Below are 72,089 nucleotides of genomic sequence, written 5' to 3' on the forward strand. Positions count from 1 at the left end.
CTAGTCACTTCTCGAGTTCCCTCTCCAGTCCCCTCTCGAGTCCCCTCTCCAGTTCCCTCCTCTAGTCCCTCCTCTAGTTCCTCCTCTAGTCCCTCCTCTAGTCCCTCCTTTAGTCCCTCCTCAAGTCCCCTCTCTAGTCCCTCCTCAAGTCCCCTCTCTAGTTCCCCTCTCGAGTCCCCTCTCGAGTTCCCTTCTCTAGTCCCTCCTCTAGTCCCTCCTCTAGTCTATCCTCTAGTCCCCTCTGGAGTCCCCTCTCTAGTTCCCCTCTTGAGTCTCCTCTCGAGTCCCCTGTCGAGTTCCCCCTTGGTTCCCCTCTCGAGTTTCCTCTCGAGTCCCCTCTCGAGTCACGTCTCAAGTCCCTACCCAATGTCCTGGTCCGTTGGAGGTTCCGCTGGGGGGTCCTGCCAACTCCATGTCCTGTCCCGTTGGAGGCCCCGTCGACTACTCCTCTGCCGGGGGTCCTACCAATCGTATGTCTGTCCCGTTGGAGGTCCCGCCATCTACTTTCCTGCCGGGGGTCCTGCCAGCTCCTTGTCCTGTCTCGTTGGAGGTCCCGCCGACTACTCTCCTGCCGGGGGTCCTGCCAACCCTTTGTCCTGTCTCGTTGGAGGTCCCGCCGTCTACTCTCCTGCCGGGGGTCCTGCCAATCCTATGTCCTATGCCGTTGGAGACCCCGCCGACTACTCTTTTGCCGGGGGTCCTGCCAACCCTGTGTCCTGTCCCGTTGGAGGCCCCGCCAACTACTCTCCTGCCGGGGGTCCTGCCAACCCTTTGTCCTGTCTCGTTGGAGGCCCCGCCGACTACTCTCCTGCCGGGGGTCCTGCCAACCCTATGTCCTGTCCCGTTGGAGGTCCCGCCGTCTACTCTCCTGCCGGGGGTCCTGCCAACCTTGTGTCCTGTGCCGTTGGAGGCCCCGCCGACTACTCTTCTATCGGGGGTCCTGCCAACGCCATGTCCTGTCTCGTTGGAGGTCCCGACGACTACTCTCCTGCCGGGGGTCCTGCCAACCCTTTGTCCTGTGCCGTTGGAGGTCCCGCAGACTGCTCTTCTGCCAGGGGTCCTGCCAACCCCATGTCCTGTGCCGTTGGAGGTCCCGCAGACTACTCTTCTGCCAGGGGTCCTGCCAACCCCATGTCCTGTGCCGTTGGAGGTCCCGCAGACTGCTCTTCTGCCGGGGGTCCTGCCAACTCCATGCCTTGTCCCGTTGGAGGTCCCGCAGACTGCTCTTCTGCCGGGGGTCCTGCCAACCCCATGTCCTGTCCCGTTGGGGGTCCCGCCGACTGCCCTCCTGCCGGGGGTCCTGCCAACCCTATGTCCTGTCCCGTTGGAGGTCCCGCCGACTGCGCTCCTGCCGGGGGTCCTGCCAATCCTGTGTCCTGTCCCGTTGGGGGTCCCGCCGACTGCGCTTCTGCCAGGGGTCCTGCCAATCCTGTGTCCTGTCCTGTTGGAGGTCCCGCCGACTGCGCTCCTGCCGGGGGTCCTGCCAATCCTGTGTCCTGTCCCATTGGGGGTCCCGCCGACTGCCGAGGGTCTTTCCAACTCCTGGTCCTCTTCCGTGGGGAATCTTGCCGACACCTGTCCCACCGGCTCCGGATCCTGTCCGGTCGTCACCGGCTCCTGCCCGGCCTCCGGAGCTGTCCGGTCTTCGCCCTCAAGCCCGGCCGCCTGAGAGCCGCGGTCTTCGCCCTCGAGCCCGGCCCCCTGAGTGCCGCGGTCCTCGCCCTCGGGCCCGGTCCCCTGATTCTTCCTGCCGCTGCATTCGCCCCTCCATGGTCCCCACCTTGGACTCTGTCTTGCCCCCGGGCCGTCCGCCCGAGTCCCCCTTTTTGGACTCTGCCTTGCCCCCGGGCCGTCCGCCCGAGACCCCTTCCTGGTCCTCTGCCTTGCCCCCGGGCCTTCCGCCCGAGACCCCTTCCTGGTCCTCTGCCGTGCCCCTGGGCGGTCAGTTCAGTCCCGTCCTCCTGACCCCCTCCACCCACCCTGGTGGCTTAGTGATGCGTCCCTCCTCCGGACCCCCTCCATCCACCCTGCTTGAGGTTTTGGATTTGTTTTTGTTTTGGGACGTCTGGGATCCGTCCCTTGAGGGGGGGGGGTACTGTTAGGATCTGTCTGTGTTGGTGTTTTTCTTGTCTTTTTCTATCTTTGGGTTTCCTGTTTTATTTTGTAAAGTGTTCACCCCCGTTTCCTGCCTGTTTGCTTTCTGTCTGTTTCCCTCCCTGATTACCCGATTGTGTTCACCTGGTGCCTCTGTGTTTTCTCCTCCCTCCTCACCTGTCTCGTGTTTATGTGATTAGTCCTGGGTGTATTTAAGTTCTGGGTTTTCTGTCTCTCTTTGTCGGGTTGTCTTGTGTACTGACGTGGTCTTCGGTGAGTGTCCTGTTCTGTCTGTACGTATATATAGCCTTGAAATAAAGGAACTATTTTTGTCACTTAATCTGAATTTGGGTCCTGCTTCCTACACACACCGTAACAGTAATGTTAACAATGTGTTTTCATTGCAAAAGCCAATACATCCAAAAACAAAATGTATCCTGCACTGGTACATTTTGCTTCCATTACATGTCTTTTTTCGAACTAATGGAAAGAAAACATCCAAAAAACACATAAGGTGTTTGTTCGACTAAATTTGTGTCTGTGGATTCTCGTAAATGTACGGGGCAAGGTGGTGCCCTCTGCTTTCCCCCTCAACCAGCACAGCCAGTGGATTAATTTATAATCCAGATAAATGGTACAGTTATACAATATCTGAAATTACATAATACTTTGCAAATCCATTTTCAAAATCCAATACTGTAGGTTGGATAGGTTGGATGCACATAGATCCCTTCCACACTGTCATATGGCAACAAACTCATTTTACAATTTGACAAGAAACATCTGAGATGGTTAACATGATGAACATTGAAAGTTATCAATAGTATTTCAATTTTATTCTAAATGGAATTGTGCCTAAATATTGAACACAGTCAACTTTTTCCGAGCTCTCAGATATTGACCTTCTTGGTGTCACATGTCCATGGAAACAGGAAGCGTTTAAAGGATTTCCTGCTCATGTGATTTAATTAATTATATAACAAAGTAAAATAACCCCTTTCCACAACTTAACAGTAAAAAATGAATTTAAAATGAATGTATTTGAGTATAATTGAGATGGTTGCAACAGATGACTAGTGGCATTTATGACCAACATTGTCTACTCTCCTTTTCTGCCTATAGTTGTCTGGGACTGTCACGCACAAGACTGATTATCAAGCTCCTCAGCCAGTAAATTATAGGTGAATAATTATATGTATTGACATACTCAAACACAAAGCAATAAAACTGTTTCTAAAGAATGGTCTCATTTTACTGCTGCTCGCCAACTACACACAAGCGTCATAGTGCTGAACAAACTGGGGGCAGACAGGCATGTGAGTGATGGTCCTCAGCTGCTGGCATTTCCAGGGATGAAGCCTAGCCTTCACTAAAAATATGGCCTGTAATTTAACCAAACCCTCCCAGGGAGTCCACGCCGGCCACACGCTCTAATTTAGGATCTCATCTGAGCGCTTTGTGATTGCACTGCGCTACTCTCACCCATCCACAACCTCATCCCCACTTTGCACGTCCACACTGTGACTGATGTCTGTCAGTGACAGGGAGGAAGTCTCTATATGTGTGTTTGTGTGTGTGCTCATACCTGCTATACGATCTTATAATGTCTTGAAGAGACCTGGGAGGGAAGAGCTCTTGCATTTGTTTGGCTTTCCTTAAATAGAACAGCAAACCGCATGCAAGCCTGCCTGTAAATAGACTGATGTAATACTATACCATTCCATATGTGTCTTTTCATTCACATTCATACTACGCACAATTTAATTTCCATTATTGTCTCTGTGGAGAACACACATCGCATGTTGTTTAATGAGAAATATGCTGAGATGCAGATCGTTGCACGCTGATATATTTTTATTGAAGCTTCCACCTTTAAACTTATCTCCATACGGAAATAGAGAGTTGATATTAAATATCATCCACATGGGAAATAAGGTCAGCAGTGCTCTAATGAACTCCCCCGAAGCTTCTTGTTCCTGCCAGCGCTAACCTACAGTACACTATAGAAGCCTTATAAAGCGGACACACTGCATGAACACAATGTGTGCCCTTCAAAGACTGTCCTTAAAAAATAATGAAAGGACAACATGGATAACTCCCTACAGGAATATAATAGGAATTTTGCTGTGAAACTGGATGGGTAAGGGGACATCAGGAACTCATTATTAGGACCTAAGATACACTACATGAAACTGACAGTTTTAACACAGGGAGATGGAAAAAAAAAACATAAAACATGATAGGATCAGGAGTATAACCTATTGTGTCATAAAAGGTAGAGCAGTTGTCCGCCGATCTGAAGGTGTGCGGCCCCTAATCCCTGGCCCCTGCAGTCCATTTGTCAAAGTGTCCTTGGGCAAGACAATGAACCCTAAATTGAGGTGTGTGGTGTAAATGCTTTATCGCTCCCGGTAAGCAGGTGGCACCGTTTATGGCATTTACCTTGCCCGGCTTTTTAAGTTACAGTAGTTCCGAAATGTTAAGATTGTATTGTTTACTGTGGTTTTGGTGGAGGTCGTCAGGCGTGGACGTGAAGCAAAGTATTAAATAGATTCTTAGTAGGCTACTTTTTTTTTACCACTAGTTAGGATTCGTGCGATAAAACAATTCACTGCCCAATATGATACAGTGTTATACAACGTTATCTTTGGAAGCGTGATAAACACACATGATTTCCACCTTAACTACGTCATAACACTTGTGACTTTCCACCTTAACATAAGTGAAAACACGTGATTTTCCACCTAACGTTATTACGCTTGTTATTTTGTTCCCTTTAACATACTTAATAAAACTCTGGATTTTTCACCTTAAAATATTGTAACACTTGCAATATTCTACTTTAGCATATTGATAAGATTCGTTATTTTTTCGTTATTTTTTACCCTTTACATACTTGATAGCACTCGTGAATTTCCACCTTAACATACTTGGTAACATTTGGGATTTTCCTCATGACCTGTTCACTCATAACTAGAAAATGCATTTCCTGCAGAAAATTGTGTGAATGCTGTAAACTGTGAACATTTGTGGCTGAATTTAGCTGAAAATGCAGAAAAAGCTGAATATGTTATTAGCTGAATGGTCTCTGTAGATGCTTTTAGCTACAAAAAGCCGAACTTAGCGGAGAAATGCAGAAAAGTGAAATTATTTGAATCAAAATGGTTACAGCTCAAAAGCATTGCAATGACTTTGTTAAAAACTTGAAAGTGAAATGTTAAACTGGAAGAGAAGGAAAAATAGTGAAGAAGCTTAATATTTAAAAGAAAAGGTTTTAAAAAGGTATAAACAACAACATGTATAACCTCAATGTCCTGAAATAGCTGAATAATGTAATAGTTGAATGGTTTCTGTAGCTGAAAGTATAGGCTGAAGGAGTTAGATATTAAATGTAAGTAGTAGTGAATTAATGTTTACAAACACCTGTGTGTGTAGAGAGGTTTGTGTGCCCTGATGAACCTGGGGGCTGTGTTGTCTGGAACCTTGTGTTCCTGGTAGGCTCTCCCATGGCAAATTGGTCTCAGGCAAGGGGCCAGACTAAGATTGGTTCAAAAGACCTCATGAAAGAAAAAACAAGAAGTGAGGATACCCGGCCCGGAGGAAGCCCGGGGTCCCCTTCTGGAGCCAGGCCCAGAAGGAGGACTCGTCAGCGAGCGTCTGGTGGCCGGGCTTGCCACAGAGCCCGGCCGGGCCCAGCCCGAAAAGGCAACGTGGACAACACCTGCGCTTCTCCGTCCCGCGGGCCCACCACCTACGGGAAACAGCGATGGGGTCGGGTGCGCTGCCAGAAGGGTGGCAGTGAAAGCGGAGGGTCTCGACGGACCAGACCCGGGCGACAGAAGCTGGCTTTGGAGACGTGGAACATCACCTCTCTGGGGGGGAAGGAGCCGGAGCTTGTGCGGGAGGTGGAGCGTTACCAGTTGGATCTGGTTGGGCTCTCCTCTACGCACAGCGTCGGCTCTGGAACCTTACTTCTGGATAGGGGTTGGACTCTATTCTTCTCCGGAGTTGCTCAAGGTGTGAGGCGCCGGGCGGGTGTGGGGATACTCACAAGTCCCCAGTTGGGTGCTTCGTTGTTGGAGTTTACCCCAGTGGACGAGAGGGTCGCCTCCCTACGCCTGCGGGTTATGGGGGGGAAAACTCTGACTGTTGTGTGTGCTTATGCACCCAACAGCAGTTCAGAGTATACGGCCTTCTTGGAGACCCTGGAAAGAGTCCTGTATGGGGCTCCTGAAGGGGACTCTTTAATCTTGCTGGGAGACTTCAACGCACATGTGGGCAATGATGGAGACACTTGGAGGGGCGTGATTGGGAGGAACGGCCCCCCTGATCTGAACCGGAGTGGTTGTTTGTTACTGGACTTCTGTGCTAGTCATGGATTGGCCATAACAAACACCATGTTCGAACATAAGGATGCTCATAAGTGTACGTGGTACCAGAGCACCCTAGGCAAAAGGTCCATGATCGATTTCGTTATCGTATCATCGGACCTGAGGCCGTATGTTTTGGACACTCGGGTTTGCTTGAGTGTCCAAAACACTGCTTGGAGCTGAGTTGGTATAACCCTGAATTAGATTAGAACATTTTAGAAATATGAGGAATAACCTCTTGGTTTTATAAACCGTTTTGTAATTACTTCTTCATCCATTTTTGGATCTCTGCAGGCCTTTCTTTTAAAACCCTAAACCCCCCCTTGGGGTTGGTCCCTCCCCTCTCCCTCTGCGGATCTAAGGTCCGGTAGAGGGGGATGGGGCACAAAGTCGCTTATCCAGGCGGGGGAGTGCATCTGACGAAGAGATAGGTTGTTGTGCTCTCTATCTCTGTTTCTTATCCTACATTTTCACCCTGGACTAGAGGGAAAGCGTTCTTGGACGCCTTTTCAGCTCTGTTTCTTACTATATTCTTCCTACCCCGTTTACCTTGAACTATTCTAGGAGAGTGTGTTGACGTTGACTCGTTGGGCCTTTCCTCCTGTACTTGTTTGTTCCCCAGTTCTTTCCTTTAACTGAATCTAGGAGAGGGCATTTAGGCCTCTCTACTTCCTTCTTTTGATTAGTTTAGTTTTTCACCCCCTTTCCCTTGAACTAATTTATACAGGAGAGTGCATTTACGTAGTCACGTTGTGCCTCTCGGCGTATACTTTGACTTTCTGTCTCTTTGGAGAGTGCTAGTACGTTGGATACGTTGGGCCTTTTCACTGTTGTCCCTCTTCACTAGTATCCCATGTCCCCTCTTCATAATTTGGGTCTTCATAATTTCCACCCTATTCTAAGGGGAAGCATGATGGTGCCTTTTTATTTCAATTTCTGGCTTTGTGTTTCTTCACCTCTTACTCGTTTAATATTTAGGAGAGTGCATTTACGTAGTCACGTTGTGCCTCTCTTCCTCTGTTTCTGGCTGTTCTTTTCTTACCCTTGTTTATCAGAGAAGAGAATAAATACTATTCTAAAAAGGAGCTGACACATGGTGTCTCTTCACTTGTACACTTGAGGGGTCAGAGTTCATATGGTGAGGGATTCCATGAGCGGTATGCGCCGATCTGTGCCTTTACCTTGGACTTCTAATAGAACTGCTCGGGTCTTGATAGATTGAGTGGGGAAGTTCATGAGATCTTTCTAGAGGGTTATCAAGAATAACTTTTATCCAATGACCTTTTCCCTCTCTGTCTGTGTCTGTGTATTCTCTTGTTCCGATTAACCCAGCCAAATCTTTTTTTTTTCTTCTTCTTTTGTATCTATATCTACGCCGGGATCCGGAGTCGAGGCTGATCCTCTTGCTGTAGTCCTGTGTCTTGGATCCTCTATCCCGAGTTTTGGATTAAGTCGTGAACGTTCGGGTCGTGGCTGAACATGTCTCTGCGGTCCTGCCTTGGGTCTCGCCATGCTGCTTCCCTGATGGCTTCCACAGGATTGTAGCTGACATCCTCGTGGATTCATCTTCTTATTACAGACACATGCATTTCCTAACATTCGGTCTATATACTGTAAAATGTATTATCTCTTCGATTTACACATGGCATCTATTGCACGTCTGTCCGTCCTGGGAGAGGGATCCCTCCTCTGTTGCTCTCCCTGAGGTTTCTCCCATTTTTTCCCCTTTAAACTGTGGGTTTTTCTCTGGAAGTTTTTCCACGGATAGAGGGTGTCGTTTTTTCTCATACTGATATTCTGAACAATCTGTGCTGTTGTATTTGCTGTAAAGTGTCTCTACTGTAGGCTATTTTTATTATATGTACAGCACTTTGGCTCGACCAAAAATCGTTTATAAATGTGCTATATAAATAAAACTTGATTTGATTTGATAAAGAGAGGGGCGGAGTTGTCAACTGATCACCATCTGGTGGTGAGTTGGGTCGAGTGGCGGGGGAAGCCTCTGGATAGACCTGGTAAGCCCAAACGTGTAGTTTGGGTGAACTGGGAACATCTGGAGGAGGCCCAAGTTCAGGAGGCCTTCAACTCACACCTCCGGCGGAGCTTTTCGGGCATTCCTGTGGTGGTTGGGGACATTGAACCAGAGTGGTTGGTGTTCAAAGCCTCTATTGCCGAAGCCGCGGCGGGGAGCTGTGGTCTCAAGGTCCTAGGTGCCTCAAGGGGCGGTAACCCTCGAACCTCCTGGTGGACACCGGTGGTCAGGGAAGCCGTCCGACTGAAGAAGGAGGCCTTCAGGGATTTGTTATCCCGGGGGACTCCCGAGGCAGTTGCAAGGTACCGACAGGCCCGAAGGGCAGCAGCCTCATCCGTGGCCGAGGCAAAGCAGCGGGTGTGGGAGAAGTTCGGAGAAAACATGGAGAAGGACTTTCGGGCGGCACCAAAGTTGTTCTGGAAAACTGTCCGACACCTCAGGAGGGGGAAGCAGGGAACCATCCAAGCTGTGTACACATGGGCGTGGGAAGGGGGGTGCTGAGGGCGCTGCAGCACCCCCAAGCGGTGGGCAGGGGGTGCGGAGTTCCCCTGTCTGAATTATTATTTGACGGTTATTGCTGCTCCCGCTGTGCATAATCTGTGTAATATGTAGCCAATAAATTCCACATTGTTGGCTACAATTCTGTAGCCCCGGATAATTCTACCTCAATAATATAATACATTAACCGTGCTTTACGTGAACCTCATCATGACACTAGAGAGGACGGCAGGACTGTAATTTCCAGTGTTCAGTGAATGCAACAGAGGCATGACACCAGACCAATCAGAGAGTTGCATGGAAATAAAAGTGTGCTTGTGTCATTCAAGCTTGGCTCTGTGTGTGTGTGTGTGTGTGTGTGGTGTGTGTGTGTGTGTGTGTGGTGTGTGTGTGTGTGTGTGTGTGTGTGTGTGTGTGTGTGTGTGTGTGGTGGTGTGTTGGAAATAGCGCATTTAGTGTGTGTGAGAGCAGGGAGAGAGCAGAGAGAGAGAGAGGAGCGAGAGATAGCGCGAGAGAGAGAGAGACAGATAGACCGAGCAGACGCGCGTGCTCCGCGATCGCGCCTCTCGGCTCTCGTCGCCTCTCGCTCTCTGCTCTCTCTCTTCTCCGAGATCCTCTCTTCTCTCCGTCTGCTATCTCGATTCTTAATCCTCTCAGAGAGGGGACCGGTGCCAGCAGCAGGGACCGTGTTGTGAGCATCTGATTAGCTAGCTGCACTAACGGACACAAGGAGCTGTTTGTTACACAACAAGCTGGAGGAGAGGTCTCCTCTCAGACTGAGAGGCTCAGGTAAGCTAAAGGACTCTCTGAGTGTTTAGATAGTTCACTTTAGTCTAAGTTATCTCAGTGGGTCTCAAACGGTTTGGTCACAAATTATTCAAAAGATTATTTCCGCGGCACACCTTCATATGATCACTATAGTTATACAACATTAAGAGAATAAAGGAAAAACAGTTATGAAATACTATATGGCAGTAAAACAAGAATACAGTTTGAAAGGGGAGTGATTTGTAAAATATCCATAAAGAAAAGTAAATCTGTTTACAGTTCTGTTTCATATGGATGTTGAGAGATGTATCCATAGATCTCTTAATGTTGCTCTCAAAGTGCACCAGATTGATGCTTTTAACTTCAATATTTAACAAAAATCTTCCCGGGGGAACATCCCCCCGGACCCCCATAGAGGAGGTGAGGTCCGCTCCCCACTCGTAAAAAATAGCACTTTACCCCTGCCTATATGCCGTGAGCTGATTATCGAGCCTTCATTGTAACAGTCGCGGGTGTACTGCGTGTTTGCGTGTGGGGAGTGCTTTTGTGCGTGCTCTATAGTGCCCGTAATAGTGTTCACTGGAGTCCAGCACCTCAGCACCCCTACTCAAAATACCTTCCCGCGCATCTGTGTGTACAGTAAGGATGGGACGTTGTTGACCTCAACTGATGGAGTGTTAGGGCGTTGGAAGGAACACTTTGAGGAACTCCTGAACCCGACAACTCCGCCCTCTATGTTAGAGGCAGAGCTGGAGTTGACGGGGGATCAACACCAATCTCCCGGGGGGAGGTCACTGAGGTCGTCAAACAACTCCACAGTGGCAAAGCCCCGGGGGTGGATGAGATCCGCCCAGAAATGCTGAAGGCTCTGGGTGTTGAGGGACTGTCATGGTTGACACGTCTCATCAACATTGCGTGGAAGTCGGAAACGGTACCGAAGGAGTGGCAGACCGGGGTGGTGGTTCCCCTTTTTAAAAAGGGGGATCAGAGGGTGTGTGCCAATTACAGAGGCATCACACTACTCAGCCTCCCCGGGAAAGTTTACTCTAAGGTACTCGAAAGGAGGGTCAGGCCGATTGTTGAACCTCAGATTGAGGAGGAACAATGCGGATTCCGTCCTGGTCGTGGAATGACGGATCAGCTTTTTACTCTCACAAGGATCCTGGAGGGGGCCTGGGAGTGCGCTTATCCGGTCTGTATGTGTTTTGTAGACTTGGAGAAGGCGTATGACCGAGTTCCCAGGGAGTTACTGTGGGAGGTAATGCGGGAGTATGGGGTGAGGGGGTCTCTACTCAGGGCCATCCAATCTCTGTACTCCCAAAGCGAGAGCTGTGTCTGGGTCCTCGGCAGTAAGTCGGACCCATTTCCGGTGAGGGTTGGCCTCCGCCAGGGTTGCGCTTTGTCACCAATCCTGTTTGTAATATACATGGATCGGATTTCGAGGCGTAGTCATGGGGGAGGGGGTCTGCAGTTCGGTAGACTAAGGATTGCACCACTGCTTTTTGCAGATGATGTGGTTCTGATGGCTTCATCGGTCTGCGACCTTCAGCACTCACTGGATCGGTTTGCAACCGAATGTGAAGCGGCTGGGATGAAGATCAGCACCTCCAAATCTGAGGCCTTGGTTCTCAGCAGGAAACCGATGGACTGTCCGCTCCAAGTAGGGAATGAGTCCTTACCCCAAGTGAAGGAGTTCAAGTATCTTTGGGTCTTGTTCTCGAGTGAGGGAACAATGGAGCGTGAGATGGGCCGGAGAATCGGAGCAGCGGGAGCGGTACTGCAGTCGCTTTACTGCACCGTTGTGACGAAAAGGGAGCTGAGCCAGAAGGCAAAGCTCTCTGTCTACCGGGCCATTTTCGTTCCTACCCTCACCTATGGTCATGAAGGATGGGTCATGACCGAAAGAACGAGATCGCGGATACAAGCGGCCGAGATGGGTTTTCTCCGCAGGGTGGCTGGTGTCTCCCTTAGGGATAAGGTGAGAAGTTCGGTCATCCGGGAGGGACTCGGAGTTGAGCCGCTCCTCCTTCGCGTCGAAAGGAGCTAGTTGAGGTGGTTCGGGCACCTAGTTAGCTGGGAAGAGACCAAGGGGTAGACCTAGGACCAGGTGGAGGGATTATATCTCTTCGCTGGCCTGGGAGCGCCTTGGGATCCCCCAGTCAGAGCTGGTTGATGTCGCCAGGGAAAAGAAAGTTTGGGGCTCTCTGCTGGAACTGCTACCCCTGCGACCCGACCACGGATAAGCGGGAGAAGATGGATGGATGGATGGATGTGTGTGTAAGCCCAGAGAACAGGGGGGTATACTACGAAGCAGGATTTTCGCTTAGCCGGCTAACTTCGGCGAAAACTCTGGGTTTCCGGTCCTACGAAGCTGGTTCTCTTTTTAGCAGGCTAGATCTCCATGGTAACTTATGCTGTGCGGCTAACCTGGGGGGTATACTACGAATCTAGTTCAACCTATCCTGGATATGTTTTGAGTTATCCGGTTGACTTAATCCAAAACAAAGCCGCTCTCGCTAAACTGTCCTACAACGCTGGCTATCAACTCGTTCGCTCAAGCCAGCCGTGTCCTATCTAGTTAGGTGCGCATTCATATAAAAGGGGTGGTATCTGGAGCATTCTACCAATCACAAACATGGAGAAGCGTACTGACAGCGCAGCGTCATACTTCCTGAATGAAACTATAATATTAGACATATGAAGAAGTTAAACTTTAAAAATCCATGACTTAAACACTTTATCCAGGATAAAAGCCACATAGCTGCACCTGCAAGGTGAATACAGCTGGTAAAAGAAAAAGTGTTTGAATGCGTACATTAACAGGTTTATGATATCACTGCCCTGTCCAAGACACGAGTGGATTACATTCGACTCGAGTGTTTCGTCAACTTAATGTGTTGCTTAAAATAATACTTATGCATACAGTATGTGACACTATGAGTGTTGCACAGCGCGATACGGCTCAGCTGACTCAGATATGGAAATATAGGATACATTATGATGTGATATCATGTGATATGAATGATAATGGGACACATCGACGTCTGCACTCACAGTGCCGCTGACTGTAGGCTACGTAATGTTACTTTGATCCGGTTACTTATGTTGTGGCAGATATTTAATTAAGCTTTCTTAACATAGCCTAATAGTATAATAGTTATAATAGTCAGATTGCTCTGAAGATGGGAGGTGATGTTCTATTCATTTTCACGTTCACACAGTCGGTGATTTTGGCCGGCCGTCTTTCCTGCAACGGCAGTTTAAACTGTATTTCCTCAATTTCCTTTATTTTATGTATCGTTCTCATTGTTTAAAAGTTTGTGTTATGGTTCTGGTGTGAAATAAAGCACAACAATTACATTTAAGACTGTTTCCCTTTTTTAAAGAAAAGTATCGAAAAATAATTGGAATCGCAATTCTTGATCGAAACCAAAATGTTGGTATCGTGACAACACTAGCTACTCCTGACAGTTAAACATGATATTTAGTAGGTCTGTTAAGTATTGAATGCTGATAATTCTGACGTAATTTGGCCGGTCAAAGTTGTTTGGGCTCGGATAAAATCGCTCCGTTACTTTCGTCCCGTGTTACTTTCGTCCCGGCTCTCCCTATGTGTGTATGTGTGGTGTCAGGTGTCAGTATGAGAGGATGACAGCGCGTCTCATTTTCCTGCGATGCAGTGAACCAATCACCTTTGAGGGGGGCAAACCTATCGTTGATTAAACACTATCAATTCCCCTACCATTGTCTTGGAGGGGCGCTGCACCCCCCAACGGAGCCCTGCGCCCCCCCTGAAATTCAAGGTGTTTAAAAAAAAAATATATATATATTTTTTAAATATATATATAGCACCAAATTGCAAATAATCTATAACTACTGTCACTTTTCACATTGAACATGTGCTCTTTTATTAAATAAACTAAACGCTTTCATTTTAAGTTGTGAGTTTAGTGTTTTTGACCCTAAGAAACACTATTAATCAATAACAATAATCCACAGCTCCTCTCTCTGCTCCAGAGGATTTAAAAAATATATATCCCAATGCCACAAAAATGCATCAGTGACGTGGTTAAAATCTTGTCTCCAGAAAACAAAAAACTGAAACAAGCGGTATCAGTGACTGTGTGTTTGATGTGGCTCTTTGCAGTAACATAGAAAAAATGTGGCTCTTAACCTCTGACTGGTTGGCCACCCCTGATATAGGGCGTACACACGGAGCCGTTGGACCCCCCAGAGCGTTGCGTATGCCGTTCTATCCACCTTGGGACCCGTTATCGTTTCCGCAGTCGTTTAGTGCCGTATTTGGTCGTCCTTGTGTGGCCGAACGGTCTATATGACACTAAACAGTAACGCAAACGACCGTTTTCGTCCTCGTGTGGCCGGGGCCTTAGTGAAAGCACTGCCTGCTGACCAATCAGAGCTCAGTGTGCGGAGTTTAAAGCGATCAAGTCATATTACAGGAGAAAGGAAATACAGAAAAGCTGCCGTTGCAGGAAAGACGGCCGGCAAAAATCACAGACTGTGTGAACGTGAACATTAATAGAATATCACCTCCCATCTACACCCCATGGTGACAACGCTATCAAACACCTGTTTACGTGAGCCCAGAGATCAAAGGTTTCCATGGAGGTGTGCTGTGAAAGGAGAGCCTTTCCATTGTTCTGAAGGAGAAATAAACCTCTTACATTTCTAACTATAGTTTAAAAACGGTAGCTGCTTTCGGTAAAATGTCAACGTGTGTGTGTGTGTGTGTGTGTGTGTGTGTGTGTGTGTGTGTGTGTGTGTGTGTGTGTGTGTGTGTGTGTGTGTGTGTGTGTGTGTGGTGTGTGTGTGTGTGTGTGTGTGTGTGTGTGTGAGAGAGAGAGAGAGAGAGAAGAGAGAGAGCGCGAGTGTGTGGTTGTGTTGTGTTGTGTGTGTGTGGTTATATCTGACAATTTTGCCACCTGTTCAAAAACTATGGCTCCTATCAAAAAATGCACAGACCGTGAGCATCAAGGAACCCCAATGAATATGTTTTTTGGGGGTTTTGTGTGCAAAATGTGGAGATGGGAGCAATTCTCTCTATTCTGAAGAAAGAACCGGACACATTTAACATGGGAGTCTATTGGGAGCTAGGTGTACTTTTTGACAAGTTTTTGTCTCTTCATGCCCTCAAGAGGCATTTTGTTTAATATTTAAAAAAAAAAAAAATAAAAAAATTCAACGTAGGGGAGGTTTTCCTACGTTTTTCATGAAAAATGATGTCCCAGGAGTGTAGGGTTTGGGAATTATGGCAGGTTTAAAACCTTTTTTTGGGCGAATTTCAAGCACTCCTCCACTCTGTTTTGAGATCAAAGCACAGACTTAACGAGCTGCTCCATACACACTACTGTTAACATCTGAAGAAGGCCTCTTTACCAAGCTCCAAACTAAGTTAAATATCTTAACAAGTGTAAAAGATATGAAAAATCTGAATGTCTTGTGATCATTTTAAAGTTGGAATGAAGTCTCGAGCTGAAAGTATGTGGAAGGACTAGCATTTGGCACACGGTGTAGTTAAAAGAGGATTTGAAGGTTCCTCCCATGTTAAAAAAAGAGTTTAAAAAGCTGAATATTTAAAAAAATATAAAATATTTTGAAAAAGTTGAAAGTTTCCCATTGTGTGCTGAAAAGGCTGAATAGTTTGATATTTGAATGGTTTCTGTAGCTGAAAGTATGCTGAAGTTATTGAGAGCCAAACTATTTGGTGGAATAAGAAGAGGATTAAAGAATCGAAGAACTATAGTGGAATGCTGTTAACAGCATTCACACTAATTATCCATTTTGACATACTCGATAACACTTGTAATTCCCCCCTAAAATATATGATAACACTTCTAATCTTCCACCTTGACAATTGGATAAGACTTGTGACTTTTCACCATGGAACATTTATTTTATTGTAATTTAATAGTTTGCATGAGGCTTTTATCTTAGTGCACAGTAATGGAGATATGGACAGTGGTGGAATGTAGTGACATTTACTCAAGTACTTATGTACAACGTTGAGGTACTTGTAGTTTTCTTGAGTATTTTCAATTTATGCTACTCTATATTTTCCTACACTACATTTCAGAAGCAAATATTGTACTTTTACTCCTCTACATTAATCTTACTGCTTAAGTTACTAGTTACTTTTAAGATGCAGATAATTAGCTAAAATGAAATATAAACCACTGATAAAAAAACGTTGTCATATAATTATAGTTTAAAATATCCAGCAGCAGTATATCAATATTTAAAATGAACTACACATTTACCAGCAGTGATGAACACATTAATGCCTCAATAATCATAAAGCACTAGTGCAATTCAATATATAATGGGCCATTTTGCTTAAAGGTAGGTAAGAATGGAGAAACCAGCTCGAGTAAGCTAGAATTTGAAAGTACACAATCGAAAAAAATCTGCCCCTTCCTTCAGACTTCCTTACAGAGCCCCTCCTCCAACACACACGAACGCGCACGTGACCAATGAGGGCACGAGATAAGTTTGTGCACGAGATGGAAGGCTGACAGGCAGGTAGGCCATCCAATTATCTGTCGCGGGCCGGGGCAGATACTTGGACTTGCTTTTTACAGCGCCACGGCTTCCACAAATGAAATATGTGTATATTTATTGTCAAAGCATTTAATATATTCATTGCTATTGGGATGTTAAGAGCATTCCATGGAATATAACAAAAAGTGTTTCTGAAGTGAATTACCTATACCCTACCTTTAACAAGCACTTTTACTTTTAAGTATATTTTGATGCTAATAATACTTTTGTACTTTTACATAAGCACATTTTTGTATGCAGGATTTGTACTTATAGGGTGTATTTTAAAAGTGGTACCTTTACTAAAACCTTGAGTATTTCTTCCATCACTGGATACAGATTCATGATGTAGGCTACCTCAGAATAGTAGACCCAGTGGCGAACCGTTAGGGCCTTCAAGGTATTCAGAGAATACCCTGGAACACTCAGATAAAACAAACAAAAAATCGATTTAATTATATAAATAAAATGTCTATAAAATTAATAAAGAGAGAATCGTATCTGTGTTGTTGATCTGTAATATTACAGTGTTACGTTGATTTGTTTGTCCTTCTCAGACCATGCACTACGCATTTCAGAGGTTTTGTGATAGAAAATAAAGAAACCAATCAGATCTTGTTCTCGGTCTCTGGGTAGAATATCCTTCAACCAAGGTATTCTACATCCTTGATAGAATGCCCTGGCAGTTGCACTGAATGAGAGCGTACGTTTGGACTGACAGTTTGATCAACCAATCATATATTGATTTGTAGCCAATGGGCGTATTCTTTCAGAGTTCCCCTCGGTTCCAGGGTAGAGATTCTAGAAGGCCCGCTAGTTAACTGGCTCGAGACAGAGGATCTAGAACGAATGCGACGAAGCAATTAATGCCGTTTTATTGTTTTTAACGTTGAAATGACAAGTGCAACAGGTGAAGATGAAGTTGTTGCAGAATTGTTGTGAGTACCCTTTTCAAGACGACAATTCAGTGAAAAGACGGATATTATAATGCCGCGGCGGCGGGGGGTGGGTGTGTCTACAGAAGGTCCAGTTGTGATAGACACGGTTCGCCACTGTATAGACCTTATTTGCATGGTCTGAAAGGCAGTAACAGAACATTTTCAGTCTGCTTTCATGAGGATATACAGCAGTGTCATTTGCCTTTGATCTGCACTGAAGTTATGGCCTTCCCACTGTTTTATTAAACATAGCTGTAGCTATTGAAATGGAGCCATATCATGGTGATTGATGTTACAGTGTCTTAAAGTGAGTGTAAGGTGCATCCATCAGAGGACATCCCAGCAGACTTGTGTGATGTCAGCTGAAAGGTCTCTTATTGCTCGGCAGCCCAGCCCAGTGCCTCTGTCTCCAATGCAACACCTTCAGCAGGAGTACTACATGTATGATGTAATTGTTGTTTGGTCATGTGATCCGCTGCAGCAGCTGTCAAATTAGGTGAGCAGGAAGATCCTCGGCCCCGCCCCCTGCAGCTGATTGGACCGCTCTCAGACGTCTAGGGACCATCAAGCAAGAGCTCAGCCTATAGATGGACTCATTGTTTAGTTTCAGCCAGGAAACAGAGGGGGAGGGTGGAAAAGAGAAGCAGAATATTGTTGTTGTGGCTCTGCTGAAACACTTTTTGGTCAAATCAAAAAGCAGATTTAACAGTTTTCAAAAGTCATGAAAGCTTCCAACAGCATTCACAATGTGAATACAAAAACATGTTGTTCAAAGTACTTTTAGGAATGTATTGCATATATTTATCCTTTTAAAAATAAAATATACTTAAAAGTAATTGTTACACCTATTAAAAGGAATATGGCACTAAGTTTCTTTCAGAAAATACACAGAATTAACATAAAACAGGTATATAAAAAAATCCTCTATATTTTTTGTAAAGAATTGTCAGAATATGATTCAAAAATAAAGTTGAGAGAGAATAAATGAAATCATAATAACAAATGTTAAAAACATTAGAATCACTTCCATATTGGCATTATGCAATAAAAACTGAAGCATCAAAAGTCTCTACTCTTTTGAGCTTTTCTGGTACATTTTGCTCATGTTAAAGCTTCATTGTTGATATCCTTTGTTGCAATATGTATGTGTCCTTATTTGCCTCAAATGCAACAGAATCAGGTATCAGTTATCAGAAGCAGCCTAATTTCCTGTTAACTGTGACTTGCTTGATTATCATGCAGCCTGTCTTTCAGTGAAGAGTGCAACTTCAGTGCAATATGATTTGTCATCCTATATCTGGCTCATTTAGACAGCTGTAGGGAAAAAGATAGCAACTGTTCCAGGATCAGAAAGTGCTAACAGGATAGGAATGATCTCAGAGATGTGAAAAAAACAAAGCATTATAAACGCTTCACAGATGTAATTTAAATGGGCTTCTTAAGATGTATTCAGTTTGCATCTTATGCTTGGATTTGATTGGTAATGCATCTGTTTCTAGGCTGATCTGTGTCTATTGGGTAAAAACACATCCTTTGTTCGGGACTGTGCATTTGATGTGAAGGCCATAACAAGGGATGGGGATGACATTTAACCAGAATGAGTCAGCTCCAGATTCTTTCCGGAAAAATGTCGTCATGCATTATCTAACTTACACATCTCACTGCACATCTCTTAGGTTCCCAGGGGTTTCAGGCCCTCGGTTTAAGAACATTTGTCCGACAGAGCAGATAGATAATGAGGAACAGAAAGACGATAGGCATATGTGTGTGTGTGTGTGTGTGTGGGGGGGGGGGGTGTGTGTGTGTGTGTGTGTGTGTGTGTGTGTGTGTGTGTGTGTGTGTGTGTGTGTGTGTGTGTGTGTGTGTGTGTGTGTGTGTGTGTGTGTGTGTGTGTGTGTGTGTGTGTGTGTGTGTGTGTGTGTGTGGGTGGGGGTGGGTGGGTGTGTGTGTGGGGGTGGGTGTGTGCTCATTCCTTTCCATTTCTAGATGGGACCAGAGATGTGCTTTATTAAGATCAGAATCTGAATCAGAGATACTTCATTTATCCTGGGGGAAATTCGATTTTGTGACAGCTGTTCCATTTTTGAATGAAATAGAATGAAATATATAAATATATATTTGTACATAAATAAAAAGTAAGAATGTACACTAAAAAATAAAAATAATATTAAATTAGAATAAGATATTAAAGCTGAAAAGTCTAAAAAATATAAATACAGTAATAAAATATTATATTAACATAAGACGTTAATTCCCATCATATTAAGATCTAAATAGGGCTAAAAACAATATGAACAGAAAAATAATTGGCTATAAATATTTTGATAATCAATTCATCATTTAAGTAATTATATCATATGGGGCTTCTTTTTTCTCTTTTATTTTACAAGTGAATATCTTTGACTTTGGAATGACATACAAAGAAATGTAAGGACATATAAAAAAAGATGTTCTGACTTTTATAGACCAAAATATCAACCGATTAATCTTAAAAATAATCTTCATATTAATTGATGATTAACTTTTTTTGCAATCTTAGTTCTAAGTGCACATATTCAAGCAGTCAGCGCACACCTGACCAAATGCACGACAGAGGTCAAACACTGCACCTCCCCTCCTTCCTTCACAAACACACACCTCCTCCTGTGGCGCCTCCATCTGCAGCTCCGTCCCTGGTACCTTCTCACATATCCTATCCATCCTGGACACACGCACGCACGCACGCACGCACGCACGCACGCACGCACGCACGCACGCACGCACGCACGCACGCACGCACACACACACACACACACACACACACACACACACACACACACACACACACACACACACACACACACACACACACACACACACACACACATCTATTAATCTCTCTAACCACACAGTCATGTGAAAGCACACAGACTTCCCTAAATTTAGACATTTTACAGTTAGACTTAAGTTACAACATTTCCGTATCCAAACAAACAAGTTGGCGATAGTCTTACATGTTATTATGCTGGACTGTCTGGTAGAACAGCCAAAGTGAAATTAATATTCACTCTTCTTTTTTTAGGGATTTCATTTTAGATTTTACAGTGATTGTTAAAGCCATTAGGAGGGAATTATGAACCCTTACAACGTTACCAGGATATTTCTGTGTACACTTATAGTATATCTATATAGGCCACACACTGTTGAATGTTGCACCAGTATGGGTCAACTATTAAAGGGGCCATATTATGCTCATTTTCAGGTACACGTTTGTACTCTACTGGGACATGTCTCCATGCTGTAATGTTCAGAAAGCTCTTTATTTTTCTCATACTGCCTGTGCTGCAGCACCTCTTTTCACCCTCTGTCTGAAACCAGAGCCCAGTCTGCACTGATTGGTTAGCTGGCGGGCTCAGTTGTGATTGGTCAACACCTATCAAGTAAGTTGTTTGAGTGCTAGCCAATATAAGTGCAAGTGTTACGTAGTGATTTCACTATGGAGGGAACCATTTTAGCAGTTGCAGACCATTTACATGCACAAAAAAACCTATCCAATAAGTTAATAATTTTGCGAATCAATTAAGCGGTTTGAGAAATTTTTCAAGGAAAAACATAGTTAATTATATTCTTACAGCTTCTTAGATTTGAATATATAGGCCAAACAACTCATTAATAAATAGAGAAGACAATCAAAATATTTATTTATAATGGATATTATTGTTGAAGCCCTTCTTGTGTATATTGTTTTATTTGCTAAGGGTACAAATAGTCCTTTATTATGGACTGAAATTACGTCGGCAGATGTTTGTATAACATCTTCCTACATTATGATGTAATTTATTTCAGTGCTTAGTTCGCACCAAACAGGAGGGTCTATACTTTATCCAGAGCCCCTAGCTTTCAAATCCAAGCTCCGCCTCTCCAGCAAGCGCACCCACCTTGTCCACCAGCAGCAGCAGCACAGTGCGCCAGGCAGGCAGCGGGAGTCAGGCGTGGGTCACACCGGGGAGCAAGCAAGACGGACCGGCAGCAGCACTGAGTGATAGCCACTGTACTACGGAGAAAAGACTGTTAGGGGGAAACTCCGTAATAAGACTGTATAGGACTAAGCGGTATCCTTCATTTTGTCAACCGTGAAAGGGAACTCCTTCACTGCCACATTTGGGAGTACCGAACCCGGTGGTGTTAGGGGGGAAATATGCAGTTGAAGCCGGACTCTGTCAGCCGCGCAGCTGGCCTCAGAGGCTGGTGATGCCCGGCGTGCCGCGCGGGGATCACCGCCCAGCAGCAGGAGTGGGTCGGGACAACAGTGCCTCGGGAGGCCGATGATGATGCTGGTAAAGTCGGGATCATGGCTAACGGAACCGGTACTATCATGTTAAAATGCGTCGTGGTTGGAGACGGTGCAGTGGGCAAAACGTGCCTTCTGATGAGCTATGCCAATGACGCCTTTCCAGAGGAGTATGTACCCACAGTGTTTGATCATTATGCAGGTAGGAATTTCTATTATTCTATCTGTCATGGGCGTCTAATAATAACACTTATTGAAATGGTGTGTTTGTAATATCAATTCTAAAAAGAGTGAATGTGATGTTGCTGGGTGAATTTCCTCTGCCACTTCCTCTCCAACTGCATTGGCTTGCATCTGTTGCTATAATCAAAACCACTTGTTTGCCTTCTTCATAGCAGAGAGGGGTTGGGGACCCCCCTCCCTTACTCCCTCCCTTCTTTTTCTGCTCCCCAACCTCACCCTCTCTCCTCTCAAATGCTCTTTGTCATTTATTTGCAGTGAGCGTCAACGTTGGTGGAAAGCAGTACTTGCTGGGACTGTATGACACAGCTGGTCAGGTACAGTTTATTTTTTCCCTCTGGCCCGGTGCCAAGCATGTCAAGGACACACACTCACACACTCTATCTCTATATCTCGGTCTCCATGTGCGCTCCTGGGACCGATCTATCCAGCACGCCCACAGGCTTCATATTCAGGCCAGACACTAAGCTGCAACAGGTGATGGTTTTCGCACATGGGTTTACTGCCTGTAGTGGTGTGTGCCATGGACAGTGATGGTAGTGAAGGGGTTTCAATAGTTATATTATGTGGAGAACAGGGCTCCTATGTCCAGTAGTGATGTCACAGGTTTGTTAATAGGGCTGCCTAATGCCTGGGCTTTTTCTTTACAATGTGCTATTCAGCGGACAAGAGCTACAACTGAAATGGTAATCCAATGGGCTACACACACACACACACACACACACACACACACACACACACACACACACACACACACACACACACACACACACACACACACACACACACACACACACACACACACACACACACACACACACACACACACACACACACACACACACACACACACACACACAAATAATGTTTCCACTCAGCAGAAGAGCTCAGCAGTATAAACACACAGACAGAGGAAACCATGTTAACATACCACGGACAGAAGATCATTGAGTGCAAGATATGCTGCATCATTCACAACCAGATCTTACAGACTACAGTTTAGGGCTGCACATAATGAGGAAAAGATGTGATGTGATTTGCTGAATTAAAAAAAAAACTGCTTTTAAAGTGCACTCAGTTGCTTTCATTCAAAACAATCTAAAAATTGCTTGATGAATAACGAAATTAAAGGAAATTATTCTCCACTTTTTTCTATTGGAATAAATGAACTGAACACACAAGGGACCTCTGAAAAAATAATGATGGTTCCTTTTTTAAGTGCCATTTTCTTCTAATACTGTCTTTCGAAGACCTCATAAAACCCCTGAGAACAATGACGCAATCTTTCACAGTCTGTTGCACAAGTCAAAATATAAATATAGTTTGTGCAGCCCTAGTTTTAGGGATACAAATGTGAATCATTTAATAAGTGTAATAACTTACATGATAAGAGTCCAACTGAAATGATTAGTCAAGTAATCAATCGTCGATTAACCGGCAACAATTTCTGATAATCGATTAATTGTTAGTTGAATAATTAAAACAGTTGAAGTAAATGGGGTCTGTGTGATTCAGAAGCAAAACAATAACACACTTTTTTAACAGTCTTCAATTGCGCAGACTTGTCCATGTAAGTTCAGATCAGTTACAAATGTTTTTAATAGTAAGGTTTTATAAAAAAATTATGTGTTACAGATATAGTTTTGACGTTGTTTAGCAGGCCAAATTGACTTCAATTCATCAAGACATCTCTGTTTTATGGGTCTTTGTTCAAGGTGGAGTCTTGTGATTTTTCTTCAAGAACTCAAAGTAACACGGAATGAGTAATTGATATAGAAATGGTCATGTTGTAGGAGAAGTCTTGATTAAATAGCAGACATCTTAAATAATGTGGACCACTAGAAGTGTGGGGGCTGGTTTTGACACAGTTCTGCTGATCAACAGTTGGCAGTGTAACACAGCACTGGCAGCAGGATAAATGCATACAAGCCTTCTGAAGAAAAACACTAATTACAGAAATAATTGTTTGTTAAAAGGAAACTCCAAAGAGCCCCTTTTATGTTTGGCCTTCCTTTAACAATTACAAGACAGCCAACAGTGGTGTAGCCTTTCACTGCCCCTAAACCTTTCACCTCCAACAACCTAAAACTGTACACATGTCAAACGTTGAATAGTTAACACTTTCCTCAGGGCCGTATTTAACTGTGTGAAGTCAGAATGAGTCACAATCCGAAATGTGATCCGTTCATCGGAAAGACAAAAACGAGGCGCTGAAAGGTCACCCGGGGAATATTCAGCCTCTCGGTTTCTGTTCATTCATGAATGCTAAATGTCCATGAATATCAAATCACAACCCTCCCTCCTTCTTCCCAGCCAACCTGTAGCCGCACTGCATTTCTGTTCTCGACAAAACAGATGGAAGAGGTGTTACTACCCGGTTGTAAAAAGAGGAACACATACTTATTGTGTATTCTGGCATGTTTGATATTGTGTGTGTGTGTTTCAGAGCAGGGTTTGCTTTTAGCTGATTCAGAGTGTCTCTGAAATGGAGAAGTTCTCCCAGATGTCTGCCGTGGGTGCTGCCGGCCTTTCGAGAGTAGAGTTACTGCTCTTGAAAACGAGCACCCCCCACCACCGCCCCGACTCGGCTGACCTCTTTATGCGGAGCAGCAAGGCCAGCTGGTAATGTTTATAGCTTCAACATCTGATCAAAGAGCTGTCGCCCCAAAGAGAGAGAAAGAAAGGAAGGAAGAAAGAGGAGGGGAGAGAGACGGATGGGGTGACGGAGAGGGTGAGGAGGGGGTAGAATTGCTAAGAAAGTGAACAAATGGAGTGATGCAGCGATTACTTATTTGTGTAGGCTGACCTGTGGTCCCTCGACAAAGAGCTATCTGATTTTTTCCTTTGGATTTTGGAATAATGCAGAAAATAAACTCTGTGACAAGTCAAATCTGAAATTACGTTATAAACAAACTACATCATGTTTGCAGGGCTGCGTATCACCACCGCTAAGCTAAAGGCGGCTAATGATTGGCGTGATGAGCATTAGTAGTCTAATTTAGCCACTTCTTAGCAACCGCTTCTTTTACGACAGATAGAAGCTTCGGACATTGTGGGGTATTTAGTGATGTATTTTATGTTGTGGAACAAAAAGTTAAAATCTCTTAGGCATGTGTAAAAAAACAGAGCTTATTTCAACCAATAACACGTTCAAACCGTTGACTTCAAGACGAGGGAACTGAAAGTGGTTACTCATGAACTTTTTTTTGTTCCATAACGTTGTGACATCACTATGTAACACTGGCTAGTGATCTAAAACATTGTACGTGAAAGGATAAGGGGGCAGAACATCTCTAGCAGTTGTCCAATCACAACAGAGCCGGCCAGCTAACCAATCAGAGCAGACTGGGCTCTGGTTTCGGACAGAGGGTGAAAAGAGGTGGTGCAGCACAGGCAGTATGAGAAAAAATAAAGACCTTTTTGAACATTAAAGCATGGAGACATGTCACAGTAGTAGAGTACTAGACCGATCTTATACAAATACAAACCTCCAAAAATGAGCACAATTGGGCCCCTTTAAGTTTTGTTTTCCCTTTCTCTCCCTCACATATTACTTGCCCTTTATCATCTCCACCTCTGGCCTGTGCTACACATGTTTGGCTTCAGGCTGCCTGTAATATTGATATTCCTGGCAGGGCTACAGCTCCCACAATGGGTCAGCACACTGCCGCTGCCATGCCCTCATCAGATGCTATTTCATACTATTGCGTCTCTGTGACATGTCAGGGCCACATCATCACGGCCCGGCATTGACCCGAGTGCCGCTCACTGTCTGCTTTTGAGACGGCTGCTCTGCTTCTATTATCCGCGCTCTGCCACGTCGCTCCCCCCAGCCACCGTCTATTGAATTATTCCATATGGAAGGTCTGCGAAGTCTGTTTGGCTGAATGTGACGAGGGGAAAGCCTTTACTTATTCATTCGTTCTCATGATGCTGCACTCAAAGAAAAAATCTAGCATTGCTGCCTGAAGAGAAGCAGGAGGAAGCAGGAAGTGGATGTTAAGTGCTGTGGTACCCATGGAAACGCTTTAAGGAGAGGAACTCAAGAGTTGTGACCCTCTGGGATCTGTGCCACGCTGCCCTAGTAGCCCCCACATTTTGTCGTCTGACTGTTCCTCATTTGCTTAGCCATTCAGGTGCTTCTCACACTCAACTGCACATCCCTTGATCACTGTTCCTCTTCACTTCACACACTTCCTCCATTCTGTTTGACACAGTCTGATGAGTCCTTTTTGACTCAGCAAACAAGAGTCACCCCCAGACGTCCCAGTATAGAGGAGGGGGTGACAGGTGGGAATTAGGGTGAGGCATAAAAGGGAGGGTCTGGAATTTTTGTTTTCCCATCTGGGAGCCTATCCCCAGTTAGATTTTTCGAATTCTTCTTCATCATTTTTCTATCTTAAAGGGGACCTATCATGCAAAATGCACTTTGTGATGTCTTTTATACATAAATATGTGTCCCCGGTGCGTCGGGAATTCACGCAGCGTCAGAAAATAAAACCCTCTCTCTTTTCCTCCGTACCCAAATCTTTTAAAAACGGGGGTACAATGAGCGGATACAGATTTTCTGACGTCAAATCGGCAGTGGACCCACAGAAAGTTGCTATCAGAAACAATGCCTGACGTGTTTTGGACGTAATCTCGTCTTTGTTTACATTAGCAAGCCTCGCTAACACTCAGAGCTAACCTGCACTGTGGAGCACATGTGTTTAAAAAGCAGGAAATAAAAAAAGGAACTCACCTTGTGATAAACACGCAAGAGAAAAAGCATTTGAGCTCCATACAGAAATAATCTTTGATGTGGTTTAAACAGGATGGCGTTTTATCACAGCAGAATTTAACTTTGTCTCCGGTAGAATTCTGATCAGGCATTAGCTCCACCTCCTCCTCTTCTTTTTTTTTTTTTTAAAGCTAAGGACCCAAAATCCGCGTTTCTCTAACAGGGCTGCAAAAGAGGGGTATGAGCAGTATGAGGCATGGCTACAATGGGTGATCTGTTTGGTATTTTAAGCAAAAACTTCACAGACATGTTTTGTATAGGTATGGCCCTACAATATATGTTTCCAATATAGCATGATAGGTCCACTTTAAGCTGTATGTTTGAAACTTGTAGCATTCCATGGAAACATCTACTTCAATTTAAGGTGATAAAACTATGTCTCACGATGCTTTTGATTACTGACGATATTTAGACGATATTGTAGAGTACCATTGGTGCTTTCACACAATATTCACAATATTCACATTTTTGATAATTATATAAATTGTAAAGTAAATAACTGAATAGTTTGGTAAATTCAGAAAATTACATCAATCTAATTTAATGCAGCCTTTAAAACCTAAAAGAACATTATGTGATATTACAATATTTAAAATCTAAGATCATATCAAGTCTCATATCCCTGTATTGATATATTGCCTAGCCCTACTACACATTATGGTTTCACAATATATTGTTTCAGCATTAGCATCACAATGTTTGTGTGCACAAGCAAGGCAAATTATCTCTACTACGTCTTGCTACAACTTTTTTGCTGCTTGAAACTTAAGGAAAACTTGAACATAACTAATGTAAATGAAAAAATCTGTCTGATAGAACATAATTTACTCAGATTTAAGGGTTTTGGGATACACTGAGTTTATTGTTAGTAAGTAACATGCAGGCTGTAAACAGCGAACAACCAATCACGGTAGTTGTAAAGAAATAGCGGCTTCAATTTGACCAAAATCAGGTTTGTTGTTGACTTCTGGTAAAAAAATCCTGTATTTTTATTATACGGTAGAAAAAAAGATTGCTATAATACACTGAACAAAAATATAAATGCAACACTTTTGTTTTTGCTCACATCTTTTATGAGATGAACTCAAAGATCTAAAACATTTTCTATATACACAAAATAACAATTTCTCTCAAATATTGTTCACAAATCTGAAAAAATCTGTGATAGTGAGCACTTCTCCTTTGCCGAGATAATCCATCCCACCTCACAGGTGTGGCATATCAAGATGCTGATTAGACAGCAAGATTATTGCACAGGTGTGCCTTAGGCTGGCCACAATAAAAGGCCACTCTGAAACGTGCATTTTTGCTTTATTGGGGGGGTCTGGGGGGGTCCGAAAACCAGTCAGTATCTGGTGTGAGGGGTAGGGTTAGGGTAATGTTGTGAATCGAGTGGCCTGTGTTCGTCGTCCATAACATACGCCTGCCCATACCATAACCCCACCACCACCATGGGCCACTCGATTCACAACATTACCCTAACCCTAACCCTAACCCTCACACCAGATACTGACTGGTTTTCGGACCCCCAGATAAAGCAAAACTGCACGTTTCAGAGTGGCCTTTTATTGTGGCCAGCCTAAGGCACACCTGTGCAATAATCATGCTGTCTAATCAGCATCTTGATATGCCACACCTGTGAGGTGGGATGGATTATCTCGGCAAAGGAGAAGTGCTCACTATCACAGATTTTTTCAGATTTGTGAACAATATTTGAGATAAATGGTTATTTTCTGTATATAGAAAATGTTTTAGATCTTTGAGTTCATCTCATGAAAAATGGGAGCAAAAACAAAAGTGTTGCGTTTATATTTTTGTTCAGTGTATGTCCATTACTTCCTTCTTTATATGTTTTTATTTAATAATCGTTTACCACAGTATATACGAAACAAATTGACAATAAAATATATATATTGCAAACACTAAAACATAATTAGAAAAAAAAATGAACAAGAAAATTATAAAATATAATAATATATATCTATTAAAAAATATTTAATTATTTTCCATATCCTGTAGCCTTACTTTAAATGATTTATTAAAGGCTTAAATTAGGTTGTACCCACTGATATTAAAGTAAATATTAGACTTTTAATGCAGTATGGCAGGCTGTTCTCACTATCTAGCAGAGGTCACATGACTTGACTCCAGTCAGACTCGACTCGCATATTTTTTGACTTGAAACTTGCTTGACTAACATTGATAAAAGACTTGACTTGACTTTGACTTGGTATTCATGACTTGAGACTTGACTTAAGCTCGAGATAGATGACTTGAAAGGACTTGACTGTTTAAAATTAAATATTGGCGTTTGTTTTTGTAGTGAGATATTACGTTTAGTTTTTTCGAAAAACGTGATTATAGCGCCATGCGCGCAAACCTGGCAACCCACTAGAAGGCAGGAGTCTCAGTTAACATGGCAGCGGCTAGCTTTACTCCAAAAATAGTGAAGTTTGGATTCAAGGATTATTTTGTCGATGACGGTAATAAGAAGAGAACAGCGGTATGCAGGGTCTGCAGCATAAAGATCAGTGACAGGACCACCACAACATCCAACTTCATTCGTCACTACAAAAAACCCACAGAGAAAGGTGCGTGCGTGTGTTGTGTTAGCTAGAAAGCTAACGTTAAGTTTAAGCTACGTTAGACTTGGTTTCAAATCGATTAAGCATTGCAAAAAGAAGACAAAACGGTAAATGAACACTAGAACCTCCAAGGGATTCATTTTTACTAACCCTGATACTGACAGGCTGTCAGGAGAGGGAGAGAGAGGAAAAGAGATGCCTCGTTTATTTCCCCTGTGTTATTATCAGAAGTTACTGTAAACTTTTGAATAACGTATTTCATCTACTTTTAGTAGTTTGTTTAAATGTTTTAATTATGTTGTTTTTGTTTGTAGAAGTGCATCATTCCTTGATTTATTGTAAAATGAATCTGAACTTTTTGATCTGTTATGATCATCCACACTGCAGCTTTGGGGACAGAGCCTTCTCAGTGGCAGCTCCTAGGCCAGGGGTACTCAAATACAAATCTTAAAGGTCCAAAATAAATGTTTCAATAAGACAAAGGTCCGTTTATTACGGTCATTCAAACTTTAAAACAATTGCAACAAGATTCTTAACACGAGGTTGCAAAAACAAAAATAATCTGTATGCAGCAGTTTTCATTGTTGTTGTGTCTGTGCTTGATCCCTCAGAGTCGCAGTGTAAGAGCTGCACAGTTATGAATAAAGGCAGCTGCACCCTCTTTCATTCAGCATTCCCATTATTGCTTTATAAATGTCTTGCCCCCTTTAGTGTCCACTGAGGTTCGTCAGGCCCAACACATCTTCAACAAACTCCCCATTTGCCTCATCATAAAAACTCACAAACACCAGCAACTGAGCATTGTCAGTGGTGTCAGTGGACTCACCCACAGCTAAGGAAATGCACTGTGCATTTTTTATTCCATCACAAAGCTGATGAATCAAATCACCAGCCAGTATTTATGTTCTTCTGGTTGCTGTGGAATCTGAGAGGGGGATTTGCTTGATTTGACCTGTTATTTCCTCTTTTTGTTTGCCTTCAACATGGTCTCCATCACTTCAGTCATGCATTCTTTTATACTGCAGTTATTATCCAGTGGAAAGTCCTTACCTACTGGCCTAGTTAAATCAAAGTGGTTACTTTTTTTTGGCTGGGCAGTGTAGTTTTACACACCGTCTTATTTGACTTTCTCAGGACTTAAAACAGTTTTTTGGGGGCAGACCCCCTCAAAGAAAAAAATATATTTACACACGTAAGGTCATCATCTTAATAGTTGTGTATGCTCATCCGTGAGCAGAGCATCAAGTTGACATGTCTATTACATCTGAATGCGGCGATTACCATCTTGTTCAGCAAAACGCCTCACAAACGTATTAAGATCAACAGCTTTAGTGCGTTTTGATTCAATGCTGAGTACAGCCACACTGACAGTCTCTTCTCTGTCATTGTAGACCGCAAATACCTCATTCCTTCAGTGCTTGGGTCCGAATGTTTCTCGTTTTACGCCGTCCCGTTCAAAAGAAATCGCCGCCAATCATATGTCCACGCTCGCGCCAGGACCGGGGGAGGGGTTACATGACGTGCATCTTGTGCTGCATTCACTTGCACTCGGACATTAGAGACTTTCTCTCATAAATGTCCGATGAGCCACAGCTTTTCTTTCAAAACAAAGCTGCCAACTGGGGTGGCAGCTGGGGTGGCAAGGCCTATTTTTAGGGTGTCAGTTGCCACCCCGGTAGGTGAAACTAGGCTACTAGCTACAGTACAGATGGAACTAGATGAGCCGTTAACTCTCGCTCTGAATTTTTTTTTTTTAAACTCTCGCTCTGACTTAGACAGGTTGAAAGAGACGAGACACACATTTTTCCCACCCGCATTCCGCGAAGACCCGCCCTACTGTGCCTCTGATTCCCAGATTGTTTGGGGGGAAAAAACGCTGACGGGATGCTGAATGTGATTGGACCAATGCGTTGACAGACACACACAGACAGTGGAACAGGACATGCAGAGCGCTGTTTGCAGTCTATGGACATAGCGGATAATTTTGACTCGTTGCGTTGTGGCGATGTCTCGCAGATAACACAGATAATACAGATAATACATATGAAAAGTATAATTTGCTCAGAGTCCAGAGACAGTTGTGGTTCGGTCCGGATACGGACCGGAGTCCGAACTTTGAGGATGCCTGTCTTAGGCTCTGGAATTCCCTCCCCCAAGATCTTCGTGACTCTGAGTCCCTCACAGTCTTTCAGTCCCGCCTCAAAACACATATTTTCAACTCTGTCTATCCATAAGCCCCCCCCCCCCCCTCTCAATCAACTTCCTCTTGACTGCCTTTTTATTTATTTATTATTTATTTTACTATACTTACTTGTTTGCCTGTCCTTGTTTGTCTACCCTCCCTCATACTGTAAAGCGTCTTTGAGTTGTGAAAAGCGCTATATAAATAAAATGTATTATTATTATTAGGATGATAAACTGAAGCAATTTCTAAATTAACCCAATTAAGTGAGTTTTAAATATCGTCCTACTTAGTTTATAAGGAAATTATGAAGAGGAACAAATTAAATGATTTGAAAATGATATGTAGGTGCTGACGCTGTTGGTGGTTCTAGTGTTAACAGAAATTTTAATTAAATATGTGTAATGGCAAATGCCATATATGATTTTCTTACCTGGAATTCTGCCTTTTTGAACAGACTTTTTGATTGAGTCCTAGCTATATTGTCTGCAGTTCTAGGGTTAATATGATTGTCATCGGTCTAAATTAGATTTCAAATGATTAACTATGTATGTAATGAAGATCATAGTGTGCTTTGAATCCATTTTCATAACCACTGTCTTTTAACTGATTTAAATGCGGAAACTGGGCTTATTCATCAGAATTTCGTATGACTTGACTTGACTTGCTTGACCTGAGCAATGACTTGACTTGACTTGCTTGACTCTCATCACAGTGACTTGGGACTTGCTTGATACTTGTAGGTCAAGACTTGAGACTTGCTCATGACTTGCACATGTAGGACTTACCTCTGCTATCTAGGCATGAATAGACTAGAGTGCCTCAGCATCGAAGCAAGATAAATTATCATTAATCACCACTAAAGGGTTATTAAAACAGAAATGAGCATAAATAGCTTCTTTATTTTATTCCTGAGGTGAAAAAGAAGCGTCTTGAGTCTGGGCTTGCGCTCCCAGCCGGCGGCCATGTTGGAGCAGGCGTGTCTGACTCTGTTGACATTGCCAGTTTATAGAGCCCTGAGGAGGCTATAGGAGGAGAGCTGGAGAAAGATAGAAAAGCGAGAGCGAGGTGGAGGGTATGAATCACTGATATCATTTCAACTGAGCGCAGTCACACGGTGGAACTAACACTTAGACGCAGAGCCTGGCCTTCGTGGAAATGTATGGACATGTATGGAGAGAAGTTGGTCTTTTTATCCCTTTCCACTGATCATAATATTTACTGCACTACTTGGGAAGACTGTTTGTCTCAATGATGTGCTCTTAAACTATTCCAATACAACTGTAAGACATACTTCTGATGGAAACTTGTATTCGTTCACAGCAGCAGCAGAGTGTAAACATTTCTGGACTGATCAAACATACGAGTGAACTGCTGTACGTAGGAGTACACTCTGTCTGTTTCTCGCTGTGTACACTCTGAGTGGCTAGCAGGCCTACTGTCTTTGGTAATGTGTCAGGGGTGTACTGAGGGAACGGTGATAGAAGCAGAGATGGGTCTCGGAGAAGCTCCCGGCCTGTTTACAGTAAACTGTGGCTTACACTGTGTTCCTTTATGTCTGTGGCTCACTGGGGGGATACTTGTGCAAGCAAAGGTCGCACAGACGCACTGTGTACTTGATCACATGTGATGGATATAGTGTATCTTTGGGGGCAGAGGAAAGCACATTGTGTGTATGCAAAAACACTATGTGATGTAACATGTTCTCCCAAGGAAGGTAAAGTGAGCTGGATAACATCGGTATCAGACAGGAGTAAACTAGGGCTGTCAATGGTAAGGCTTTAATCCTTGAGATTAATCTGGAAACCTTCATGTGTTAAAAAAACGAATGCATATTAATCAAATTATCAAGTTTGCAGGGCTCGACATTAAGGACTGCCCGATGGCCCCGGGGCCATCTAGTATTTAGCTCGGGCAATGAAGCCTCGCCTGCTGGTTGCCTGATCGGGCAATCTATTATGCCAGTATCATGCAGCTCGCGGATCCAGTAATGAGAGACCCGACAGTAAAACTAAACTTATCTATAACTAGTTTAGGTAGTTTGAGAGGTAATTAAAATAGCTACGTGTGATATTCTAACCTGAAGTGTGTGTTTTGTCCGCTCACCGCTGCATGTGATCATGCAGAGCTGCGTGTCGACTCGTCAGCAGCAGCTGATCTCTCTCTCCCGTCAGATTAGACTTCACTCGCGTTTATGTCCATATCGATCAGATCCAGCTAGTTCTAGCTAATGATATGACTACCTGCTTATTAAAAGACACCTAAACAATAAGTGTCGCTATGCAACCGGATGAGGCCACAAAGTATAGCGCAGCATTATGCATTTGTTTACATGCCCACCGGAACCCCGAGGCATTACCAACAGATCAACGCACAATCAACCCAAACAGGACATCTTTTTCTCCACATTAAGTGTTAGACATTAGAATTGACTATTCTTGTATGTCACATACTCTTCTTGTCTGTCACATACTCTTCTTGTCTGTCACATAAGTGGCGCAACTGAAGCGGTATTGCGCTAAAGGGAAATTATTTTGACCGAAGATATTTAGATTTGCCGGCTAACGGGAACTCTGACGTCGCCATTTTGTGTGCTTCGCGGATGCGCTCGGCTCCTCTCGACTGCTGCTCGGGTCTGCTCGGTCAGCTTCCGGATGAGGAGGCATTCGTTCGACCAATTTAGATAACATTACAAACATTTTTAACAGGGGCCATAATAGTGTAAATAATGTTTGTTTTGGCAGTTATAACTGAATGTAATGTTTTCTACTTTTTTTACATCTGGGAAGGCATTTGCCTTCATCAGATGGAAAGTGTCTTGACCAACAACTTAAGTATTTCTTAAAGCTATGCAGGGCATGCAAGCGAGCAAACACAAACAAGAACAAACAAACAAGTGAAATTAAAAATAAAATTGAAATTGTACAATATAATATTGTGGTGGTTCATCTTATAATTAAGTCTAGAGAATGCACCAGACAGCATCTAAGACCTGCAAAAATCTACATTTTCTAGGGGGAGGCCCCCCAAACCCTTCGTGCGTCATTTTGTCCGCGCGCATTTTTCAGGGCAATCTCTATTGGGCTCAGGGCCATCTGTAAATTAGCTTAGATGGCCCACAGGGCCATCTCCCAAAATCCTTAATGTCATGCACTGAGTTTGACACCAACTTCCTCTCGTAGTTCCGTTGCAGATATTTACCATGAATTGCATGCAGTCTAAAGGCAAATCAAGTGGAGGACTGGAACAAAATGTATTGCACTGACTCGAGACCACTAGACTTACATAGGAGACAGAATCATTACTTCCTCGGTGTAACGGTACACCTAATCCATGACAAAAGGCGACTCTACTCATTAGCTTTATGCGCGGTGAATAGTGAGGAAAGGAATTTTCCTGAAACATAGGCTAGCCAATTTCTTTCAGGGTCACCACTGTTGGAACAGACAGTGCTCGCAATATGAATACCACCATACAAACATATGCCCTGTGTAGCCAAATTAAACAGAGGGTTATTACAGCGACTCTCTGTAACAGTGGCTTTGTTGATGGTTTGTGTGGAAAATGGTCGGACTTCATGCCAATAATTCAGAAATCATGACATAATTAAGTATAAAACCCTTTATTACAACATCAGATGTGTACTTGTTTTAACTCAGCCTGAAATACACATATTTTAAACTTATGATTAATCACAGATTATAATTGTGATTAATGCGATTACATGTTTTAACTGATTGACACCACTTGAATAAACACTATAGTTGGTCTGACAGTTAAAGATTTGTGCATGCCGTTAATACCAGTGTAGCTATTCCTTCAATATTTCAGGTTGCTTAAGCCCATTATTGGAAATCAATTAGCTAGGCTGCTTTAAGATAATATTGGATTTGCAGGATTGTCGCATATTGCCTAACTGTGGTTATTAGGTTTAGGAATCGTTTGGGTTTAAATGATTACGGCATTGATTGCATTTCTGCTTATTGATTTCTTCATTGCAATTATTTAACCACGTGAATGAGGTCAAAGGCTTATCTCACATAAATCTTTAAGAAAACCTTTACACAAATGTGTATTTTTATTCACGATTCACTTCATGAGGTCAAGGGACTTGTAAATGAATTGCAGACAGTGTTGGTCACTGATGTTTATATGATAACATGATCATCTTGTCATTATTCTTTCGTTCACAAGTTAATTCTGATTGGTGCCATTTGAAATGGTTCAATTTCCCCCGGGTAACACTGAAACTAATGAGTTGATAAAAAACATTTATTGCATATTGGAAAAAAACATACTGCAGGGTCAAAATGATGTCTGGTTTTATAAGAATAGCAGGTACATGGCACTGTTTTTATATGGAACCAAGTTTTGGTTCCCAACCCACGTCATTATATCGACTCATTTTGTTACATATCCTTTGTATCACATAATTTCATATAATTTTGACGCCGTTTTTTTGTTCTTTCATCATATTTCAAACTATAAAACAAAAAATCAGACGTCACTTAGTGTTTGGGAATCATCCTAATCGTTTGTCTCAGCTTGCATGGAGCACCAGATGGTTTGCATGCATAACTCTCATTTATCACATAAGGGAATTCAGATAGTGTCAGGTAAGCTGTCAGTCAAGTGGCTTCAATGACTGTGACTGTGAAAATACTCGATCATCTCATTAGTTCAGGAACTTCATAGCAGATACAGAGAATTATTATAAAGTTTTCTGCATGAGCCATGTCTGTGAGAACCCTGCGAATACTGAACTCATTTGGAAATAAGAGGAGGAATAACTCATAAATATTTGAATCACATCCACTTGACTCCACTCCAGTGTAGAGTCATCTATGATACGAGCACAGGCGTGAAGATTTGTATGGCGTTTTTTAAATCGACTCCAATTCAATATAAAGTCAGTATATTTTAAATTCATTACACAGGGAACAAAAGATGACACATTCATCTGTCTGATCTATATGAAGAACCATTACACTCATTTGCATAAACATAAATAATTTGCATGAGTAGGACTTGCTTCTGGGGTTATAGCACAGCAGTGTGATAGTATTGGATTTTTTTCGTGTGCGTTTGGCAGAGAATGGGACTCGCTGAAGGCATCCGAATGAAAGACTGTCATGCCAACGCTCCCACTGCAACTATCTCTGGCAAAGTGGAACGTGGCAACCGATTTACTTTGATTTGAGGCATGTGGACAATAAATTCCCCAGACAACAGAGTGAGATTGATTCACTTGGTCCTTGTTGGTCTGGTTGAGTCATATTTAATTACTGGAGATCCATTGATCGCCAGTATCTTCGCGCTATCAGCGTAGAACCATCCCAATACGTGCCACGGGGAGAAGAAGTGAGCTAGGTCTTGAATATTCATATGTGTGCAAGTCAGACACTCTGTCAGAAGGGTTTATCTTTGGTGGGGACAAAGTGGCGCTTGATCGGATGCACAAAGGACAGTCTTGTGTTTGTGAATCAGCCATTTGAACCTCACACCGGCCCATAGGGGCTCCGCCCCCCCTCTTCCCACATGTTTGATTCTCATTCAAAATAAAATAAAAAATATATTTAAAAAAAATATATTGTTTTTTTTTTTTTTTTTAATCAACAAGGTAAATATTATATAGTTGGTATCAGTAAAATGTATAATCTAAAATAAAATCTCGTTTAAAATTGTGTTACGATGTCTAAAGTTACTGATAAGTAACTTTAGACATCACCTTACACACCTTCCGGCGCAAACTGAAAACTGATCTCTTTCGACTCCACTTCGAGCGATAGAACTATTAACAAAGCACTTATATACTAATAAAGGACTGGCTTATCTAAGCCAGTTGAGTAGCACTTGAAATGTTTTTGCTCTATGAAGCCTGATGTACTTATATGATTCTGTTTTTTTTTCTGAGCAGTTTGTATTTTGTTGGTCGAACGCACTTATTGTAAGTCGCTTTGGATAAAAGCGTCAGCTAAATGCAATGTAATGTAATGTAATAAGTCACATGTTTCCTGCCTGGCCGCAGCGTGTATCATTACCCTCTCTCGTCTGGGCGCTAAGAAAGAAGCCCTTAGCCAGTGCAGCAGCCAACAAATTGCTGACTGTTGCTATCTGTAAACTATGCCGCCGAACCATAATTTCAGCCAATCAGCGTTGTCAGATCTGATGGTCATAGGGCGCCAATTTCAGTGCCCGATGCAGTATGTGAGTTGTTTGGACTCGTATCCAAGGTGACGCTACAGTAGTTGATTAGGATGGCTGCGTGTGCAGGTGGAGACTCCGGACCTCTGTCCCCGCCCATTCTGATTCAGCCAGCTCTACCCTTTCGTTGACATGTTATGCACAAAACAACCTCTAGATGTCACTGTGGTTTGAACAGAAATCCCTTCAGCTAGCTTCCACTGAGAAAGTTGGCATGCAAAAAATACAGGATACACAGGATATAGACATTTGCTATTAGGCCAGTGGTTTCTTGTTAGGCCAATTCAGCATATACAGTAAGATGAGCAAGTCTTTTTTTTATTATGAAAAACACTTTACTTTTTTCCATTTATTTATTTTTACAATTATAATTTATTATCTTTTATGAATATATCTGGTTATATATATATTGCTCATTTTCCATAAAAGAAAACACATGTATTTGAGTTTGTGTTTTATTTGAGTTTTATTTGAGTTTTACAAATACTGTACTGTATGATGATTCTTGAAAATGTACTTTTGCCATAAAAGGCCAGCTCGACCAGTTGGTAGAGGCTCATAAAAACAAAACTGTCAGTCAAAAAAATAAAAATTGTTTGTGGTTATTTGTGGCCCATTTGATAAAAAAAATGCAAACAAATAATTGTTCCATAACGTTTTTCTTGGTCTGGCAGTTAAAGCCAGACCACACACACACACACACACACACACACACACACACACACACACACACCACACACACACACACACACACACACACACACACACACACACACACACACACACACACACACACACACACACACACACACACACACACAGTAGAAACTATGTCCAGGACAAGGTATTTGGAAGTTTCATAGCTAACCACACTGAAGATTATGGAGGTATTGATCAGTCTTCTCATATTTTTAAGCCTCAATTTGTCCTTCCCCCCCCCCCCCCTCTAACATCACCAGAAGTCATAATTTAAGGGGTAATTTCTCAAAAAGTTATTCCGGGGGAGCATCCCCCCGGACACCACTAGTATGCTTTGGTCACCATTGCCATAGCCCCACCTAAAATATTTTCCACCGGCCGCCACTGCTCACACATTTGGGCAATGCCAGTGCATTTGGTTGTCTTTGTCTTGTGGTGATTGCCTTTGGTCTGACTGCAAATGTCAAATAATCCATTGAAGTCTCACATGAAGGTCATTCCTTTCTTCTCTTCATAAGTCAATTCCAAGTGTGTATCATTATCATTCCCCTCATAAGAGTCTACATCACTCATATAAAGCAGCCAAGGAGCTCTCCTGGCTCCAGTCTGAGTCCGGAGCTTATTTTTCACACGCTTTAATAATTCACGAGTAATCGTTTCCCAGATGTTAAGAAACGGAAATGAATCATGTCTGCTCACCGTCCTGACCTCTCATCCTCCCCTGACCCGAATGTTAACTATTCCTGTCTTCCCCCAGGAGGACTACGACCGGCTGAGACCGCTGTCCTACCCGATGACCGATGTCTTCCTCATCTGCTTCTCAGTGGTAAACCCGGCCAGTTTTCAGAATGTGCGCGAGGAATGGGTGCCTGAGCTGCAGGAGTATGCACCCAGTGTCCCCTACCTGCTCATTGGCACCCAGGTCAGTCCACCAATGGTGTCAGAAGCATTTACACTCAGCTTTAAATGACTGCTGCTTATATGTGATTTCTTATTTATACATATGATAATCTATAAGCAATAACACTGCAATATACTCTAGGGCAGCGGTTCCCAAACGTTTCAGTCCGCGACCCCCAACAGTACCAGTTACTGGCGACCCCTGTCAACGTTAAATGTATTGAATAAATCAATACATTTAAGTTTTCGGCACACTCGCGGGAATATCTCCGTCATGGAGCGAGCTTAAATTTGTTTGTACCATTTTCAGCCGATTTGTAATCTGTTCTAGAACTACGATGTGTTTTTAGGATTGCAAGAAGCATATAGAACAAACAATGGATGTATTTTAAGAACATTTATCCATGCTTAAATTAGATTTAGATGTTTTAGGAGTTATATAGAGATTATATATATATATATATAATATATATATGCATCCAATGAAGCTTCATCGTATGAAGTCTGTTGATGATCAGAGGCTGTTGTTGGGGCTGCATAAACGTTTTTTTATTTTTGTTTTGTAGGCAGACCATGCAGGCCAGCCCGATGGTCACCAAGGTTCATGTTTAAATAGCATTTTTACAAAAAAAGCCCAGGCGAGCCTAACATGTGAAAAAATGGCTTAGACCTCAGAGTTAAACTTGGGCCTGCGACCACAGTTTTACTGTATTTTGTTTTGAAAATCCACAGCGAAGGTTTGTGTCGTACTACATGCGGTGTATTTTGCATAATCTCTCAGTAGCCAACGATCTGTGAATCTGTTGGCTCAGACATAAACTCTGTAATAAATGTAGTCTACATTTCATAAGAGGTGTAAAACCTGAGAGCATTTTAAATCGCATTTGAACTAAATGCTTATATAATCTGTAGTTGTATTTGTATTGTTGATTTATTGTGTAAAGTGGTCCTTGGTATGAAAAAGTTTGAGAAACACTGCGCTAGTGGATTGTCAACGGGGGGAGCCTCGCTGCGGGGAAATTATACAGATGGCTAGTCCGCCCCTGAAAAATGTCTATGCACCCGTTATTATTAATACTTTTTTTTTAAAAATTGATTAAAAAAAATGGATACAATTTATTTTACATTTAAAAAAAAAAAAAAATGTTAAATTTAAATGTTGTAATCATCTCACGACCCCCACTTTGGGAACCCCTGCTCTAGGGTACAATAACAATGTCTGTTCTACATGTACACTATATCAACTTGATATGATACAAATTGTCTCAATTGAGGCCAGATCCAGATTGTAACTTGAGGAACACGCTTTGAGCCACAATGTGAATTCAACCTCAAGAGACCACCAAGGCTAACAGAGAACTTACAATTCAGAGACAAATATACATTGAATCTGCTTTCCTTTGGCACAGGAGATAATCATGGAGTATCACAAACCTCACAAAGATATTCCTTACATATAGCCTGCAAAATGTTAGTTTTCAGAACATTTTCTGATAAATCCAGACCTTTTATTCATTTGTTGTTTTTTAAAGCTTTGCTGGTTATACTTTTAAAATGTGATGACTTGATACTTTAATTACTCGTCATATATCACCATAACTGGAATATATTTTGTTTGTGAACTGTTGGTCAGACAAAACAAGATTTTTTTTACGGCAAAACGGTCAGTGTATGTTTTGGTCATTGGATTTTCTTTTCACAAATGGATATTCAAAAACATACACTGACCCAAAACGAATGAGAACTGTTTTAATTAAATAGTAATTATTATATTTGTGCATGCAATGGACTGCAAAGGCTATAATCCTAGAGTTCCCTCCAGAGGGAGTTTCTCTCCCATACACCCCCCCCTGCCTGAAATTCCTCCATTAGACTCCTTTGTTTACTCCCCTAACATAGTGACATCACTGACACTCGTGGTTATATTGGCTATCGCTCCAACACATTGTACTTGAGAGCAGTGTGCAAACTATACCACGGTCTCCGGGGGAGCCGGGATTTTTTTTTTTTTGCGGGGGTGGGGGGAGTAAATGCTGATCCGTGCATTAATAGCAACAGCACAGACATAGACCTATTATTATTATTATTATTATAAAGAGAGATTATAATGTTCATGTCAACAGATTTCCCGCGCAAACTTCAATCAACTTGATAATAAATAATCCACGGACCACCAATGTAACGTTTGACTGTTTAATTAAATCAACTTAAAATGACTCAAAAACAGGCTACATTGTTTCACATGGGCTATAGCCTATTATGGCTGTAGCCCACACAGAGCCACGCGATAAGAGCAGCCAGCGGCACCAACCATGAACAATATTAATATTAATAATACAGCTATAGCACAACACAACCCTCTCACTGCCTGGAGAGACGCAACGCCACACACACAACACAACGATGCACATAGCCCTTCTCTCATAAGTAGGCCTATCACAGCAATCCATAGGCCTACAACACAGCAAAATTAAAGTAAAAGCGGGCCTTACCTAACACAAAAGCGACCACAGCGGCCTGGGCTCAGCTGCCATGATGTGGACAGACGATGACCCGATTTAAGCCAAGATGTGATGAAAAGCGTTGGATCGAATCTCTCCAGTGGAGGTCCATTAAGGTCCACAAAAAGTAGTGATGAGATGCTGGCTTCACGCAGTCTATTGCGACTCTTACTGTCAGTGTCATTCACAGCTGAAAAGCCCCTCTCGCACTCCGATGAAGTGGGCAGGTATGTTCTGCTTGCTATGGACAGTTTCTCCAGCGTGGTGCAGGTGCAGCATCTTGTAACTTCCAGTCGCGAAGCTCCTGCACTGCTTCACTGGCAGATTCACCGAGTGCTTTCGCAAGGGCCCGTATTTATTTTTCCCCATAAAGTATAAGTGCGTTGCGGTCCTGTGGCCAAAAGCGCTTGTTGAGGGGTTTGAGCATATTAACGAGATCTGACTCTGGCATTCGCTTCTTAAGATTGTCGATCACAGACTGATAGAACTGACCCCTTTTAATCTTACCGCTGCTCTCTACTAGCTCCAAACCTTTGAACAGTCCTTGTGTTATGCGTTCCTCGGCCTTCTGTGCTGATTTACCTCCACACTCTTTCATAGCAGAAAGAACATCGATGCACTGCTGAATCTGACAATTAGCGCTCACTATATCTATGTCCCTTTGCTGCAACCTTAGTGACAGGGCTTGCAGCTCACGAAGCGTGTCTCTCATGCAAGCCAGATCGGCTACAAATCCAGCGTTTGAGAGTTGTTTATGGAGCCCAAGGAATTTCTTCCTTTCAGTGTCATTACGAGATGGATCCTCACTTGCGACTTTAAAGTGGCTTGCTAAAGCAGGGTAGTTGTTCCAGACGGCTTTAACAGTTCTAAAACTGCTTGATGGTAAAAATCTGCCCGATTTTTTAAAGCTGCATATTCAACTCCGCTGCTGCCTCCTCCAGGAGTCTCACATTCTTTGCGGACTTATTGTACAAAGTGTACAACTTTGAAACGAAAATCTCGAAGTGGTTACATCCAGAAACAAGTTTTAGAGAGTCATGGACTGCCAATTCTAGCCGGTGGCAAAGACAATGTATAGACTGGATTTTGGGGAAGTCCTGTTTTAGCTGAGCAATGACCCCACTGTTTTTGCCAGTGAGGACAGACGCGCCGTCAGTGGCTATGCTGATGAGATTGATAAACAAAAACTCGTCATCAAAACCTGCGTCACGTAGAGCCTCTCTCAGGCTGTTGTAGATGGACTCGGCATCTGTGCCCTGGGCTAACTCCTTGAGGTCTAAAAATACATTATCCACATCTCCCTTTCCTGTCACGTCACATCTCACATATAAAATCAAATATGCACGTCCGTGCACAGTGCTCTCATCGATAGTGATGCTTATTTTTGACTGGGCCTTTTTAACATTAGAAACAAACTTTTTCTGCATTTCGAGTGCAATGTGGCCAATAATCTCAGCACAGGATTTGTCTGATCTGTGTACAGCGCCTACCTTTGCCCCATTGATCTCTTGGAGCTGCATGACAGGTGGGAGTTTTTTAAATGCCATCCTTTCCTTTGCTATCATATAGGCGGATCTGAAAGCATTGGACGTTTCCTCTAACAACTTTGCGTTGATTGCGAGAATCTGGTTCGGCAGTATTGCTTGTTTTCTTGTTTCTGCCAGTTCAACTGCCCTGTTGTGCGCCACACTATCCCGATGCTTGTAGATTTTCTTACGCAAGTTGTTCTTTGTTTTACTGGTTACGTCCCCGTTCATCCATTCTTCTGATAAGTGCGCTCCACCTTTATCAGTAGCCCTACTGAGGAGAAGGCTTTTAGCATCCCTGCAAAGAGTACAGCCTATGCATCCATCCTTGGAGAACAGCCATGGGAGGCGTGTGATCCACTCATTCCACTGTTGGCTGGTCCAGCCAGCCGGTGGCCGCGGGACCACCGCAGCAACTTCGCCCCCCCCATCTCGAGCAGCAGGCAGGGAGGAAGAGGAAGAACAGGTGGGGTGGTCATCAGCAGCATCATCATCTTCTTCCACATCTCCTTCGACCTCTACTATGGTAGTTGTAGTCATCAAGTTAGCTTCTCTTGGCTCGTCTTCTTGTGTCTCTTCAGCCCCCAAGTTAACGTTAGCTGTCAAGTTAGCACTAGCACTGACGTTAGCTCCCTCCTCTCTCGGTTCTGTTGTAGCAGCAGTCACAACGTACGATGTGCTACCACCAGCTACATTCGGTTGGTCTTCTTGATCAGGTTGTTTGGCCGTCTTTTTGAAGAAATTGCCCAATGTAAGTTTTTTTTTTTCTTTTCGACATGTCAGCAGCAGCAACAATGCCTGGTAAACATGCAGTGCTAACTAAACGAGCTTGTGAGTGAGTGGGTAGTGGGTGGAGCTGCGGGCAGCGTGCAAGCAGGCGACACTTTTTTCATGAATCATAAATTCTAAATATTATTTTATTTCACTTATTTTACACCTTTGAAAAAAAAAACATGCCCAAAATGGAATTGATTTGGTCATCATATCAGTATTTTAGAGAGCTCCCCCCAAATTTCACAAAGCATGTTCCCAGGGGTTCCCAGCTCATGTCACCACTAGGGGAGCTATAGCTCCCCCTGCTCCCCTCCAGTTCACACCCTGCTTGAGAGGCTAAGAGGCAGGACATCTCTAAGCAGTTGACCAATCACAACAGAGGTGGCCAGCTAACCAATCAGAGCAAACAGGGCTCTGGTTTCAGACAGAGGGTGAAAAGAGGTGCTGCAGCACAGACAGTATGAGAACAATAAAGAGCTTTTTGAACATTAAAGCATGGTGACATGTCACAGTAGAGACACTAAATACAAATATGAAATGTGAAAATAAGCATAATACGGCCCAAGTTAAAGTGATAAAAAAAAATCCCAGTGCAGCCTGTTGCTTTGAAACTGACCTTTGGCAAAGAAGAATAAATGTATTAAATCAAAAAAAAATTGGCGAGTACAAACATGTCTGGGGACCTCAGGCTGATCTGTGTTTAAAAGGTCTGTGGCTTGGTACATTAGTCCTCAGTGCCTTAAAGGTAATCATTAAAACAGCAATTCACTTATGCAAAGATACTTAATCTGGGCTCATGTCTTTTGATCTTCCATAGAAGCAACACTAAACTCATGAAGATGTTAAGAGATGACACTTATCCTACGTATTAAAACCCACTGTCGGTGCCGTATGACCAAAAAACGATTATAGCGCTTACTGGAGGCTGAATTCGTGTTCCCTGGCAACCAAATGCCAATGCAGCCAGGGCCCCGCGTTGGTGAGGAGGATGGAGTGGGTGTCTGATTTATCTCCTGTCAGCTGATGTTTACTGCCCTTTGTATCAGTACCCATCAAAACTCGCTGCTCTGGAGCCCGATGCTGATATGCACACAAGCTTCATAACAGCGAGCCACAAATCACACCAATAAAGAAAAGGTTTAATGAAGGTCGCTCCCAGTGCGTTTGTGCAGGTGGATGCATTTATTATAAATGGCCATTACTGACATGGGGATGAGTTGTGTGTGCTGAGCGTTGCATTGAATACAAGAAGAGTGACAAACCGTTTGGTTGGCTGTAAAATGGCTTTTGTACAAGAGCAGGAAGTGTGGGTTTCAAAATGAGAAAGAAAGCTGTCAGTTACGCAGGTCGGCTATGTTTAGCAGCGTGGAGAAAAGTGCAGAAATACCTGATTTTGTGTTGTCAAATCAGAAATTAAGTCTTTAAGAAACTATTAAAAAAGTTATGAATTCATATCCATGACTTAACTCAGAGGAAATGTCCCTTATCTCTTTCAGATTGACCTTCGTGATGACCCCAAGACCATTGCCAAACTGAATGACATGAAGGAGAAGCCCATACCCACTGAGCAAGGACAGAAACTAGCAAAGGAGGTTTGTTTGTTTGTCCTACTAAAGAGAAGTAATGAGTAGCTAACGAAAGAGCTAGATGCTAACTGTCAGTGTGGTAGGATTTAGCTTTCATGTCCAGTTAGATTCCTGTGTGTTGCTTTGACCCTGCAAGTCTCTGTAAGAATGTCTGGAATCAGACCTCTGTGCATTCTTTGCCTCAAATAAATTCAGAAATACATTCTAGGTCCTCATGGATGTCAAAAGTAGTTACAGGCTGTCCGACGTAGATACCAAATGTGGCCTGTGATTAATCAATCCTGTCAGGCAGAAATTGAGAATAAAAGTCAAATGTTCAAAAATTACACCCATCTCAAAGTATTAAAGGTCCCATGTCATGCTTTTCCGGTTATTACCCGTCCCCTTGTGTGTCATGAAGGTTTTTCTGCATGTAAACGGTCTGCAGAGTCACAAACCCTCAAAGCACACCCTGTAGCGAGTAAAACTCTAACACAGAAAATACCTGTCTATGCTGCCCCAGAACGCCTCGTTGGAGATTTATCTTTTTCCATTGTTTTCTTCTTGGGTACAGTGACCCATTGGTCCATTTGGACCAATGGGTCACTGTACCCAAGAAGAAAACAGCCGTTATGTTACGTCCGTGGATTGGTCAATGGGCCAATCCGCGGACTTCCTCACACACACACACTCAATCTTTTCTCAGCTGCAGCTCCGCCGATTTCTCCTCCTTGAGACGGCGGGGCTGTTAGTCGGTGTGTGTTCGGGCTGGGTAAAGCTGTCTCGCAGACGGCCACTGGGCTCATAGGGAGGGGGGGGCAGGAGCTCCAACAAGCCGTTGAGGACAGAGAGTGAATACTATACAGAGATGCTGTATGAGAAACCAATGCGATTTTGGAAAATTGCACGATATAAATCTATTTTTAGTATACCTCAACAATGGAATTATGATCAGTAGAAATGGCCATGACATGGGATCTTTAAAATATGGATTTTTGGGAATGTAAGATAGGATTTAGGCGTGTTTTATGTCTTTTTGGAGTCATGAAGTTTTCTGAGGCCACAAAAGTTCCATGCAAAATCGTTTTCAGATTAAAAGAAATATTAGGTTGAATTTTTGTCAATGTGAACTGTTTTTTACCTTGGACATTATTTCTTACTGTTGAAGACCTGATTTCCATATAAATCCTTCTAAAGATTCGAAAACCCCCCACAAAACTCAAAATGAATGAAACAGAAATGAAATTATGTTTTCCCTAGTTTTTAGCCTCTTTTGTATATATCGGAGTTATTGGGCAAAGCATTTTTTTTATTAGACTCACCGCACTGCCGTTGTGAAAGTCTCAAACACTAACAAATGATTCTCGGAGTGCCAAGGCCAATGGTGCATTCAGGTGCTCCACAGATGGAGGTTGCTTTCTGGCTTTGGTGTGTTCAATAGCCTAAAGTCTTAATTTGGAAACAACATTGATGCTACAAGATGTGTTGTATTTTTTTTACAAGTGTACAAATTAGGGGCTATTTTGTGCTCAGGAAGTAGTGGTTTACGAGATTCTCGTATTAACTATTGGCAAGAAAGACAATCTATTCCTTTACCTATCATAACTGCTAGTTTACCATTGTATTGTACCTGCATTTTTGACGGATGTTAATATGTGTGTCCTCCTCAGATTGGTGCATGTTGCTATGTGGAATGTTCCGCTTTGACACAGAAGGGCCTGAAGACGGTGTTCGACGAGGCCATCATCGCAATCCTGACTCCCAAGAAAAAGAAAGGAGCGCTGAAGAGAAGACTGGGACCCCACTGCATCAACTGCTGCCTGATTACGTGATACATTAACCTCCTGGAGATCAGTCAGCAACAAACCATAAACCAAACCTGGACTGCAGGCAAAAGACAGACAAAAGAAAATTGCACGGACAGCAGAGTGAGAAACAAGAGGACTGAAAAGGACAAAACAAGAGCTACTTTTATGCTGCAGGGCTCTTGAAAGGCCATAACTCTCTCCTGCTGTCCCACACAGGTTGAGGATGCAGTTTACTACCAAAGGAGCACAAAACCCAAGTCTGTCCCTTCTTCTAAGACTTTTAGCTTCTGACGTACCTTCTTTTATAACCATTTGTAATCATTTGTTCCTTGTCTTAAGCTGTCATGCAAAGAGTTCATATTATTTCTATGGTTTGAAAGCTACATTTGTGCATTTCTCTTAAAAAAAGAGCAAATCAAAGAAAGCCTGCAACCTGTAAATAATGAGAGTCTGACCTAAGTGACACTGTGACAGTGGCGAAGACTCTGTAAGTCTGTCTCCTATGATATGCCAATTGGGCCCTGCAAACAATATTACACAAAATGCAACGAGTGCAATTCTGCCCAGAAACCACATTTTGGACCTAGAACTGTATTATTTTAAAGTTTAAGCGTCTTGCTTTTGCCTTATGAAACGTTACATTACTTTAGAGTGTGGCATGCCAAAACATATTGCAAGTTCCAGGCTGAGTTTTTCATCAGGAACTCAAGAGGTCTATTATCCATTTTCTAAATATATATTGTCTAGAGTTTATGATTCTATGTCTCTAAGATAGAGATGATCTTGTCAGCTAATAATAACTTTCTTTTTGTTAGATTTTTGCTATCCTTCAATAATGTGTTATTATGTTATCAACTTCAAGAAGGTTCAGAAGAGATCTCATTTAAGAAGATATAGAATGATTCACATCCGACTTCCAAAGAATCTAATGCACACTTTTCACAAAATCATGCGGCTAGGGTACCCAATACTGTATATCTAAGGCACAACATGAATCGCAGTCAGTGCCATTTCATTTCCGGCACAACAAAGCACATTCCTCTGCTTTAAACACAGTTCTCTCCCAGAGAAGGCTGATTGAAGCACAGAAGATGCACACTGTTCCAGCTGGCACAACTATGAGCATAGCACACTTACCACGCACAATCATAGTCCATCCAGTATCCAAAATACTTCAGCTTTTCAGGGAAGACATGGACTCAAGAAGGGGTTGCATCAGCTGTTCAAAAGTTCAAACTTCACTCCAATTTAAAATGGGGTGCACAACACAAACTGTGTTACATAGCCTTAGCCAACTGAACAAACTGACGTTAGCTTAAAAACCATGACTCGTTTCGAATGAAGAATGGATAATGGAAAATGGTCGACACATCTGACCTGATGTTTAAAACATCTGTTTAATTTTGGTGTCAAGTGTCCATTAAAATGTATTTTAAACCAAAACAACAAAAATATCCCTGAAAAAACTACATAAAAACCCAATAATGCTGGGCTCAATCATTACATTACATTGCATTTAGCTGACGCTTTTTTCCAAAGCGACTTACGGCCCGTCTACACTACAGGCGTCGAAAAAGCTTGAAGCTGGGCGTGTCTGAGGCTTGGCGATTTTTTGCGAGCAACGCGACCAACAACCAATCACATGAATCTCCCGCCCCCGGCATACAAAGCAATAGCAATGTTAAAACGAAGTAAACTGGATATAAAATCCCAGGCGAAAACCTACCAGTTTCATCCACTGTCTCTGCCACCTCCCTCCATGCCTCGCTCCTCCGGTTTGTATCCCGGTAGATGAACAGAGACTAATCATACAGCACCGGGTGATTCACTACCGCTATAATGAATTTTCCCTCCATTTTTTTGAATATGAGGAAATGACCTGCGTAGTCTCTCCCAGCATACACGCGGTTTGATTGGCTAGCGCTTGTACTGGCAGATTTGCATAAACGGGATTTAATTGGCTGACGCCAGCTTCGAGCAAGCATCGAGCCTCAAAAGTTGAACATTGTTCAACTTTTGACGCCGATAGACGCTCGCGATGCTTGCAACGCCTTGCCATGCTACCCACAATGCAGTTCGGCGAAGTTTGAAAATATCCTACGTCACCCCATTCAAATGAATGGGCGAAGCGTTGAAAGCATTTTTTGACGCCTGTAGTGTAGACGGGCCGTAACAATAAGTGCATTCGACCAACAAGATACAAACTTGAAGAAAACAGAATCATATAAGTACATCAGGTTTCATAGAGACAAAACATTTCAAGTGCTACTCAACTGGCTTTAGATAAGCCAGTCCTTTATTAGTATATAAGTGCTTTGTTAGTAATTATTTGTTAGTAATTATATCGCTCGAAGTGGAGTCGAGCTCAATCCCTAGCTAACGTTAAATATTGTATGTTAGCATTAGCCTAACTACCCACCTGTCATCAGACGGTTTGAGTTGGTTTACAGAAATAGAAATAGGTCGGAAGGTTCTTCAACCAATAGCAGAATGATAATGGAACAGATTCTGCATTTGTATGCCAAGATTTAGTTATCGGAAGCATTAAAAAACATTAAAACATATAGGCTAAAATGCAATTGCAAAAACCCAACGGCTATCGTCTGACGATGATTTAACATTTATTTTTACATTTGGTTGTAAACTGGCTACTTGTGAAACAATGGAGTTGTATGTGTGTGTATCAACTACTCCAACTTGAGTCTAACAAATTGCTTATAAATCGACCGGCGGTCGCACCGGAACCACCCCAAAATACAAATATAGCCCTTATTGGAATAAAACTATTGCTCGGATAAATGTTCTCTCTTTATGCCCAAATGCTGTATCTCGAAATGAAAAGAAAAGTGAAAAATTAAGTGTATCTGCCCTGTGTTTCAGATCCGCTTCAAAATGTAACATGTTTGTCCTTGACCCATACTACACCCTTGCACCAGTTTGATGAAAATCAGCCCAGTAGTTTAGCTGTAATCACTAAATTGAAACTAGTCACTAAGAACTTATAAAGGACTTTCCATACAAACTTAATGATGGATTAATGAAAAGATGGTGCAACCCCATGCAGAAGTTCATCTTTCGATAGTTTAAATAAAAAATAATTGCTTAATTCAAAGTTATAAGGTCCTCACATGACAGCTTTTTATATGATCTATAGAAATGTGAGTCCGACAACCACACGTATACTAATCCCATCTTTTAGTCACACTGTAGAAACAGTTAGATTTATATATCTCTATGATCTCCAAAAACAAGTGTATGCAACAAAGGTTTAAAGCCTATATGTCTATAGTAGGCCTACTGTAGGTAACAACTTTAGTGTGTGACTCTTGCAAGCCAAACATCCAAAAATATCAGCTCTTCTCATTTTTAAGCATTTATCGGCTTTTTCTAACTTTTTCAAAAGAGATATTAATCAAAGGTGCCAACTCTTGCTGAATGACTTGTGTTGATATTGTGTTGAGATACGATGATTGATTAAAGCTTTAATGTAAACGGTGCTCCTCCTCTCTGTCCCAGCCTGCGTTGTATAACCGTGTCTCTGCGGGGTGAGCAGCCTTCCCACTCGGACAGTTTTGCTTGCTTACGTTGTGTGACGGTCCGCTCTCAGGATACAGGACCTAAAGTGCCGCAGCCACCAGTGCATTCTCCTGTTGATGCTCCTCTCTTCTCAATAAATGTGTTAACTGTGTTAATAAGCCGGCTTGGAGGGTTTAACTTGGACGGCGTCAGATGTGCTGTGCTATACATTTGTGAAATTAACTTCTGGTTCAATATGGGTCATACCTGGTTGAGTTGATAAGCAGGTCAAGTGAATTAAACACTTAGGCGATTTCAATACAAACACATTTTTTATATTCATCGGATGTTTTTAAAAGTTTACTGTTTCTTTTCGAAATCCTGAATTTCGTGACTTTTCATCATTGCTACTTTTACTCAGTGAAATATATTTTTTCCCCAGCAGTGTAACAAAAACAATATTGCAGAAGTAGAGATTAGATAAAAAGAAAAAGGTGCAATTCATAATCCCAAAAATGTAAAAAAAACAATTAACACATGCACTGTGTACGGGTCTTTTTGAATGATGGTGAATGTGTGTTAACGTTTTTGTGTGTGTGTGTGTGTGTGTGTGTGTGTGTGTGTGTGTGTGTGTGTGTGTGTGTGTGTGTGTGTGTGTGTGTGTGTGTGTGTGTGTGTGTGTGTGTGTGTGTGTGTGTGTGTGTGTGTGTGTGTGTGTGTGTGTGTGTGTGCGCGCGCGCGCGCGCGCAGGGCCGCCCCTCCCTACAGGCCAATCACGCAAGCTGCATGGGGCCCCGCCTTGCGCAGGGGGCCCCGCCCAGAGGGCCTCAGCTGCTGTGCACAGTTCTCCACGCAGTTCTCTCGTCTGTAACCCGACACCGTTGCAATGAATCGACATCTGACCAATCACGGCTTGATACGGCCACTAGTGCAGGTCTTCACCTGCACTAGTGGCCGTATCAACAATGTCGGTGAAAATACAGTTTTAGTCCGGCGCAAGCTAGAGGGAAAAAAACATGAAGAAACTAGAGCATCACTGGAAGGTGGGTTATTGTATGAGTCAAATGTACAACTTGTGTCAAATGTCAAACTTTTGCCAATTGCCATATTAAAACATCAGCTGCAATACACGACATGAAGAAGGCAGTCTCCACATAGCATATAGGCTAATGGAGATGCAGTTATTTCCAGCATTCTTTATTTACCATTCATTTAAGTATGTGATGCCTTTTATCTGCTAATGTACAGGAGGAAGAGTGATACACTGTCTGTCTAGTTGGCTTACATAACAGTTAAAGTTTACAGCCTAAAAAACATGGAGCATTTTTTCCCCTTTTATTCATTTTTATGTGAATTTGCACATTTCATGGTGATGCTCAGCCTCTCCCCTTAACTCCTAACAGTCATCATCATGTCAACCACAACACAGAGAAATACTGATAGAAATGTGTGTGTAGTTGTTGATACATTGCTGACAGAGGGAACTAGAATACAGATTTAAGAAATATCAGTTTTTGAGCGTGTCATAAGCATGTTTTGTCTTGACTATATTACAACTATATTATAATAAATTAATATGGTATTTATATTATTGAATTGATTATTATTATTAGTAGAAGTAGTTTATTTGCATTAATTGTATTTTAATCTTTTTGAGGCTAGTATTTGGCAGGAAATGCAGACGTATCACCTGTAAACGCATACTGAATGACATACATGCACATTTACCATTTACCTCACTGCATAACAAACTAACTGTGTTGATAATAATAATAAATAGGAATTATATTTGCAAAGTAGCCTACTTTGTTTCCAAAAAAAATGTGTTCACTCCTGTCGGTTGGGGGGGAGGGCCTCACAATTTCGCTTGGAGCTCCAAGTTGTCCAGGGGCGGCCCTGTGTGTGTGTGTGTGTGTGTGTGTGTGTGTGTGTGTGTGTGTGTGTGTGTGTGTGTGTGTGTGTGTGTGTGTGTGTGTGTGTGTGTGTGTGTGTGTGTGTGTGTGTGTGTGTGTGTGCGTGCGCGTGCGTGCGTGCGCGTGCGTGCGTGTAGAGGGTCGGTGTGTCTGTGTTTTGTGAAAAATGTGAAATGTATGCTGAAGGTGTTTGTGGTGTTGTTGCTCTGTGTTTTCTCTGTGTGTGTGCTTTGGGTCTTGTTGCCATGTGCCTTTGTGTGTGTATTTCGCTCCTACATTATACTCTCTATCCACATCAGCATTAGTAGCTGGTATATGACCGCCATCTTCTGGCTACATGCCGGTACAGAATAATCCTCACATTTAATTTTTTTCTCGGCTATAACAGGGCACCTTATAGGTCCCCTAATATAGGCCTACTCCTTTTCAACAATATATTCAACCCACTCGCTTCAGTCTGCGTACAAATGACACGACTTTACACATTGGAAATGCGTGCAATAGATACGCAGAAGTCCGATTTTGCGTGCATATGATACGCTAACCATTCCCATTGAGATCTGAGGCTGAGTTTTGCGTGCATATGATACTCCCACGTTACGTTTGTTATGAACGTATCTCAAATACGTTTATTTTCTACATATCTTCTAGAAACATATTTTCTCCTACATTACGTTTGTTATGAACGTATCTTAAATACGTTTATTTTCTACATATCTTTGCCATTTATTGTCTTGCTTATAATAATGATAATAGTCATTTATAAATATCATTTTAGAGCACACATTGGGTTGATATATTATAGACTTGTCTCAGATGTATGTATAACATGTCTCTGAAGTGTTTGGCTCGAAATACCAAACAGATCATACATTGTAGCATCCCATAATCCCCTCTGTATCAGCCTTTATAGCCTATATACAGTCTATGGTATCAGCCCTGTTTTAGACGTTTTAGCTGCAAATGAGCAAAAACATGACAAATCAGGAACTTTTGCAACATGTGTCCTCCCAAACAAGGATTAATCAATAACCTTTGGCTTATTTCACATAAAAGCTAAAAAATACAAATGAAAACTATAATCTTCAAAACAGTCTGGAATGTGGCCAGTGGCGGTGCCAGAGTATTTTTGTTGTGTAATCTATGGTAGGGCTAACCCTTTATATATAGTCTATGTTGTATCCAGAGCCGGCCCAACCCATTAAGCGACATAAGCGGCCGCTTAGGGCCCCGCAGCCATTAAGCAAAAAAACAAAACAACACAAATCTCTCTTTTTTATCTCAGCACCGTCGCCGTGATAAGTATGTTTAATTGTGTTAATATGCCTAGATTGCCTACTTTCAAAGTCATGTATTATATTATTGAGTCAATAATATAATATATTAACCGTGCTTTACCTGAACCTCATTATGACACTAGAGAGGACGGCAGAATTGTAATTTCCCGTGTTCAGTGAATGCAACAGAGGCAAGACACCAGACCAACCAGAGAGTTGAATAGAAATAAACTGTTTTATTGGCTGACAGGTACCTATTATGTGAGCTGTGACAATGTTTAAAATAAACAGTCAGTCGGACTCAGAGTTTTTGAAGATGGACATAAGAAAACATTTTCTTAAAAAAGACGAAAATTCTCAAGTGGTGGCTCACACAACAACCCCAGAGCCACCACTTGAGCCAGGTAAACAAGGTATGTAAATGTCAGTAAACTTCCAAGTTATGCGAACATGTAAGCAAAGTATAAATTACAGCTACGTTGACGTTACTTTGAATCGAGAATAAATTAAAAACAGTTATGAAATACTATATGACAAAATAAGAATACAGTTTAAAGGTGGGGTAGGTAATTTTGGAGAAACCAGCTCGAGTGCGCTAGAATTTGAAAATAGACAGCCGGAAGAAATCTGCTACTTCCTTACAGAGCCCCTCCTCCAACACACACGAACGCGCACATGACCAATGAGGCCACGAGATAAGTTTGTGCACAGATCATAGACTGTATATATAAATGGACGTAGGGTCCATGACGTCACCCATAGGATTCTGCAGAGTTGCAGAGAAACGGAGTCGGCCACTAACGGCTCGACAGTGATGTCAGAGTTCAACTCCCGCCTGCTCCAAATAAGGGCAAAGAGGCGAAGCCGAGGCGGGACCTCCTGCCACCAAGCTGAAAGTTCCAGAGCTAGCTGAAGCTATCAAGCTAAGCTAACATGCTCCCCATCTGCACACTGCCGTGGCATTTTACGTTTCTAAGGTAAGCGGACATGAAACTATTCAGCAAAACTATAAATAATAATCTAAGTTATTGAGGTTTTAGCATAATACTTCAGAATCTTAAAATCCCTTAACGTTTGTATGCAATTGTGCTAAATTCAACACTGGAATCAAGCAAATATTAATATGTTTTGTAGGAGCAAACACAGTGGTGGTGGCTTAAAGCCCACCTCCGCTCCGCGCCGTCCGTTAGATGAGCCTGGTCAGATTAATAAGAGAAGGAGTTCAAAACACCGGAATAAAAGTTATAACAATAATCTGATTTTAATGGTAAAAAACACCAATACAAGTTACAGAGTACTCTGGACTCCCAGTTCTACTGCTGTGCGATACAGATATCGGGACCAGCCAGTCAGAAACAGGGGGCATTTTGCATGAATCAACAACAGTATACATAGACATATTTGGGGCGGAGTTATGTCGGCTCTTCCGTCCCATTTTACTCCTAAGTGAATCAGAGAGTCCGTGGGGAGGAGTTGTGTCGGCTACTCACTTCCCTAGGTGTTATTTACTGGTTGGATTCTCTTCGGGTCGAGCCCAATACAGCGAATCAGAGTTCTGGGAAAAAGTATTTTTCTTCTGAACAGAGCGTGAGAGCTTCGGAAGTAAACAAGGACAGAGTCACTTTTTATCTTGCACCTGAATTCACTCCTTTACTTTCCAAAGGAATATTTCACACAAACTCTATTCTTTCCTAAACAATCAAACATTATACACAGATATATTGGTGCCTTACTTCTGAACAGAGCGTGAGAGCTTCGGAAGTAAACAAGGACAGAGTCAATCTTTATCTTGCACCTGAATTCACTCCTTTACTTTCCCAAGGAATATTTCAAACAAACTCTATTCTTTCCTAAACAATCAAACATTATACACAGATATATTGGTGCCTGAGATTATATTGGCCCAGATTGAACCTTGAAAAGAATATGTGTGTGTGCTGGTGGGAGGAGGTGTATGTGTGTGTAGCAGGGTATCTGGTCAGTTAGTGTAGGTGAGCAAAGAATATGTGTGTGTGCTGGTGGAAGGAGCTGTATGTGTGTGTAGCAGGGTATCTGGGTCATTGAGTGTAAGTGAGAAGGTTATATATATAGGATTACTTAAAACAGTCCAAAATAATACATGTTTACTTCAATACATTTCAAGATAATACCTGTTTACTTTAATACAGTTTAAAACAAAATCGGTTGACTTTAGTTTGCATGACATTAGTTATTTATATTTTGATATCACTTAACTATACGTTTAATACATTTAAGTCAAGCTAAGGTACATGTGATGGTAGCTAGTTAGTGCTCTTACCTGTGAGGCCTCCTCCAAACAGCATAATAACCAGACTGTATCATTAAAACTAAGTACCAGTTCTAGATCCTTGACTTTAGACAAACAATTCAAAAGATTTAAAGACCAATCTTTATTTGAATGTGCCTCTTAACCTGATATATTAGTTATACAGTAATAGTATTGACAATCTTAAAAAACTGAGCAACTCAACAGTCAACTTTATGTTTCTTATTGTCTAAAGCAGTGGTCGCCAACCAGTCGATCACGATCGACCGGTCGATCGCGAGTGTGGTGCGGGTAGATCGCGGACCGTTAAAAAAAAAGTAACAAAAGAAAGAAAAATAAATATAATAATGTTTGAAAAATACGTTTTTAGATGTAAACCTATCATCCACCACCCCGTTAGCAGGTGCCACTTGATTGACGTATATTTGAGACACCTCAATAATATAATACATTAACCGTGCTTTACGTGAACCTCATCATGACACAAGAGAGGACGGCAGGACTGCAATTTCCCGTCTTCAGTGAATGCAACAGAGGCAAGTCACCAGACCAATCAGAGAGTTGCATGGAAATACATGTGTGCTTGTGTCATTCAAGCTCGGCTCTGTGTGTGTGTGGCAATAGCGCATTTAGTGTGAGAGAGGGAGAGGGAGAGAGAGGGACCGGTGCTAGAGGGGACCGTGATGTTAGCATCTGGTTAGCTAGCTGCACTAATGGACATAAGGAGCTGTTTGTTCCACAACAAGCTGGAGGAGAGTCCTCCCCTGTCAGACTGAGGGGCTCAGTTGAACTAAAGGACTCTGAGTGTTTAGAACGGTTTTGTCACAAATTATTCAAAAGATTATTTCCGCGGCACACCTTCATATGATCATTATAGTTATACAAACAATAAGAGAATAAATGAAAAACAAGTATGAAATACTATATGGCAGTAAAACAAGAATACAGTTTAAAAGGGGAGTGATTTGTAAAATATCCATAAAGAAAAAGAAAATCTGTTTACAGTGCTGTTTCATATGGGTACTGAGAGAGGTATCCATAGATCTCTTCATGTTGCTCTCAAAGTGCATCAGATTGATGCTTTCAACTTCAATATTTAAAAAAAAATCTTCCCGGGGGAGGTGAGGTCCGCCCCCCACTCATAAAAAATAGCACTTTACCCCTGCCTATATGCCGTGAGCTGATTATGGAGCCTTCATTGTAACAGTAATTCAGATGCAATTAGCCTATATAAAAGGCCTCAAATTGGAAGCACTGTCTGGGCCGTCTTTTTCACTCAATTCTGCAATAGGTAGATCTCGCCTTTCACCTAGGCCGAGGTCGGTGATCTTGGGCTTAAAAAGGTTGGTGACCACTGGTCTAAAGCATTTATTATTTTCATTTTCCCCCTCTCATATTCAGTGTGGACGGATTGAGACAGCGTGGTGTCCAGAGAGCTGCAGAGACTTCAGGGAGAAACCTCTGTGTGATGGACGTCCAGTCTGTTGGTTTGGAGAGGACTGAGGGTCTTTCCTCTGCGAGGAGGACCAGGCCTGATGGAGGAGCCCATGCTGGGCAAAGCTGATACCAACTGCACAGGCCTAGTCTGTCACGTTATTTGACTAAATGTGTTTACTTATACATTTAATAGGTTTACACCTTCTGTCCATATGTGCTTTTTATTTAAAACATTTGATTAAGTTTTGATTCACATTTCAGTAAATTGTATTTGTATTTGCACTCCTTTTGTCCATTATTCTTACTGAAAATGTTAGATTACACATTCACATCTGACTGAAGATTGGCCCCATTTATTTGTGACGTTGCAAACTCTGCGGTACAAGGCACAAGTGATGTGAAGCTCATAAAGCGAGGCAAATAGAAATAATCAGCGGATGGAGTGTAGATGTGGAAATAGGTGCATTCGATCAGCTGACTGTGTTTACAATAAAAGTAGTTTCTTAGTGTACTGGTCTTAAAATCTCATAGCATCAGCTTTTAATGTTCCTCTTGGATGTTCTTCTTGACCCTCAGAGAAGGAGAACATGTCGTGTCTTTCAGGCCTTTCATGTCCTTTCCTAACAAAAATTACAGGAAACATAAAACATATTATTGCAGAACAAGTGTGTTATTTATGAAAGCGGTGTGTTTGTGTGTGTTAGGGGCTGTAGATATAATTATTTTGTAATTGTAATGTTTTTTTTTTATTTCAACAGTGATCTACAAAGACATTCAGATTATGAATGAAAAGTATGAAGTTCATCAACATTGAAATATATGTTATTATCAAAATAATATTGAACTGTTATCAAAACGTAGTGCAACTGTAGAAGCTTGCTCTGTTGTCTCACTGAAAGAATCACTTTTACCACGTTTTTACAGACAATATTGAAAGATAAATAGTAGCAGTTCTCACTATGTGTTAAATCTCTTTGCCTTTAATACATTAAATTAGAAAGCTGACAAAATCATAGTGCTTGTTAACATCTAAATGTAACTTTTTGCATGGAAAAAACCCTCAACTTAACTGATGTGTCGGTGATCTAGTATTTAGTATTGTTTAATTAAGCAATAGCTCACGACAGGCCGTGGTATATGCTCATTATATCACAGCTAAGGGGCGTGGTTTGGCCCGACGCGAAGCGGAGGGTCGACAACCCCCTTAGCTGTGATATAATGAGCATATATCACGGCCTGAAGTGAGCTATTGCTTTTATTAAACGGTTACCAAGTGTGGCAATATGAAAGAAAAATACACACTCTAATTTAAATAGTTTTTATTAGTAAATAATGATGTTCAAAATAAAATAGTCCCTCCGTTGCCTTCTGCACGAAACATAGTGCGAGGTGGTTGCAACAACAACAGGCTATGCAACAACACTAACAACTCGCGAACATATTAGACAGAGAGCGTTGATCCATTATTTGGCTATTTATTTACATTCATTTGTATGTTGCCGTTTATTGTGCAGCCACTGAAAAACTGTCCAGCATCAGTAGAATGGCTTACGTGGTTACTTGTATAGGTTGAGGTTGTTCTAGGCTGTTGCTTGGCGTGGTCAGAATATTGCTCCACTTTCTCCGGTCCCCGAGATTTGACCTCCACTAGCTCTGGAGAGAGCTTTCGCACCTGTGGCCATTAACGGTCATAATTTCTCTGCTTTGTTTCAAGACCCGCATCAGAAAGCTTTTGAATGGTGGTACTTTTCCAGTTGGTCTACCTGCTCTTCACGTAGCTCTGCATGTCGTCGTTTAGGTGCTTTTTTTTTTCTGGAGATAGGCACTGCTCAATCCACTCCTCCATAGTAAGAAGACCCCCCGGAGGTCGAAGTTAATCTTAAATGTTTCCATCTTATGCTTTGTAAGTTTGTTTCGTAACGGAAGAAATGGAAATATATAAAACTGACAAGTCAAATCAAGCAATCTGATTGGTCGATAGTGTTTTTGCGGACCTCTTTGATTACAGATTTGAAAACATTGTTGCTTGCTTTAAAAGTAGCTCAATTCATTATGTCAAACCTTGGAAAGTATCTAGATATCCCTGCCATAATGCCAAAGGAACTGCACACAGAATAGGCCTATGTTTTGCCGTTTGATGTCTATGTCTGGACCGCTGCATAAAAAGGAGGGTTTCTGCCCCGTTACTTCTCCGCTGCTTTCTTGTTCCACTTTTCAGCCCAACGGTATACTGTTTTACACGGAGGGATACTGACTTGTTGTGAAAAGTAACTTACAATTCTACCCGTGGTATACGCTCAGTATATCACGGCTAAGAACCAATCAGATTGCTTGATTTGACTTGTCCGTTTTATAATGGAATGTATATCAGTGTATTCAAGTCAATACTTTATTCATTTAAACCAATATCTTTCTTGATTCTTTGTACAGTATGAAAAAAAGAGTCTTTGTACCTGAGCTGAAGTTCACTGCTGTGAGGAGTCCAGTTCTGTCTCTCACTCTCTGGTCCAGCCTGCCTGCATCACCTGGACACCTTAAACAAACAGATATATATGTAAAGTACCATGTGTACAAACAATATAACTGATTATCTTCTGTTGAACATGTTGGATTGTGTATTGTCCGAGTCAGGGTCCTTTTTATTTTAATGTAACTTTGGAAGTTGTGTTACCAATGCTTACTGTTTATTTGATACCCATTTGGTAATGCAATTAATAAAAACAACAATGTTTGGGTTCGTTCTTCAGATGACTGTGACGTTAACGCAGTGGCGAGCCGTCAGGGCCCTCTAGGCTCTCTGTGAGGGCCTAAGATATTTTTAAAAATAATATTTGAAAACATTGAGAAAAAAACGTTTTTTAAATTTTTTTTTAAAATATTTTTTTGTTGTTACATTTTTCATTAGTTTTACCAAAATAACTTGATTTAATTGTATTTAAAATAATATTTCCAAAGAAATAAATCCTTCGAATCTGCCTGTTCAGTTCCTGTTGGAATGTGAAGGGTTAAATGCAGTCTCTGCGAGTTATGTGAAGACGGGAGAGCTTGTTGGTCCCTCTCTACATTCACAGAGGGCCAGCTATAGTAACTCAACGAGAGAGTAATGTCAAATGACAGTACAATTGACCAATCATATCTTCCCTCTAAATGGGCGGGCTTTATTTTCGCGGACTTTATGACAAGTTCCGCCCGCTGTGAGGTCTATGCAAGTGGTGCAGTGACGCATCCTAAAACCCGGAAGTAAGCTTCGCTCGGATTGCCTCGACAGAAAGCAATGGGATTTTTCCATAGGGTTTTGGAAAATAGCTCGAAATAAGGTCTGTGGAAAACAAACCTGTTAGATAAATGCACGTTTTGTTCAGCCGGATAATATCCACATGTCTACCCTACTTTTATTATTTTTGAATCATAAATCTAAACGATAGATTTATGATCGATATATAATTAGCATAAGTTCGTTCATGATGGCTCACTTCAGTGATAGTGATGACATCGTTGCGAAATTATTAACCGAGTCATTTTCAAGATTGAGTTACAATGATAAACTGGAGTGGCAAAGGATCAGCTGAATGACCCGCAAGTGCTTCATCCAAAAGGACAGGAGGATGGACTTTGTGTTTAAGTGATTTGATCATCAAAGGTAGGCCTAAGTCATTTTCAATGTGGGCCGCCGTGCCGACTTAATTCATTTGTAATTGTTACTTGGCTGTGGGTGCCCTGTCATGATAGGTGTTTATATAAATGGTGTTGTTTTGTGTGGTAGAGGGTCGCTGTCATTGATGCGTTTTGCACCCCGGGCCGCGGTTTTGATATTCCGCTGAAGTATACGCTGTCACGTAATATCTCTTCTTTTTTTTCTCGAGGGAAGGGGGAGTCAGAGGGCCTAGGTATACAAGTCACGGCTCGCCACTGCGTTTACGTGTAAGCTCAATAATGAACTCCAGCTCAACCAACCATATTGTAATATCTAAGTAATCATCTTGAAATATGACATTAATAATTGTAATATACACACATCTTATTGTGAGGTTGATTTCACATACACTACTTCGACATTAGCTTGTCTACATACTTGAGCATAGCCAATTTAAATTAACCTTAGTGATGCATACAGTTCCTACCTACATAATAAAATAACTCTCTAAGTTACAAGGATGACCTTATTTTATCAACCTCAAACAGAAGCCGTGTGTTCAACAGTATTATCCCACTTAACGCTTAACACTTGTCTATTTCGTTTGAACCTTTATACAGTCTATGATTTTAACTTGGAGGCTACGATTAGCATCGTTAGCACCGATGTAGCTACCACTCGCTTACACGCTAACCCAAGCCTTAACATTCATTACGTAGCTGATTAAAATCATTAACACATAAGCACTCGAATTTCACTTACCGCAAAACCGCATTCATGCACCGTCTGTTTTAACCGCAGAGCGAGTCACAATAGTCCGATATATAAGCATGAAGAACAAACAACCACGGCCGGCTTCAAGTTGTGTTTCCTGGATGAACTGACCAGGCAGAGTCCCTGTAGCTAGCTTCACGGAGCAGGTAGCAGAGAGACAAGAAGCTAGTAGCAGCAGTCACTTCACAGAGCCGTGACCACGCCCTAATTTATGCAAAAACGTTAAGACCTAATATAAATAAAAGGGTCGTGTTAGAAAACAATTCACTCACAGATCCATAATCATGAAGGTGGAATCTAACTATATCGATTATAAAATGTATGGAGCCAGAGGTAGAAACATGTTTTTTTCTGCTGTAGAATTGGGCATTTTAACATGGGGGTCTATGGAAATTGCTCCTTTCTGCAGCCATCACCTATCGGCCAATATATGAACTGCAGTGTGTGGCACTTCCGTATTGGCGTCCCGGCTATTCCCCAGAGTTTGCCGCTTCGCACAGATGGAAGGCTGACAGGCAGGTAGGCCATCCAGTTATTTTAGCCGGGCCGGCTAAAATAATTGGTCGTACTTTTTACAGTAGTACGGCTTCCACAGTTGACATTTTTAATGGATTTTTTGTCAAAGCACTTAAGATATTCATTGCTATCAGGATGTTAAGAGCATTCCATGGAATATAACAAAAAGTGTATCTCGAGCCAGTTTCTCAAACTTACCTACCCCACCTTTAAGTGATTTGTAAAATATCCATAAAGAAAAATCTGTTTACAGTTCTGTTTCATATGGGTGTTGAGAGATGTATCCATAGATCTCTTCATTTTGCTCTCAAAGTGCACCAAATTGATGCTTTTAACTTCAATATTTAAAAATAAATCTTCCCGGGGGAGCTTGCCCCCAGACCCCCCTATGTGAGGTCCACACACCACCTATAAAAATAGCACTCTACCCCTGCTTACACCTATATGCGGTGAGCTGATTATCAAGCCTTCATTGTAACAGTCGCAGGTACATTGTGTATATGCATGGGGATTGTTGCAGTAGAAAATTCCACTGTACTGTTCCATTGACTATTCCGGTAAGCATGTTGTAACTTCCGGTTGTTGTCATCTCCGGGTATCCCGTGTGCCTGTTCTGTTGCTGATAGCTTATTATCTTAACTTAATCGATCGTTTTGAAACTCTTGATCACGGCAACTGCCTGACGTTGTAATCACACGTTACTATAACTTAAGCACTCACAACTCTCCTTCTCTTAGCGACTGTAACTCCACAGTTGCCTACACTCTTTTCGGGTTTGCTAACGGTAGCTACTTTATTTTGATAGCAAGCCATGGCTCTTTCCCCACCCTCGGGTGCTATTTCCTGCTCTAACTGTCTCATGTTTGGTTACTTCCCTACCTCCTTTACTGGTACCGGTACATGTGTTAAATGTAGTATAGTTGTTAGGTTGGAGGCGGGAATCATAGCCATAGAAGCCCGGCTCCGCATCTTAGAAAGAAACTCAGCTACAGTAAAGCCCATGTTAGCCGGTGCGGACCGGCAAAAGGTAGCTCCTATTAGCCGTCTCCCGGCAACTCCCGAGCAGCAGGGAGACTGGGTGACTGTTCAGAAGGGGCATAACGCGCAGAAACCCGCAGGTCCCCACCAACCCGTTCACGTATCTAACAGATATTCCCCACTCAGCGAGACACCCGCTGAGAAGCCAACTCTGGTTATTGGTAGCTCTATTATGAGACACGTGAAATTAGAGACCGAAGCCTCCACAGTCACATGCATTCCGGGGGCCAGAGCGGGCGACGTTGAGGCGCATCTTAAACTGCTGGCTAAAAATAAACATAAATACAGTAGGATTGTTATTCACGTCGGTGGTAATGATGTTCGTATACGCTGATCAGAATGCACCAAACTTAATGTGGAGTCGGTGTGTAGTTATGCTAAAACAATGTCGGACACCATAATCTTCTCTGGTCCCCTCCCCAATCTGATCAATGATGACATGTAGGCCTATAGCCGCATGTCATCATTTCAGCGCTGGTTGTCTTGGTGGTGCCCAGCAAACAATGTGGGCTTCGTAAATAATTGGACAGCCTTCTGGGGAAAACCTGGTCTGATTAAGAGAGACGGCATTCATCCTACTTTGGAAGGTGCAGATCTCATTTCGGCAAACATTTCAGGGCTTTGTGGACTTAATCCATGACAAACTGGAGTTGAGACCAGGAGGCGGAGTCGCAGTCTTACACGCTTCTCTGCGCTCTCTCCTAGGCAGTCATCCATAGGAATCCCGAACCCAATAAAATACCCAATATTAGCGGTGTGTGTGTCTGCCCAAGGAAAAGTTAAGGTAACACCTAATAGAGGTGTCATACATAATAACCTAATAAAAGTAAATGTAACAACTACTACAGTGCAACAAAACAGGAATATTAAATGTGGTCTCTTAAACATAAGATCTCTAGCATCTAAAGCAGTGCTACTCAAAGTGTGGTCCGCGGACCACTGGTGGTCCGTGAGCGCCCCCTAGTGGTCCGTGAGTATATTGGTAACATTTCACATTTGAAATAAATACATTTATTTCAGTTTTCCGCACTCTCGCGGGAATATCTCCGCAGTGGAGCAAGGTTAAGTTTCACTTTCGATTGCATGATATAGCCCAGCGCAACACCTTCATCACACATGTTGCCACTTGTTTGTACCATTTTCAGGCGATTTGTAATCTGTTCTAGAAAAACGGTGTGTGTTTTTATATTTGTGGAGTCAGGTGGTCCGCGAGTGTTTTTTTATTGGTTAAGTGGTCCTTGGTATGAACAAGTTTGAGAAACACTGATCTAAAGCAATATTGGTAAATGATTTAATATCAGATTATAATATTGATATATGCTGTCTCACTGAAACTTGGTTGAGACATGAAGAATATGTCAGCATAAATGAGGCCACTCCACCCAGCCATATCAATACTCATATTGCCCGAGGCACGGGCCGAGGAGGTGGAGTTGCAGCAATCTTTGACTCAAGTTTACTTATCAATACTAAACCAAAATTAAATGATACCTCCTTTGAAAGTCTCGTTTTTAGTCTTACGCATCCGACCTGGAAAACTTTGCAGCCAATCTTATTTGTTACAGTGTACCGTGCACCAGGTCCTTATTCAGAATTCTTATCTGAATTCTCTGAGTTTTTATCAACTTTGGTACTTAAAACAGATAAAGTAATTATCGTAGGTGACTTTAATATTCATGTTGACGATGATAAAAATAGCCTTACTGTTGCATTTAACTCTATATTAGATTCTGTTGGTTTTTGTCAGAGTGTAAATAAACCAACCCACTGCTATAATCACACTCTCGACCTTGTTCTGACTTATGGTATTGAAATTGAGCAACTATTAGTCGAACCGCATAATCCTGCTTTATCCGACCATTTCTTAGTAACTTTTGAAGTACTGTTACGAGACTACAAAGCATTAGTCAAAAGCTCCTGCAGCAGAAACCTATCTGTTAGTGCTATAGCCAAATTTAAGGAAGAGATTCCACCAATACTTAACTCGATAGCATGTCTGCATGTAAGGGAGGAAACTTATACAAAATGTACACCACCCCAAATTGATCATGTTGTTGATAGTGCTACAGATGCGCTGCGAATAAAATTAGACTCTGTTGCTCCTTTGAAAAAGAAGAAAATAAAACAACATAGATTAGCTCCATGGCATAATGCCGAAACCCGCAAAATAAAGCAAAAGTCGAGACAACTTGAAAGGATATGGCGTTCCACTAAACTTGAAGAATCTCGTTTAATTTGGCATATTACTCTCAATGAATATAAGAAAGCACTGCGTAAAGCGAGAGCAGCCTACTACTCTTCATTAATAGATGAGAATAAGAATAATGCAAGATTTCTTTTCAGCACTGTAGCCAGGCTGACAGAAAGCCACAGCTCGATTGAGCCTTCTATTCCCATAGCACTCAGTAGTAATGATTTTATGTGCTTTTTTAACGATAAAATTGTTACTCTTAGAAACAAAATTAATGACCTCTTGCCTTTGACCAGTATAGTGTTATCAACAGCTCCCGGAAACGTAAGTTCTAATATTACACTAGATAGTAAACTAGAATGCTTTTCAGCCATAAACCTTGAACAATTAAATTCAATGATTCTCTCTTCTAAACCATCAACGTGCATGTTAGACCCAATTCCAACTAAGCTGTTGAAGGAAGTTTTTCCATTAATTAGCACTTATTTATTAAATATTATGAATATGTCTTTATTATCAGGCTATGTTCCACAATCATTCAAAGTAGCAGTGATAAAACCGCTTCTTAAAAAGCACAACCTCGATCCAGAGGTTTTAGCCAATTATAAACCTATTTCCAATCTTCCGTTCCTCTCAAAAATTATTGAGAAAGCGGTCGCAAAACAGTTGTGTGATTACTTAAAAAACAATGATTTATTTGAAAATTTTCAGTCTGGCTTTAGAACACATCATAGCACAGAGACAGCTCTGGTTAAAGTCACAAATGACATTCTAATAGCCTCTGACAAGGGACGTGTCTCTATTCTTGTTTTGCTCGATCTCAGTGCTGCATTTGATACTATCGACCATGATATCTTATTGCAAATACTAGAGCACTTAGTTGGCATACAAGGAACTGCTTTAGACTGGTTTAGGTCCTATCTATCTGAACGCTCTCAGTTTGTACGTGTCAATGATGAATCTTCCACGCAAACCAAAGTTAGCCATGGAGTGCCACAGGGCTCAGTGCTCGGACCTATTTTGTTCACATTATATATGCTTCCGTTAGGCAATATTATAAGGAATCATTCTGTAAACTTTCATTGTTATGCGGATGATACTCAACTATATTTATCAATCAAGCCTGATGAAATTAATCATCTAAATAAAATTCAAGACTGCCTTAAGGACTTAAAAACGTGGATGACCTTAAACTTTTTGATGTTAAACACGACCAAAACTGAAGTTATTGTACTTGGCCCGAATAATCTACGAAACAAATTATCTAAGGATATACTAACTATGGATGGCATTAATTTGGCCTCCAGTGAGACTGTAAGGAATCTTGGTGTTATATTTGATCAGGATTTATCCTTTAACGCCCACATAAAATCAATTTCAAGGACCGCCTACTTCCATCTACGTAACATTGCAAAAATCAGGCATATCTTGCCTCAAAACGATGCAGAGAAACTAGTCCATGCATTTGTTACTTCAAGGCTGGATTATTGTAACTCTTTATTATCAGGGTGTACCAAGAAGTCAGTCAAGTCGCTTCAGCTGATTCAAAATGCTGCGGCTCGTGTACTAACCAGAGTTAGGAAAAGGGACCACATTACTCCTGTTCTGGCTGCCTTACACTGGCTCCCTATAGAACACAGGATAGAATTTAAAATTCTTCTTCTCGCCTACAAAGCCCTTAATGGGCAGGCGCCATCTTACCTTAAAGAACTCATTATACCCTACTGTCCTACTAGGGCATTGCGTTCCAAGAATGCAGGTTTGTTGGTTGTTCCTAGAGTCTCTAAAAGTACAATGGGAGCCAGAGCCTTTTCTTATCAAGCTCCACATTTGTGGAATCAGCTTCCAGTTTGTGTTCGGGCGGCAGACACCCTATCCGTTTTTAAGAGTGCGCTTAAGACCTTCCTTTTTGATAAAGCTTATAGTTCGGGCTGATTAGATTCAGCCCCTAGTTTGCTGATATAGGCTTAGTTTGTCGGGGGACATCTTACTTCTTCCTTCTCTCTGTCTATACCTGTGTACTCTCATGTTCCGATTAACCCAGCTTCCCCAAATGTCTTTCTTTTTGGTGTCTATATACGCCGGGATCCGGAATCATGGATGATCCTGCGCTCCTCTGTCCTGGATCGCGAGCCCTGGATCTTGAGTCGTGGCTGTGGTCCTGGATCATAGGTCCTGGATGGATATCCTCGTGGATTCATCTTCCTATTATACACACATGCATTTCCAAACATTTGGACTACCTATGTTGCCAATGTATTATCTTTTCAATTTACACACGGCATCTATTGCACGTCTGTCCGTCCTGGGAGAGGGATCCCTCCTCTGTTGCTCTCCCTGAGGTTTCTCCCATTTTTCCCTTTAAACTGTGGGTTTTCTTCGGAAGTTTTTCCTTGTACGATGTGAGGGTCTAAGGACAGAGGGTGTCGTATTGTCATACTGATATTTTGTACAAACTGTAAAGTCCACTGAGACAAATGTAACATTTGTGATATTGGGCTATATAAATAAACATTGATTGATTGATTAATTGATTGACTGTAGCGACCGGTACATTAATGGGAAACCCTAAATGTTTGAGCACCCTCTATGAAACGTCAAGCTACCCCACAGCACCCCAAAATAAATATCTGGCGCCGCCACTGAGCCTAACTTGTGTTGGGGGGGGCCCGATTTTTTTTTTTTCTCCAAAGGGGGGGGCCTGACAGAAAAAGTTTGAGAACCACTGATTTAAAGCATTGTGTTCCATCTGATCAGAATCTTTACTACAAGTGAGAATACATTGAAACCCACCTACATTGAAACTCCCTTTAAACTCTGCTTAATGACTGTAAGCATGCAGCCTGGTGTAAACCTGCTTTAATGTCACTTGATATGCTTTACTGAGTTTTAATTTGCTCTTCCAGTCTCAGGGACTGAAAACCAGTGCATCAAATTTGGATTTTGCATCCTAATGAACACAAATCCAACCTCACCCTGCTGACCCATCTTGTGCTTTTGAAGAGAAATTGGAATCTACAGTCAAACCCTATCTGGGTTCACTTATAAGACATTTAGCACAAAACAAACCTCTAAAGACACTTGACCATAAAAGGTAGAATAATAGTTTTAATACATTTATATTAAGAGATGTTTATTTTACTAACTATTTCGAGATTTGCCTCAAAATTATGTCTGAGCTGGTCATATAAAAGACAAAATATGGTCTTAGTCATTGTTGGATTTAGTACTGTTTCAAAAAAGGTGTGTAGAATAACAAATTGATAAATAGATTAGCCGTTGACAGAAAAATAATCGCCAACTAATGTGATAAAAAGTAGTCATATTCTGCTCATTTTCAGGTTCATATTTATTTTCGGTTCCTCTGTCACATGTCTCCATGCTTTAATGTTCAAAAAGGTCTTTATTTTTCTCATACTGCCTGTGCTGCAGCATCTCTTTTCACCCTCTGTCTGAAACCAGATGTGAAGATTTCCTGCCGGTCTCTCTTTATGCTATATTTATGGGGAAATTGTTTGATTTGGACCCACAAAAAAATATATTTAAGGACATCACCTTGGTCTGGAAACTGCGATGGACATGTTTTACTATTTTCAGACATTTAATAGACCAAATGATAATTTGTTAAAAAATAATTTGTGTTTTAATTATAAAAAATACTGTGGGGAACAGTAAATATAATTATCATGTCAATACAATTCGTTTTCCACACGATGGCAACCTTGCCTTTGTCTCTATGAAAGTTGTCTCCCACTGTAAATGTAGAACTTAACAGTTTTTTCATTTTAAATTATATTTCTGTACATGTTCTCCAAATTAAATACCTTGCTTTTTACTGTAAGTACTTAATCATAGGAAAAATATTATTGGCATCTGACTGACTGTATTTACAACAGTTTTGCACAACATATTTGTAGAGGCGAAAATGTAATTCTAATTTCAAACAGAGCAGTGAAATGGGAAAACAAAAGCGACCAATAATCTAGGATGAGGTCACATCAAAAGGCACAACGATTGAAATAGTAATGACAAGATAGGAAATAAATTCGACCCCAAACATAATTTGGCAAATGGTTGATGTTTCATCATTCTATTTAAATATGCCACCAAACATTCAATAAGCACAGTTAGAGGTTTGAGTAAAATAATAATCTATACATAAAATGTGATCTGAACTTGACACAAAATAATTCTACCTATTCATCCAAGCGTCTGCATCTGTCCATCAATTTAATATCACGACTGATCAGTATCCAAATATATTCGTGTACTGAGTGGGTGCCCATGCCCCGACATTACTTGTCAGCACGTACAGTACATGATTTGTTATGGTTTGGTGGATGTCAGATGAGTAGCCTACTGCAATAAATTAAAGTTTACTATCACTGTTCTTTAAAGATCCCATGTCATGGCAATTTCTACTGATCATAATTCCATTGTTGATGTATACTGAGCTATTTTCTGAAATCCTATGGAGAAATCTCATTGCTTTTTTGTGGAGGCAACCCATGCGCAGCTTACACACCGCACTTTTTGCGGCACACGTACTTACAGCCAATCAGCTCTGAATTATGTGAGATGATGTATGGTGGGGATGGCAGCTCGGTGCCCCTATGGTCATTATTTTTGTTGACACACACATTAAATAGGACAATACTCTGACCATGCGCAGTGTGGGGGTGAGATTAAATAGGTTATACTTCTTCTCACTCCTTTTCGAACACTAGATGTGGCACTGTTTATGTTGCAAAATGTTGTTGTTGTTGTAAATGTCGTTTTTTGTTTTGATTTCTCTTACATGACTATGCACTGCAACATTTGTTTTGTAATGATTTATTTTACTTGATCTTAAAATATATATTTTTTTTGCATTTTGCATTTTGTTGTAATCATTATTTTTAATATTTTCTGCTGACACTAGGTTTTCATCATTCATTCCTCCCCTTATAGGCGTTTTCGGCATCTTGCCTATCGCAGCTTTGTAAGTAGGTGCTGTGGCTTTTTAGGACGAGGCATCAGAATGGTCATCCCGTCATGTCTTGTCCGCCGGGTACGCCAGGAGTTTCCTGATCTGGTTGGACAAAATCAAATGCAAATCACAAAATATTAGAGAAACTTAGTTGTTTTAGGTTTGTTAGCTTGCCAGCTACATTAATATGCTAACCTACGTTTGCTAGTTGTTCAGTGTAATATGCCAACCCCTACTACATGTATGAACAACAGCTAGTGGTTCATATTAGGCTAGCAAGAACATGTTTACAATTGCAATCTTATACGGGTAGTCTGCTACATTCGGTCATTCATTGTAGCTGGCATAAAAACAAATGTTTTCCCTAGCATGTCTAGCTCTTGGTAGCCTTCTTGTTTAGCTCGGTAGCATACATACACGCTAGGAACGCCAACTATAATGTAATTAAGTTTTGCGACTGACCGTACGGTAAATCACCCGGAGTATACTGTCTGAGTATTTCGTGTGTGAATGCAGATATTCTCCTGCTATGAGATACATGTAAGGCATCTGCTGACATTGGAGTTGATATATGGAAACGCTAGCAACAGCAGCCCCAAAAAACGTTTACCCATTTAAACAGTCGTGGTAGATACCTTGTTTGTTTTAAACATCATAAATACACAAACAACAATGCGTACTGTTATAAATTAAAATCAATGTTGATATGGCGTAATTTGAATTAAATACACTGTATTTAATTTAAATCCGTTGTATTCTAAAAACCAAATTTTCACACTACTTCCGGTTTTCCGCAAGTGCATTTCGTCGTTTCCGGTTAGCATTAGCATGTGGCGAAATGCTACGTTTTCAAACCGTGAATTTAATGTTTTATTTATAAATCAATGTTTATTTATATAGCCCAATATCACAAATGTTACATTTGTCTCAGTGGTCTTCACAGTGTGTACAGAATATCAGTATGACAATATGACACCCTCTGTCCTTAGGCTTAGACCCGCACATCGTACAAGGAAAAACTTCCGGAGAAAACCCACAGTTTAAAGGGAAAAATAGGAGAAACCTCAGGGAGAGCAACAGAGGAGGGATCCCTCTCCCAGGACGGACAGACGTGCAATAGATGCTGTGTGTAAATTGAAAAGATAATACATTTACAACATAGGTAGTCCAAATGTTTGAAAATGCATGTGTGTATAATAGGAAGATGAATCCACGAGGATATCCATCCAGGACCTATGATCCAGG

At 41.9% G+C, this 72,089-nt stretch overlaps 1 protein-coding gene across 1 annotated transcript; it reads left to right on the forward strand.

Moving 5' to 3' along the window:
- Window positions 1-21,186: 21,186 nt before the first annotated feature.
- Window positions 21,187-48,106, forward strand: LOC117551811 (rho-related GTP-binding protein RhoQ). Its single transcript, XM_034224870.1, has 5 exons — window positions 21,187-21,730; window positions 22,027-22,085; window positions 38,976-39,140; window positions 45,416-45,511; window positions 47,155-48,106. The coding sequence occupies exons 1-5, from the start codon at window positions 21,589-21,591 to the stop codon at window positions 47,314-47,316; spliced, it is 624 nt and encodes a 207-aa protein (XP_034080761.1). The 5' UTR covers window positions 21,187-21,588; the 3' UTR covers window positions 47,317-48,106.
- The last annotated feature ends 23,983 nt before the right edge of the window (window positions 48,107-72,089 follow it).

Source organism: Gymnodraco acuticeps, unplaced genomic scaffold (genome assembly GCF_902827175.1).
Source record: "Gymnodraco acuticeps unplaced genomic scaffold, fGymAcu1.1, whole genome shotgun sequence".
NCBI lineage: Eukaryota > Metazoa > Chordata > Actinopteri > Perciformes > Bathydraconidae > Gymnodraco > Gymnodraco acuticeps.

What these genes read in the sequence shown, in the direction of transcription:
- LOC117551811 (XM_034224870.1), top strand. Translation starts at nt 21,589, where the DNA reads ATGGCTAACGGAACCGGTACTATCATGTTAAAATGCGTCGTGGTTGGA. An exon ending in TGTATGACACAGCTGGTCAG is followed by an intron (nt 22,086 to 38,975) that starts GTACAGTTTATT and finishes GTCTTCCCCCAG; the next exon opens with GAGGACTACGACCGGCTGAG. An exon ending in GACAGAAACTAGCAAAGGAG is followed by an intron (nt 45,512 to 47,154) that starts GTTTGTTTGTTT and finishes TGTCCTCCTCAG; the next exon opens with ATTGGTGCATGTTGCTATGT.